General features: G+C 44.3%; 1 protein-coding gene and 5 long non-coding RNA genes across 6 annotated transcripts; 5 read left to right on the plus strand and 1 right to left on the minus strand.

The window, feature by feature from the left end:
* Window positions 1-16,173: 16,173 nt before the first annotated feature.
* LOC124684353 lies at window positions 16,174-18,052 on the minus strand. Its single transcript, XR_006996989.1, has 3 exons — window positions 17,823-18,052; window positions 16,894-16,951; window positions 16,174-16,410 (listed from the first exon to the last, which is right to left on the minus strand). It is a non-coding gene; the product is annotated as an uncharacterized LOC124684353 (long non-coding RNA).
* A 12,420-nt stretch (window positions 18,053-30,472) lies between these two features.
* LOC124663104 (putative F-box/FBD/LRR-repeat protein At5g44950) lies at window positions 30,473-32,349 on the plus strand. The gene is made up of 3 exons (XM_047200850.1): window positions 30,473-31,480; window positions 31,583-31,726; window positions 31,862-32,349. The coding sequence occupies exons 1-3, from the start codon at window positions 30,473-30,475 to the stop codon at window positions 32,234-32,236; spliced, it is 1,527 nt and encodes a 508-aa protein (XP_047056806.1). The 3' UTR covers window positions 32,237-32,349.
* A 1,277-nt stretch (window positions 32,350-33,626) lies between these two features.
* LOC124684357 lies at window positions 33,627-34,483 on the plus strand. Its single transcript, XR_006996992.1, has 3 exons — window positions 33,627-33,733; window positions 34,064-34,154; window positions 34,418-34,483. It is a non-coding gene; the product is annotated as an uncharacterized LOC124684357 (long non-coding RNA).
* On the plus strand, window positions 34,476-35,630 carry LOC124684354. Its single transcript, XR_006996990.1, has 3 exons — window positions 34,476-34,525; window positions 35,225-35,338; window positions 35,426-35,630. It is a non-coding gene; the product is annotated as an uncharacterized LOC124684354 (long non-coding RNA).
* A 335-nt stretch (window positions 35,631-35,965) lies between these two features.
* Window positions 35,966-37,046, plus strand: LOC124684355. The gene is made up of 3 exons (XR_006996991.1): window positions 35,966-36,015; window positions 36,712-36,825; window positions 36,913-37,046. It is a non-coding gene; the product is annotated as an uncharacterized LOC124684355 (long non-coding RNA).
* A 405-nt stretch (window positions 37,047-37,451) lies between these two features.
* Window positions 37,452-38,537, plus strand: LOC124684358. The gene is made up of 3 exons (XR_006996993.1): window positions 37,452-37,501; window positions 38,200-38,313; window positions 38,401-38,537. It is a non-coding gene; the product is annotated as an uncharacterized LOC124684358 (long non-coding RNA).
* Window positions 38,538-72,089: the final 33,552 nt, after the last annotated feature.

Raw genomic sequence — 72,089 nt, forward strand, 5'->3', positions numbered from 1 at the left:
TGCCCTGGAAAAAGCACATAGGGACGTGGTGAAAGGATCGTATGCCGCACCTAGAGGGGGGGTGAATAGGTGCTAACCAATTTTTAGTTCTTTTTCAAATTAGGCTTGACACGAAAGGTAAATTCTCTAGATATGCAACTATGTGAATTTACCTATATGACAAGGATATCAACTAAGCAAGGTATAGCTACGCAATAGTAGATAGAGTGGGATAGAGGTAACCGAGAGTGTAGCACGCGATGACACGGAGATGATTCCCGTAGTTCCCTTCCTTTGCAAGAAGGTACGTCTACGTTTGGAGGAGTGTGGTTGCTACGCAAGCCAAACCAACAACCACGAAGGCTTCACTCAGATCTCCTGTGAGCAACGCCACGAAGGCCTAGCCCACTTCCACTAAGGGATTTCCTCGAGGCGGAAACCGGGCCTTTACAAAGTTCTTGGGGCACACATCCACAACCAAATTGGAGGCTCCCAAATCTGTAACAATACAACAATCAACAACAATACATCAACAACAAATCAACTAGGGAACCAAATAGGAACACTAGCATGAGATCCCTCAAACAAGAGAGGGGAAATGAAGAACGCTTCGGTGAGGATGTAGATCGGTGTCTTCTCCTTCGAATCCCCAAAGATCAAGAGCTTTGGTTGGGGGAGGAAGGAGATCTTGCAAATCTTGACTTTCTTGAGGTGGCTCTAATGGAGGTGGCTTGGCAGATTTCTTGTGTAATGATTGAGCAAGCAACCAAGGTAGAAGAAGGGGGGTATTTATACCCCCTCTCGAAATTGAGCCGTTGTTGCTTCCGGGGGGCCGGATAATCCGGTGTAAGTAGGGCCGGATAATCCGCCCCCCCGGATAATCCGGCCTTCGGGGCAAAACCGTGACATTATCCGGCCAAAAGTCCGGCCCCATGCCAGAGAAGCTTTTCTTCCAGTCCTTAGCCAAAATCGAGGGGGCCGGATATTTCCAAAATATCCGGCCCGGATAATCCGGCCCTGGTACAATACGGGACATTATCCGGCCAAATGTCCGGCCCCCTACTCGAGCTGCTTTTCCTCGAAGACTTAGCCAAAATCGGGGGCCGGATATTTCAAGAATATCCGGCCCGGATTATCCGGCCTCGGCCAAACTTTTCCTGTTATCTTTTGACGGACCGACCAAATCCAACACACGCAAATATGAAACTATGTAATCCCTGTACCACTTAATCAAACATTAGTGTATCACATATATTGACATCAAACACACAAAACAAAATGCAAGAGATGTTCTTTCAATCTCCCCCTTTTTGGTGTTTGATGACAATATACTGGATTTGCCAAGGAATCACAATAGAGACAAGCATGATGGCGAGACATAGAGGCACTCCCCCTACATGTGTGCATATAAGTAATTTGCATTTGAATACAAATACACAACACATAGGAGTATGGTGCCTCAACATAAGAGATATCCAACATGAGCTCTAACAAAAGACATTGACACATATGAAGTTGAGATAGGAAGCAAGAAATCATACCCATGTGTAGATATATAATGCGGAGATATAGCATCACACACAATGTAATATCCTTGATCTCAACAAATAGAAATCCGAAAACCATAACAATGTCTCACACCACATAGCACATAGTTTTGAACGGCACACAAACAAACCAAATAGTTCAACTAAAAGGGGAACACAAGCAACATAAGAATGATAAACGCATATGCTTGTGCCCAAACCATGCAAATCCCGGAGAATCCTAATAGAACACTTCTCCCCCTTTGGCATCGAGACGCCAAAAGGGGACAAGCGCGATGCTACACGTCCCATGAGAATCACTCGGAGGCATCATCATCATCGGACTCGTATGGCACTTCCTCTTCTTCTTCTTCCTCATCAGTGTCAGGTGCATCCGGAGAGCGGCGAGAGGTGTTGGACCGTTGAAGGCAATCATCAAGATCACTCCATGGAACCTGTGCTGAGTGCCAACTATTGTAACCCTGGTGAGCTGGAGGCTGAGGCGGGGGTCCTTGATCACCACTAAGCTTGTGAAGGATAACCGCTTGAGTATGCTTAATCTCAGCACGCTCTCGGCTAGCTGCATAGTTCTCCTTATGGATCTCAACATTCATGCAAAGGATATAGCGCTGGAACCAACTAAGCCGGGTCACTTGCTTCCTCAAAGCTGGGACATCTTGATGACGAGCAGGAGCAAAGCCACTAGAACGAGCAGCACCCATGAAGGAGTCAGGAGCAGGAGCGGTCGAAGAGACCGGCTTAACCTTGTAGGCCTTCTTGACATGGTGCTTCACCAACGGGTACCCACTCAAATCTTCACCAACCACAGCCACAGAGTTGTTGATGAGAAGCTGGATGTAGGGAGCATAGGGTATGGAGGTCCGGGAGACCATGGCATCATGGATCTCATGGAAGATAAAATCCATGATATCAAGAGTGAAGTTCCGTTCCTCATTTCCATCACGAGCACACTTATAGCCGAGGTGCATAAGGTTCACAAGGACTCCTCGGATAGCATCATTGTTACCACCACTTGGGCAAATGGTAGACCGAAAGAACCGAAGCAGCTGATTGTAAATGGTAAGCAGCCCCTTAGTATAACCAATTTTCCCTGCTGAGGTATAGAGCTGTGCAAGAGCATTCTTATCTATCGGTTGTGGTCCATGAAGACGACGACCCCCCTCAATAGGAACTCCAAGAAAACCAGCAAACTGGCGAAGAGTGGCACTGCAGTGAGAGGAGCCAGTCATCCATTCCATAGTGTGTTCCTCATCTTTCTTGATCGCCAAAGTTGCAAAGAATTGCTTCACCAAATCTGGGCTATAGTCACATTGAATCTTCATGATATCATGCAAACCCAACCTTCCAGCTACCCAGATGGCGTCTTCAAAGTGATCGTTTTCAGCCAGAATGTCCACATCAATAGCTTGCATGGGTCTCAGCTTCTTCATGGGCTCATATATGTCCTTGTAGATGAATTCCTGCTCAATGCACCAGAATCTCCTGCCCTCAATCTCTTCATCCCTTGGGATATCTTCATACCGAGTTGTTCATGCGAATAGCGGAATAGGAGACTCGGGTCCATGGTCTTGTAGTTCTCCCTCACTTCCTTGTTCTTCCGCCTTGAGGAGACGGACTTGCGAGGTGCATTGGTTGCAAACTCGTCACTAGAACGATCATGCCTTGAGCGTCTCCGACCACCCGAGAAGCACCACCTGTGAGAAGCAAAGGCGGGTAGCAAAGGAAAGGTAATGCTCATAAGTCATGTAAGATACGAGTAATACACTCGAGAAGCATGCAAATAAGTCGGTACAAATCTAGACATGATAGATTGAAGCAAGCTGCAGCGGCGATGAAGCTCCGAGCCGGATAATCCGGGGTCCCCTGGGGGCGGATAATCCGGCCGGGCCGGATAATCCGGCCGGCTCGGGGGGCGGATAATCCGGCCCTTCGAGATGTGCAGGTTTCCAATCAAAAACATGTCTAAGACTAGATCGGCCTCATAGCATGCAAGAGGAGTACACTACACACGATTTGGAACAACTAGACACCAATTCCACCAAGAAAATAGCACATATAAAACACAACATCTAGGGATAGAGATTGTGAATCATACCCACATCCATTGTGGAAACCGCTTGGAGGAGAAGGTAGCTAGGGAGGAGATCCACCCGATCCACCCAAGAACTTCGAGAGGGGCGGATGGAGCGTCTCCGGCGAGGAGGAGGAGATCCGGCGGCCTTGAGAGGAGAAAGAGGAGAGAGGCGCGTGGGGGCAAGTTCGAACCGTTTTTCCCCTTGCGCCCTCAACCTCAACCCTTTCAAGATGCTGCCCCGGCCGGATAATCCGGCCCTATCTTAGGGCGGATAATCCGGCCGGGCCGGATATTCCGGGGTGGCCTGGGGCCGGATTATCCGGGGTTCTGGAAAATTCCAGAATCACCGGGAATCCGGCCCATCTTTCGTTGGTTATTTGCAAGACCCATATATGACTTAATAAAGCATCATGTCACATATAAGGTGCAAATTTACCAATAAGATGGAGCACCCTAGATCATCCGACCGAAAAACCTCAAACTCCAAGTTTTTACCAAACATGACAAATGAGCAAGATGGAAGTGGCTTATTGGAGAGATTAGGCTTAGGTTTAGAGGGCTCAAACTGTTAATGGTACATGATCACTCAAGTTTGCAAGATATGAGCAAATAAGGCCAAACTTGAGTGATTTCCCATAAGAACAAGGAGTTGTCAAATAAGAGGCAATAAGATCCAAATAACTCCAACTCTTCACAAAAAAGAGTGTGGTGGCCTAGACCACCATATATGAGTGTTGTGGCATGGCACCGCGAAGATATATCTTGGGTCCAAGCCACTACTCATCATTGAAGCTCACATATCAACATATGATATAAAGAGAATGATTTCTTAATGTTGGCATTATGGGGGGAGGGATAGCTCAATAATTTAAACCGCACTCCCCTATTTCCATGCCCACATCTAAACCAAATAAAGTTTTGAGACGAAAGTGTGTTTGCAAGATGGTCAAGCTATACTCCTTGAATCAATGATATTTAGCTCATTCCTCAAATAAGAGAACCTTGCTTCATCAAGAGGCTTCGTGAATATATCGGCAAGTTGATCTTTGGTAGGAACATAGATAAGCTCAATATCACCCCGGGCAACATGATCCCTAATGAAATGATTCCGGATCTCAATATGCTTCGTCCTTGAATGTTGCACCGGATTATAGGCAATCTTGATGGCACTTTCATTGTCACATAATAGAGGCACTTTGTCACAAATGACACCGTATTCCTTTAAAGTTTGCCTCATCCATAACAATTGAGTGCATCCACTTGCGGCGGCAACATATTCGGCTTCGGCGGTGGAGAGAGATATACAATTTTGCTTCTTAGAAGACCAACACACCAAGGACCTACCAAGGAATTGGCAAGCCCCGGAAGTTGATTTCCTATCATCCTTGTCACCCGCCCAATCCGCATCGGTATAACCATTGAGAATAAAACTTGAGCCTTTGGGGTACCAAATACCATATCTTGGGGTATCAACCAAATATCGAATGATTCTTTTGAGAGCCATCATGTGGCTCTCTTTAGGAGAAGCTTGATACCTTGCACACACACCAACACTCAACACAATGTCCGGTCTAGATGCACAAAGGTAAAGCAAGGATCCAATCATGGAGCGATATACCTTTTGATCCACCTCTTTACCATTGGGATCTAGTGCAAGATGACATTTGGTAACCATAGGAGTGGCCACACCCTTCATCTCGGTCATCTTGAACCTCTTGAGCATGTCTTGGAGATATTTTGCTTGGTTGATGAAGGTTCCTTCCCTCAATTGCTTGATCTCAAAACCAAGGAAGAACTTCATCTCTCCCATCATAGACATCTCAAACCTATCGGTCATAAGCTTTGAAAATTCATCATTGAAAGCTTTGTTAGTAGATCCAAATATAATATCATCAACATATAATTGGCAAACGAAAAGCTCCCCATTGACCCTCTTAGTAAAAAGAGTGGGGTCGATTAGCCCAACATCAAACCCACGGTCTACCAACAATTCCTTAAGGTGCTCGTACCAAGCTCTAGGAGCTTGTTTGAGACCATAAAGTGCTTTATCAAGCTTGTAGACATGGTTAGGAAAGTTGAGATCCTCGAACCCCGGGGTTGCTTAACATAAACCTCTTCATGCAAAGGACCATTAAGAAAAGCACTTTTCACATCCATTTGTTGTAACTTAAAGTTATGATGCAAAGCATAAGCAAGAAGGATACGGATGGACTCAAGGCGAGCCACGGGAGCATAGGTTTCTCCAAAGTCAATACCCTCCACTTGAGAGAACCCTTGAGCCACCAATCTTGCCTTGTTCCTCACAACATTTCCAAACTCATCTTGCTTGTTCTTGAAAATCCATTTAGTGCCTATAACATTGCGGCACTCCTTAGGCTTCTTTACTAGAGTCCACACTTTGTTGCGCTTGAAGTTGTTGAGTTCTTCATGCATAGCTTCCAACCAATCCGAATCTTCAAGGGCTTCAAATACTTTCTTGGGTTCCACTAAGGAGATATAAGCATGATGATGGCTAAAGTTCGCCAATTGCCTTCTTGTGGAAACCTTTGCCCTAACATCACCAAGAACCTTGTCATGAGTGTGTCCACGTAGCTCGAGGTTCCTATCTCTTCTTGCTAGACGACGGGCCTCGATCTCCTCCTTGGTCTTTCTAGGCCTTGGAGGTGTCACTTGATCAACTTGATCATTTGGGTCCCCGTCTTGACCTTGAACTTGAGCTTCCTCAATTGCTTGGGGTTGCTCAATCTCATGTGCTTGATCTTGAACAATGTTCGGAGAAGGGCAAGAGTTGATTGGTTCCTCATTGGAGGCATTGTGAGTGATAGGTTGATCTTGACCTTGATCTTGTCCTTGATCTTGCACATAAGAGGGAGAGTCTTGTTCTTGTTCTTGGGTTGGTGCATCATTTGCTTCACTAGGTAAGGTTTGTTGATGTTGAGAAGATGAGGGCTCCACCGTGGTAGAGCATAGTTCTTCCCGAGACGCCACACCGTGTCCCTCAATGGGGCGGAAAAATCCCACACCCATTCTTACTATGGCATCTTGAGGTATTTCATCACCTGCACAAACATCAACTTGCCCCACTTGGGAGCCATCATTTTCTTCGAACTTCACACTACAAGATTCAATGATAATCCCGGAGGACACATCAAAGATTCTATAAGTGTGAGATTCGGCACCGTAACCAACAAATATACCCTCCAAAGCTTTAGGAGCGAATTTAGATAAACGAACTCCTTTGATTTTGTAGAAACACTTACACCTGAACACCTTGAAGTATGAGATATTAGGCTTGTTCCCGGTGAGTATTTCATATGGAGTCTTGTTCAAGCCCTTGCGGAGATAGAGCCGGTTGGAGGAGTGACAAGCGGTGGAGATGGCTTCGGCCCAAAAGTTATAGCGGGATTTATACTCCGCCATCATAGACCTTGCCATATCCATAAGAGTCCGGTTCTTCCTCTCCGCAACACCATTTTGTTGAGGGGTGTAAGCAGCGGAATATTGATGATGAATCCCCTCATCACTAAGAAAATCATTGAGTGTGTAGTTCTTGAACTCGGAGCCGTTGTCACTTCTTATTGCCATAATGAGGAGGTTGTGTTGGCGTTGCACCTCGGTAGCAAAGTCAATGAATATTTGTTGAGTCTCATCTTTCGTCTTGAGAAAGTAGACCCAAGTGTATCTTGAGTAGTCATCGACAATCACCAAGCAATGTTTCTTCGCACCAAGACTTGCATGAGTAACGGGACCAAAGAGATCCACATGAAGGAGCTCCAAGATCCTCTTGGAAGAGATAATGGTCTTGCTTGGATGCGGAGAGTCATGCATTTTGCCTTCAACACAAGCCCTACAAACACGATCTTTGGCAAAAGACACATTTTCCATTAGTCCCACAATATGGTTCCCCTTGTGAAGACTTTGCAAAGTTCTCATGTTGACATGGGCTAGGCGGCGATGCCACAACCAACCCACGTCCGCCTTTCCGAATAGGCACATCGCACTTGACGTGGTGGTCCCCGAAAAGTCCACCACATACAAGTTGTGTTCGCGATACCCAACGAATGCGACTTTTAGAGTCTTGCTCCACAAGAGGACCACAATATCATTATCAATAAAGACGGCGAAACCCATCTTGCCAAGGGCGGAAACGGAAAGCAAATTGTAACCAAGGGTTTTGACAAGCATGACATCCACAAGAGTAATGTTGTGTGCAACCACAACCTTGCCAAAACCCAATACCTCGGATGTAGAATTATCGCCAAAGGAGACGGTGATATCATTAATGTTAGGCCTCAACTCCTTGACGAGGTTCTTGCCGCCGGTCATATGACTTGTACATCCACTATCAAGTACCCATTTTGAACCTCCGTGGCATAGTCCTACATGAGATCAATTCTTGGATTTAGGTACCCATTTTGCAATGGGTCCTCTTTTGTTAGCAACAAGGGTCTTTGGGACCCAAATAGACCAAGCAACATAACCATCATATGGGCCAACATATTTAGCATAAACATCACCATAATAATCTTTAAATAAAACATAGTGAGGGTTAGCAATTCCCGCATCATCATCATTCATGGTTTTGCCCTTGGAGGCTTCACCATTAGTGACGACTTTCTTCTTTTCTTGTGCGGGCTTGGCCTTTTGCTTGTTTGCCTTCTTTGCCTTGGCATTAAAACCAAGGCCCTCCTTCCCATTGTTTGATCTTTGCTTACTCAAAAGATCATCCAAAGAAAGTTTACTTTGGGGAGGGGAGGCCTTAGCAAGTTCATCCTTCAACCTAGCATTTTCCTCAACAATGTTTGCATGATCACATAGAGGAGTAGAGGAACTAGGCACATCATATGAAGCAAGCCTAATTTGAAGTTGCTCAAACGACTTGGATAGGAGAGTGTATTCACTCTTCAAAGCTTTGTGAGCTTTGTCTAGTTCATCTAGATCCTTCACAAGTTTCTCATGATCAACCCCAAATTGGGCCTTTTCCTTTGTAAACACTTTATTCTTAGCCCTAGCAAGATCTCTAGCTTTAGTGAGCTTGTTAATTTTATCTTGAGGCTCTTCAATATTTTCTAACCTCTCTTCAAGAGAAGATATGGTTTCTTGACATTCCTCAAGAGCATTTTTAAGAGCATGGATTTCGAGAGAGTCTTCTCTCTCTATTTGACCCTTTTTCTCAAGCATAGCACTTTGTTGAGCTAAACGAATCATGAGGTTTGAAACATGCTTTTTAGTGTTACCTTGTAGGTTGAGAATGAAATCATCAAAATCTAGCATTTCTTGTTTCACTTTTAGACTAGCATCATCAACCCCTAGTTCACTAGATATGTTAGGGATAGAGGGGTTAGGAGATGATACCTCGGAGGATTTAGCCATGAGGCAACTTTCTTCCTCCACAAGGATGACCTCATTGGGGGATTCACTTGGTGATGAAGAGTTAGTGGAGAGGGATGCAAGAGCAACCAATCCATTGGTGGAGGCATCTTCTTCATCATCAACATCATCATCTCCGGAGGTATACTCTTCTTGAGTTGATAGCACGATAGATGTGTCCAAGGAGGACCTTGCCATGAAGCAATGTGCATTCTTGATAGGAGGGTTCTCATTGGGAGATTCAAAGAGAGATGAAGAGGGTATGTTGGTGGTGACAATGGCGGCCAATTCCTTTGAGCTTTCTTCATCTTCATCACCACTAGAACTTTCAACTTCATCGGAAGAATATTCTTCCCTTGTTACTAGCACAACTCTTGAGGGCCTCTTGCCCTTCTTGGTCTTGTTGTTGTAGAACTTCTTGTTGGGGGCTTTTGAATACTTGCCCTTGGTATCCTTGCTCTTGTCCTTGGGAATGAGCCTTCCATTATGAAGCTCCCTATTTTCATAGGGGCATTCGGCAATGAAGTGGCGCTTGTCATCACAATTGTAGCAAGATCTTGTCTTTGGACCAAAGCTAGTGAAACCACTTTTGTTGTTCCTCTTGATGTTGTCTTCCTTGGCCTTGGAGGGATCAACCCAAAAGGATTTTGCATGGAAGGCCATGTGATCATGGTAGTGGCATTGCAAATCTTCCGGATAGGACATACTCCAAGATGCCCTATAAGATTCTTGAGGAATCACTTCTTCACCGGAGTTGACCACCAAGGCAAGATTGGAACCTTTTGCCATTCCAAGAGCACGATTGCGAGAATCATGAGAGGTTTCTTCAAGCACCTTGAGAGCTTGCATCTCGTGCACGACTTGTTGAGAAGTAAGAGAGGAATAGCATTCCCTTCCCACAAGAGTCTTGACATCAATGGGAACAAATGGCATCATGCATTCAATGTACTTCTCCTTGATCCAAGAGTCATTGATGTGGGTGGCACCAATAAGCCGGAAGGCATCGGCAACCGAGACAAGTCTTCCATACATGAGTTCATGATCTTCATCCGGTAGCCTCATGAACCCTTCGGCTTTATTCTTAAGAGCATTATACTTGTTCCTTCTTGTGCTCTCACTTCCAATACAACTAGCGATCAAGCCGTCCCAAGCTTCCTTGGCGGTGGTGTAGTTCCGGACTCGATGCAATTCCGGTGTCCCCACACTAGTTTGAATCATGTGTAGGGCGGTGCTCGTTGAGTTGACTATCAATTGCTTCTCTTCTAGTCAACTTGTCGGGGTTGTATGGCTTGAAGCCCTCCAAGATGATTCTCCATAGTTCATTGGAGGCACTACAAACATGAGAGCGGAACTCAAATTTCCAAGTATCGAAATTATCAACGGAAAACTTAGGTGGGTCACCCCGAATGTTCAAATGAGGCATGGGAACCGGTATATCGGGTGATAGGAAAGGTGGAGGTACTCGATTGTAGCTCTCACTTTCACTAGTTCCCTTGGGAGATGCACTTGTAGCTTTGATAGTGTTTAAGTTGTCACCTTCTACGGGTTTGGTAGATGAGGGTAAGTCCGAAGCCTCTCCCTCATTTAACGCACCCGTGTCTTTTACCTCTAGACTAGGAGCCTTGGGAAGGACCGGAGCCAAAAGCTCGGCTATCATCTTTTTCATGCTTTCCATTTGGGCTTTCCATGGAGGACTTCAACGAATTGAAGTCTTCCATGGAGACCGTCGTGGCGGCCCCTTCCGAGGGCTCCTCGTTCGGCATACTCTTAGGGGGTTAAGCCCCGAAATAAGAGCCGAGGCTCTGATACCAATTGAAAGGATCGTATGCCGCACCTAGAGGGGGGGGGTGAATAGGTGCTAACCAATTTTTAGTTCTTTTTCAAATTAGGCTTGACACGAAAGGTAAATTCTCTAGATATGCAACTATGTGAATTTACCTATATGACAAGGATATCAACTAAGCAAGGTATAGCTACGCAATAGTAGATAGAGTGGGATAGAGGTAACCGAGAGTGTAGCACGCGATGACACGGAGATGATTCCCGTAGTTCCCTTCCTTTGCAAGAAGGTACGTCTACGTTTGGAGGAGTGTGGTTGCTACGCAAGCCAAACCAACAGCCACGAAGGCTTCACTCGGATCTCCTGTGAGCAACGCCACGAAGGCCTAGCCCACTTCCACTAAGGGATTTCCTCGAGGCGGAAACCGGGCCTTTACAAAGTTCTTGGGGCACACATCCACAACCAAATTGGAGGCTCCCAAATCTGTAACAATACAACAATCAACAACAATACATCAACAACAAATCAACTAGGGAACCAAATAGGAACACTAGCATGAGATCCCTCAAACAAGAGAGGGGGAAATGAAGAACGCTTCGGTGAGGATGTAGATCGGTGTCTTCTCCTTCGAATCCCCAAAGATCAAGAGCTTTGGTTGGGGGAGGAAGGAGATCTTGCAAATCTTGACTTTCTTGAGGTGGCTCTAATGGAGGTGGCTTGGCAGATTTCTTGTGTAATGATTGAGCAAGCAACCAAGGTAGAAGAAGGGGGTATTTATACCCCTCTCGAAATTGAGCCGTTGCTTGCCGGGGGCCGGATAATCCGGTGTAAGTAGGGCCGGATAATCCGCCCCCGGATAATCCGGCCTTCGGGCAAAACCGTGACATTATCCGGCCAAAAGTCCGGCCCCATGCCAGAGAAGCTTTTCTTCCAGTCCTTAGCCAAAATCGAGGGGGCCGGATATTTCCAAAATATCCGGCCCGGATAATCCGGCCCTGGTACAATACCGGGACATTATCCGGCCAAATGTCCGGCCCCCCTACTGAGGATCTTTTCCTCGAAGACTTAGCCAAAATCAGGGGGCCGGATATTTCAAGAATATCCGGCCCGGATTATCCGGCCTGGCCAAACTTTTCCTGTTATCTTTTGACAGACCGACCAAATCCAACACACGCAAATATGAAACTATGTAATCCCTGTACCACTTAATCAAACATTAGTGTATCACATATATTGACATCAAACACACAAAACAAAATGCAAGAGATGTTCTTTCACGTGGAGGCGGGGTTGTTCCAGCCCGAAAGAGAGAACGATGAGCTGACACGCGCCCTTGGGAACAAAGAACACGGCGGACGAACACGAGGCACAGCAGGCTCCGTTCCGTGGAAGTATGGCTTTCCTGCGGAAAGGAAGAGATTTCCTGATAAAAGCCATGAGAGGAGGAAGGCAAGGGAAACAGACCGCCTGGCTAACTTAGAGGAGGGTATGAGCACCATTGATGCCCAATTAACCATGGTAACCCAAGTACTTACATCTCAGATGGCTCGGGGGCAGGCTGTAGATCCCGCACTCGCTCAATGCCATCGCCCCGCCGCAATCTCAACCACACCGGAAAAGCAGCGTGGCTTCCTCTCAGCAGGTGGATAATGATGATGATGATGATGACCGGTGGTCGAGCCTCCTCGCTACCCCCGTGGATGATCTCACCGAGAGCCGTCCTTGTGAGCTGCATGTTAAAGTTTTCAACCTATCCTTCAAGGCGGCGGTCGGCATCCTCTTACCTACAAGGTCTTACCATTGCCGTTCAGTCCAAGACGACTTTGCTCGTTGTGATGGTGGATGAAGTGATGAGAGCTTATGAGGGGTTGGTGCTTGAGCACCCCGCGGTGAAGATGGGGAAATCAAAGAACCGGGAGAAGCCCGTAGAACCACCGTGCAATGGCGGAAGGAGAACATTGTGTTTCCAGGTGAGAAGCCAACAAGCATGCCACCTCCGCCTCCTCCGCCACCCGAGTCTCCTCCGCGTGATGATTCTCCCGTGCGCGATGATGATTCCCCTATCCATGACCCGCTCCGCTCCGCGTGAAAATACTCCGCCGCCTCCTCCTCCTCCTCGTCGGGAGACTCCGCCGCCTCCACTTAAGAAAAAGAGGAAGCTGTCCGCGGCACCTCCTACAGCTCCGAAGAGATCATCAACTCCAATGAGGGCACGGACTCCGGAGTTGTTACCACATGAGCGGATCGAAGAGCAAAAGGCGTTTCTTGCGCCGAAGAAGGTGTTTATTCGACCGCGGACGGTGAAGCACTTTGCCGAGACGAGAATGAAGAGACCTGAGCCGAGAGCTGATTATGACCGCTCTCTTGGACAGTCCTCTAGAGCGAGCAAAGAAGCAAAAAAGTCGCCCAGCTTGGACAGCAGGACATTCGAGGCCGCACCCCACTTCATCGTGGAGCCATATCATGATCCGGAGACGGCATCGATGATCGAACGGGCGGCTAGAGCTCGGGGAGCATCGGTTGAGTACGAAGATTACTATCCAACGGCTCAAGTGGTAAACACGTATAGATACGGAAAAGATCTCGTCAAACCCGGCGAGCTCGCGCGTCTAGGGACTCGGATGCGAAGGTTGCATGAATGGTACCGAAAGCCCGTCGAAGAAGTGAAAGCTACCTCACGGTGTATCTTAGAGATGAGCATTACTTCCGGGGAAGACGAGATAAACCTTGAGATAGAAGAACTGTTTCAGTTATTCAATCAAGACGCCCTCGACAAAGTCTGTTATCGCTTGCTACGCTCGTAAGTGATTTATTTGTGTAATTAAGTTTGTAGCTCATTCATTTGCACTAACAATTATCCTTTGTGTACGCTATACATTTAATTATGCAGAATGAAGAAGCTGGAATACAAAAGAGGCAAGCTCCTACCGCTGGGGTTCATAGACCCAAACACAGTTCATGAAGTTACGGTTCGACAGTACCCCAAGGACACAGAGGACAACATCGTAATGTTTTTAGAGAAGCAAGCAGACAAAGAGGATATATTCTTTCCCTACAACTTCAAGTGAGTGTTATATATAACATACATTTTGCTTGTGCACCTTCCACTTTATTCTCGTAATCATTGAGCTATGCTTGTGCAGTTTCCACTTTATTCTCCTAATCATTGATCTTCAACTTGGAGTCGTAAACGTCATGGACTCGAAACGTAAAGAATATGCGGAATGGGCGGACATGGCTGCCATCCTCCAGAGGTAGTTTCAATCAATTTCGTATTGGCATCTTCATCTGCTCTAATTCGAAGATATCATCAACTAATCAATTACTCATTTACTCATTATTTTTTGCCGGGCAGGGCTTGGAAACGGTTCATCAATACTGTTCCGGGTGAATGGAAACCGGAGCTTACATTTAGAGATTACCCTGTAAGTAGTACTATATATATAGCTATGTCCGTGAAACTTTATATATGATATTTACTTTCAATACGATGCTTGATTATTAGTTTGATCGAACTATTTTTTCGTAAAGTGTATGAGGCAGGAACAAGGGAATAACTTATGTGGATACTACGTCCGCACCTTCATGCGTGACATGTCCTGTCCCAAGGGTGGGGACCCCCAAATACACCACACTCGTGTACGATAACAAATTTTCACAATTAATCTTAATTAGTACCATCTATTGTATTGAGTTCCATTCATATATTGATCTCCTTTTTTAAATATAGATGACACGCCTGCGGGACACTCTCATAACAGCGGATCAAATAAAAGCAATTCAAGAGGAAATCGCGGGATTCTTTATTACCGAGGTCCTTACCCCAGGTGGAGAGCACTATCGGCGGATCGTGACGGGGAACGACATCCGTCGAGGACATGTTGTATTGTAAATATGCATGCATTACGTGTACTATTGACGATGTCGTGTACTGTTGACGATGTCTATATATATTCATGACGATTTTTTGTGGTTTCTTGAATGATATATATGCATTGCTGAAACTCTGCCGTGGCAGAGAAACGCTCTGTTTCTCTGCCGCGGCAGAGAAACGCTGGTACAGCCTAAACCTGTGCCGCGGCAGGCAGAGGAACCTAGGCCCGGTTCGTACCACGAACCGGGACCAAAGGCCTTCCACCGCGAGCTCCCTGGCCGCACCACGTGTCGAGGCCTTTAGGCCCGGTTTATCTTTGAACCGGGACTAAAGGGTACCCCCTTTAGTCCCGCCTAGTTGGTCCCGGTTCGGGAACCGGGTCTAAAGGCCCAAATGGACCGGGCCTATTGCCCCGTTTTCCACTAGTGTTTTTAAGGAATTCCTTTTTGTGAAAGCTTAGAAGAATCTTAATTCTTCGGAATTTTGCCCCCGGCCCCCCAAATACTCGTATTTTGTATTTTGCCTAGCAGTGTTTTCTCTCAAGCTCCGCCACTGGTTATGGAATAGTACTCAGTTGCTTATACAGACTATGATTGCCATCACGATGGGGCTTTTCCATCGTCCATATAACATGTAACTGATATGCCTCCAACGAGGCAATTGTTCCCGCTAGCTAGGTTTCCCATGTTGTAAATAACAACCACGGCTTTGCTTAAACAAGCCTTGCTTTGAAGGATTATCGGTCCGATCACTTTAATGAAGTGGACTGATTTTTCTTTCTAGTTCTATCTTTTCTTTACGGGGTAAAGATTTGCCTTAACCTAGAAGAACAGAATTGTCGAGTTAGTTTGTGCAAAATAAAATAGCGAAACCTGATACAAATAGACCAGCTACAGCCTTATCTCAACGAATTACACGACACGCTTCTAATTAAGGTTCTTCGAAAAGAAGAAAAGAACATAGGCGCGCGTACTGGTTTCCTGCTGATAATTCACACGCATGCTCTCGAGAAGACGATCTATCCTAGATGTCATACGCCCGAAAATTAGTTTCACTCACTACGGGAAAACAGGGCTTTGCCGTGCAGCCTAAACGCACGGCAAAGGGGCAAATCAGCTCGGCAAAGTCTTTGCCGTGCGGCCGTGCACGGCAAAGATTGCCCGGCAAAGACCCGCCCGGCAAAGCCGTCTTTGCCGTGCGTCGCGCGAAAATCGCACGGCAAAGGCTTTGCCGAGCGACGCAGCTTTGCCGTGCGCTGTGGCCTCTTTGCCGTGCGATTCCCTTTGCCGTGCGCTGTGCCGCTTTGCCGTGCGGCTGTCTTTGCCGTGCGCTTCCACTCCAGCCCGCACGGCAAAGAGTGCCTTTGCCGTGTGCTGTGGCCTTTGCCGTGTGCATGTGCACGGCAAAGAGTGCCTTTGCCGTGTGCTGTGGCCTTTGCCGTGTGCATGTGCACGGCAAAGGTGGTGCAAAATTTCCAGAATTTCCCTGCTTCCCCATTAATCCCTGCATATGCAATTCACAAATACACTTAACAGTTCAGATACACATATAGCACAATATATAGAGTATTTGCATCATCAACAACAAAGTTCATACACGAGTAGTCCAACAATGTCCATACAATAGTTCCAAGTCGCATAATTATTTCATACAAGCAACATCAACAACAAAGTCTCCAACATAGAATGTTCCAAGTCGCACAACAAGTTCATACACAAGCAACATCAACCTTCGCCACTTCCTTGTCCTTCTCCACTTCCTTGTCCTTCTCCACCTCCTTGTCCTCCTACAAGTTCGTAGATGCATAAGTTGTGCAAGTAGATGATTGAGTTTTCTTGCGAGCATACTGAAATTGTGCAAGTTGACCAGAAGAACAAAATACTTCTTGTGAAACTTAATCATACTTATTGCAAACACGCTGAAATTGTGCAAATTGTAGCTAGTGGTGCAGTACGATTCCTATGACTTAACTAGCTTCCTCTGGCATATGTGCTGAAATTGTGAAAACTTAATCAGGTTCTTCGATATTAGCGCAAATTTTCATGTTGTTAAGAAATTGCAATAGGTGTATGAGCTGAGGCTGATTAAGAATGTTCCTGAAATCAGTTGTAGAACCAGGAACAAACCTTCGCAGGTTAGCAAGAGATGAAAAAAATAGTTTACCTTTGCTCATGATTGGGTAAAGCGGATGTCAAACTATGGAGGTGTATGCCTAAGAAATTTACCTATAAACATGAGTTAATGACTAGACAAACTAAAAGGTATTTACCTTGCCATCATTTTGTATTTCAGGAATGATTAATCCAGCACCAGTATGAATTTTAAAGCTGAAATACGAGAATGCAACTTTAGGGGCCATTGAAAAGAAAAGATTATCTATATATACCATAAAATTTCCAGTAACCACTGTAAGATGCAGTCCAACAATAAGTCAATAACTACATAAAGATTAAATGAGATTTACATAAGTTTTGGATAAACAGATGAAATGTGCAGGCGGAACTTTCTACTGACTATTCAAAAAACAAAGATGACTTCCTAGAAAGCGTGCAGTCAAACTTTACTAACTTTGACTACTAACTGTAATAGGTACAACTGGTAAAGTAGAAACTGTACCACTAGATTTTTTAAATATTTTCATTAATTTCTACTAACATGTGTCTACAAAAAAGAACGTAGAACAAGTGAACAGCTACTTGGCATGGTATATAGCCTTGGACCAAAGTGCTGCGTCAGGTAATAGGACTGAAAATATAAGGACACTTCCAAACCTTTACAGTTATCAAGCTAACAATCTAGTCAAAACTTAAAACATCCACACAAAGACTCATTCTCTTATGCAGGCACCATGCTCATGTATCAATTGGCTGCGATCAGCACAGAAGTCTGGCGCCAGGAAATGGGGTAGCTAACCATAGGGGTGATATATCTTCCATTTTCTAAAAGAATATATGGAATACTATGAATGATCCTGGAATACATGATCACCACACTGAATAGTGTACAGACACGATCTGCACTTCAGACGCTCATCAATGGGATCTATTATATCGTAGCTCAAGTGTTCAGCATTTCCACCAGGATTCATCATCAGCAGCAGCAGCAGCAAGTAATGTAAACACAGCATCTAAAACAGCGGAGACAGCACGGAATCCCTAACACAACAGGAAAAAATAGCCGGAAGAGAACAAGGCGTACCATGATGAAGTCGTTGCCGAGGCCCTGGTACTTGACGAAGTGGAGCGCGCGCTCGGACTCGCGGCGCTCGAGGAACGAGGCGGCGGCCGCCGACCTGGGAGCGGACACGGCCATCGAGGCGACGGCGCGGCGGGGGGCGGGGGTCCCGGGGAAGGGACGGCGGAGGAGGCCGCGGGAGGAGGGGGTGGTGGATGCGGAGAAGGTGGCGGCGAAGGATGTGGCTCGGGCGGCGGCGGCGGCGGCGCGACGGGCTGCAGGGCGAGTCGGCGGCGGCGGCGCGACGGGGGGCAGGGCGAGTCGGCGGCGGAAGCGGCGCGGGGGGCAGGGCGAGTCGGCGGCGGCGGCGTGGGGGGCAGGGCGAGTCGGCGGCGGCGGCGCGGGGGCGAGGAGCGCAGCTAGCTAGCGGATGTGTGGATGCGAGGCCGGCCAGCGGATGCGCGTTTGGATAACGTTCGGCGTCTTTGCCGAGCACGAGCTCTTTGCCGTGCGCCCTTGGGAGTTTGCCGTGCGGGCAGCTCTTTGCCGTGCGCTTCCGCACGGCAAAGATTTCTTCGCCGTCCACCCTTTCTTTGCCGTGCGCTCTACGTCCTCTTTACCGTGCCCTTCCTCTTTGCCGTGCGCTGTAGCTCCTCTTTGCCGTGCGCTCGCCTTTGCCGTGTGTTTTAATTTTTTTTGCACGGCAACGATTTCTTTCCCGTGCGCGAGCACACGGCATTCGATGGTTGCACGGCAGCGGCTCTTTTTCCCGTAGTGACTGTCCTCTGAATACAGCCGAGAGAAAAACAAGTCTGATAAGCAGGAGTTGTATACACTGAAAACAAGTCTGACAAGCAGGAGTTGTATACACTGAGACGATGGGTTGTTTAATGAGATGGATTCCCTGAGGCCGATCAGAGAGACGCTAGCTGCTACTCTTCCCACTTAACGCGCGCACGGACACATGCGGTGCCAACTGATCTCTCGCCGAAGTCGACGCTGCTCCCGGCCTCGTCTTGATTGGCACGTGCTACCGAAATTAATTTATACACTGCGCTTATGCGGCCGTTATCACTGAAGCTAGTGCTTTTTTTAACTGCACTGAAACTAGTGCTAGCATCGTACTAACAGTATTTGCCCCCTCCCTGCCACGGCAACCTTTCCGGAAATCTACGGGCAAATGCCCGTGCAACCTTTCATGGCGGGACGGAGGATCAACATGTCGGGTCGGAGAGAACTCCCGAGATTGTGGCAATGCGAATCAAACTGGACTAGGGAGAGGTCGTATGCCTGCTGGTCTTAGAGCATGTCTAGTAGAGCCCCTAAACCCTCAAACCTCTATAGCAGTTTTACAGGTTGGAAATAGCCATTTTTGTGCACTTTTACAGGTTGAAAAACAGGGGTAAAGAGTAGAACCCCTAAACCCCTAAAGAATGCAGTTTGAGGGTTCTAGTCTTTGGCTCAACCTCAACCTCTAAAACTGTCATATGCCATATCACAGTTTTCATCACATATCATCATTTCACATATCACAAATATCATCACATTTCACATAAAACAATAATCATTCTAGTTATTATTACAACACCAAATAGTACATTTGAGCACATAAAACAATAATCATTCAAATTGTTACAACAATGTTGGACCATACAACAATAATTGTTCGAATCCGACATCGTCTTGCAACAACTCATCAATGTCGGAATCGTCGGATGTCGACCAATCCGACGAATCCGACATCGAGTCCGTGACAACGTCGTTGTTCATCTCCATCTGCAAAAAAATCAACCGTCAATTAGTGCTACAAAATGAAACAAAAGAAATGAAACAAAAGAAAAAAAAGAACATACCTTGACCGGGGCGGCGGCGGCTAGGAGCCGATGCGGAGGAGGCCGGGGCGCGGCGGGGAAGGCGGAGGAGGCCGGGACGCGGCGGCAGGCGGAGGAGGCCGGGACGCGGCGGCGGGAGGCGGCAGGAGGGCCGAGCGGGAGGAGGTCGGGGCGGGAGGAGGGCGGGGGCGCAGGAGGGCCGGCGGGAGGAGGGCCGAGCGGGAGGAGGGCGGGGCGCGGCGGGACAGGCGGAGGAGGGCGGGGCGCGGCGGGGCAGGCGGAGGAGGCCGGGACGCGGCGGAGGCGGGGCGCGGCGGGGCTGGAGGGCGGCGGCGGCGGCGGGATCGGGGGAGGAAGAGGGAGGAAGAGGGGAACGAGCTGAATGTTCCCTCCCGCGCGTGTCCGAGACGACTACAGGTCGGGGACGGGTTGGATTGCCCAACCCTCGTTTCTACAGAGCCAAGAAGGGATTCCCAGTGTCGACCCGGGAATTTTTTACAGTTTTACAGTTTTAGGGGCTCTAGTCTTTGCGATTTTTTCGTCAAAAACTGTAAAAAAGCGGTTATTTTTACAGATTTAGGGGTTTAGGGGCTCTACTAGACATGCTCTTAGGGAGGGAGCGCGAGTCACCTCCTCCGGGTGCTTCTCTCTAAAAAGATTTTGCGTCATGCTATACTAATATAGTAGTAATATATCATACAACTAATACGACGATAGAATCAAACTGAATAAAATGTTGTGACAACAACAAAGAACATGCCTAAAAGCAAAGGAATGAAGAAACAAAATGGAGATCAAGGCGGATCGACTAAGCGACGGTGGGTGAGTTGCAACCGTTGCTCCCTCCAAAGATGTTCCACCACGCTCCTAGCAGCGAAGCGTCAAGTACCAAGCAGCATCTTAAAGAAAGGATGCGACATCGACAACATCGACAACGTTGTTGCCTACTAGTCATAGGGTTTCCCCCTGCACACCAAAGGAAAATAGACCAAGGATAGCCAGGATGCCCTCCCGGAAGGAAAGGTGTCACCCGCAGGCGACACCGCATTGATGCCAGACGAGTTGACAAGGCTTTCTCCCGAAAAATCCCATCCACAACTCACATGCGGTCCACTGCATAGGAGCCATGTAAGGTCGAAGCCTAACCACCACTAAACTTGCTGCCCACCAGCACACGCCACCATGCAGGAGCGTGGAAAAACATTTAGATAACTTTTATCACTTCAAAATATTATATTTAGGTTCAATATGACAGCTCCAAATAATATGTTTATCAATAACTTCATAATTTTGAATTATGTGAGAACAAACATAAAATACCAAAATACAATCATTATGTATCAAAAGCATAATGTAAATATGCTTAAAAATGCACCCATCAATGACCCAGATCAGGAAGACGCCGTCCATGACCTGGCAACACAATCTGCTGTCAGGGAATATCAAGAAGAAAGAGAGAGCCTCCCTTGTAGCTTTCACCGAAAACACAGGATCAGTATGTACATCATCATGTTTCCACTTATTTCGTCAGTGCCACATAGACCACATCACGGTGATGATCTTGGCATGTTCCTGATCCGTGAAACACACACATGCTAGCCAGTATACACCCCATTTCTATCATACATGTACATATATATGGTGGGCCCCACCCAACACTAGCTTGGGTACAAAAAGAGCACTCCACCGCCACGTAAGTTGGCCGTGCTCCCGGACAACCACCACCCTCTGGTGCGGCATTGCCTTCCCCAACCTTAGTGAGCTCACTCTCGGCAGCAGCATCTTCGAGGACAATGACCTCGAGTTCCTCGGCGGTGCAGCAGGAGATAGGAGACGGGGACACCTCAATGGCGCCTATGGTCGCCCAGGGGCAACAGTGAGGGGCGGCAACATGCGGGAGGTACATCGGCATCGACGATAAGGTACTGCTGCTAGCTAGGTTCTTCACATCAAGCGGTTAACTTGAGAAGATTGTGGCTTGATTCGGATCAGGTGCAGCCAGTCCACGTCCAAGTTCATTCATGTGGGCCCACCATTTATACGTACGATACTCCAACTAAATATGAGTGTTTATTGCCGGCATGTGTGTTTAAGTGGGCGTAATGACGTATATGAAATTTACAGACAACTACTGTGGCCCTCTTGAAACACGAATATTGCGGTGGCGTTTCTCAAATAGCCGAGGATTTCAGTGACATCTATCCAATTAACCTGACCGAATTCGATACTAGATATGAAGAAAACAAAAGGGCATCCGTTCAAAACAAAAGACTTAACATTGTATATTTTCTTCATATTTTTTAGCGAGTGCCCGTGTTAATGGTATGACATGTCAGATATCTATAAAATTGTCTTATGTTCTCCCGATAGTTCAACAGAGTAAATGTTCTGTTTGCATGAGATGCGAACATAGTAGTTACGGAAATCTGCATTCGAAATGTTGGGTTACAAAGTAGACTTTCATTATCTACCACTTACTCACAACACACCAAGTTGTCCATTTCCAAGGAAATTGGAAGGTAAGTATACGCTTTAATTAGACATTTGTTGTTCCACTCGCAAATTAAGTAGTACTACCATCATACAAGCAGCTGTTTGAGTTCTTAATTTATGCACCCTACACAAATAATGGCTCCATAAAGAGCTATTCACATAAGAGCCAAGCAACCGCTATCTAACGTGCTGCCAACTTGATCCCTGCAACACCACAGCCGTTGATCATATATAAATAAAATAGGACATGCGACAACTTACACCAACATGCTCGGGCTAGCATACTTTGCCCTTGATTATTATTTCTAGCTACTTTTACAGTTACATTTGTATAAATATAAACAAATCCATCATCTAATTGGCTGACAGTTCTTCTGCGTAAAGTGTACGGCAGCTGGGTTAATTAGGTTACATTGGGGAGTTCGTATGTAGTTGTACATTTGTAATCAAGGCCAAGCAGCTACAATGTAATGATGCATCCAGCATCCAGATTTGCCATTGCCAGAAATAAGTAGGAAAAGTAGGCTGAGTCCTATGAGGATACCCAATGATTTTATTTTAATTATTAGTAAAACTCAGCATGTTAGCCCTGCACTCCAACTGATATAAATTTTTTTTTCTATCTATTGTTTCACTAAACAATATGGCCAAAGTACCATGTGCATTATATATAATCATCTCACAATTGTTTGACAAACGCTTCCTAATATAATCTCATTAGGGCCATGTTTCAAAATAATTTATACCAACCAGGAGAGCCAGGAGAGTTTGCCGCTTTAATTGGATATAGATAGACCTCAATATTATGTGTTGGGGGGGGGGGGGGGGCGATACTTGAAGTTTCTGTTGAAGCAAAAAATAATTGGTATTCTTTTGAAAGTTGGTTTCTAATTTTACTCTATAATCCAACTCTGTTAGAGATATGTCTTACAAAAATTAATTAGGCTCAATTTATATGAAGTAAAAGTTGAACCTTCTTGGTTTTTTAAATATAGATATATATGCAAGAGTTCCCTGTTAAAAATTGCTTCAAATATATTAAATTTCTGAATGTGCATAGTAGTTAAAGTAATATATTCGAGTACACCATTTGGTAGCCTTGGTATGTTGGAAGTGGAAATTAACAGCGGGACTACTAATAGGATGAACTGATTCTTGTTGTGAACCCTTTTTTTTTAAAAAAAAGGAGCCTTGTAGAGCGGACCCAACGTTGACTGAGCTATGTACAAATTTTTAATAAAAATAGGAAAATATGAGGAAATACAAAAGACAAGTGAGTACAATGGTACAAATTATTCAAATATGGGGCACCATTTGAGAAATAGGAAAGAAGATTAGGTACCACTCTCATGGTTTGCTTAATTTGTTGTGCAAGTTGAGTTTTGAATTTGAAGTTTTGTTATATAGTATAGTAAAAAAACTTTATTTATTTTCTCTAATTTCTCTCATATTTTTTAAATATTTTACCGGGGTTGACCATAGTTGGGCGCACTAGAGACGGAGTGAGGGAGGAGCACACAGTTCACATGCAAATTTATTCCCCTCCAAACAAAGTCAACTCCCACAAGAGAGGAATGGACCGCCCGTTCATACAGACCACACCAAATTATACTACTATACGGTTTAGCAACTGAAACTGATAACTAAGCATATATTCCAAACAGCTCGTCGCAGATAATTGCACAAAAAAATAAGTAAGGCTGAAGGTCCCATGTGCAGTCAGAAGCAGTGGCGGACCCACCGTAGGGGCGAGCAGGGGCGGCCGCCCCGGGTCTCTCGCGGCGGATCAGGGTACCCCTCGTCTCCACCTGTCTCCGGCGGCTGAGCGGAGCAGCGCGCCAGAACCATGGAATAGATCAGTTCGTCGGTGAAAAATTTCCGTTCATGACAAGGTCGAAGGGACACGGAAGACGATAGACACAGTGGGTTGGGCATCTGGGCTAAAGTGAGAGGCCCATCAACGCGTCTCACAAAGACCCTGGTAACATCGTGCTGAATCGCTATACATGGCGGGCAACGGGCAACCGCACGTACTGCTCCTTTCCAGAAAAAGAAATCCAAGGTCAAAAAAATAATCCTCATCTCAAAAACAAAAATTCCTCCACCCTGCATCTCCAATCGCTGGTGCACCCATGTCAGAAAGAAAAAAATCTCCAGTGAACGGAAGTGCACCATGACTAGCGATTTCGTGCGGAAGTGCACCATGTTAATAATTTCTAAGATTTTTGTCTGCGGTATTGTTTCTAAGTTCTTTAATGATTTATGTTCACCATAGTTGTATAAATTTATGATTGGAAAACTAAAATATCTCACCTACCATTTCTTTTCGTAATCACCCTTGCATTCGTACCCTAAAAAATTTATATCCTAAAAGTTCGCCCCGGCAAACCTCAATTCCTGGGTCCGCCACTGGTCAGAAGTACTTAATTGCGGCGTTAAACAAGCAATCGTGAGCACTTAATGGACGCAGTAACTAAAGCTTGGCATCTTAGAACGTGCAAGGTGGTTGCCCATGCTTGGCTTCTCCATACGCGGCTCTTATCTAGCAGAGTGGAGCAAACAGAGGAAAAGTTGAAAGGGAGAAACAACAGTATTTATTTCAGTTCCCGTGCAACTGGAGATTTGTATATTTGGAATTATTTATCTATCTTGCTAGTGGTACAATTGGAGATTTATATATCGACTACATAATGAATGCACATTTTTAATTTAGACATTTCCCCCCATGATCAAGCTTTTAGCTAATCAGTTTTAGTATCAACTGCTACATCCGGTAGTCTTTACCATGAGCTTGTCAAACTAGAGTAAATTGTTCCACCAACTAAACTGACTCGAATTGCACTAAAGACCTGGGTTGTAATTAATTAATAGGCCTTATGTTGATATTTAAAAAAATCGGGACGGATCTTCGTTCGTTTTGGGAGGATATTTGGCTAGGTGACACTTCCTTAGCAGAACAATACCTATTTTTATATAATAGTGTAGCGGAAAAATGTTTTGGTAGCCGATGTATTGGCACAAACTCCGCTAAATATTACTTTTAGAAAGACCTTTAATGAGTATAAATGGAATCAATGGATTCATTTATGCCAACGGCGAATGATGGTGTTATTGTCTAATAACCCGGACACGTTTGTTTGGAAACTTACCGACTTGGAAATTTTCATGGTTAAATCTATGTACCTTAACTTAATGAATGGTCATACTAGGCTTTTAGGTAAATACTTATGGAAGTTGAAAATTCCTATCAAAATTAAAATCTTCATGTTGTTCCTTGATAACAAAGTGTTGATCAGAAAAGATAATTTGGCCAAACCTAATTGGAATGATTGTCAAAAGTGTTGTTTTTGTGATTCTTCAGAAAATGTACAACACTTATTCCTTTCATTTCCTTTTGCTAAATCATTTGACGTATGATTTATCTAACCTATAATATACCCCCGCCTGCTAATATTTCTAATATGTTTGTTAACTGACTTTACGGGGTAGAAAAGAATGATAAAGCTAGGATACAGATTGGTATATTAGCTCTATGTTGGTCCATGTGAACAAGTAGGAATGCTTGTATTTTTAACAAACAAAAGGAAACTAATTTTTGCAGATTATTCGATGTGTTGTGCATTGGATACAACAATGAGCCTACCCTTTTCTGGTGGATCAGTGGGAGCTTATGGCTACTGGATGCAACCGTCTGCTAACGGTTACATAGGATGTATTTTTTTCAAGCTACTGGATAGCGACATATTATTAGACTGCAAAATAGATAGCTATATGTTGCTTTTTATTTTTAGATGGTTGATACATGTTTCAGCGTTTCCTATCCATGATTGCAAACTCTTAAATTTTTGAAACTCTGAAATAAATGAAAAAGACTATGTGCATCAACTGATGCAGGTCGGAGCATCTCCCATTTCAAAAAAAAGGCCTTATATTGATTCCTCACACTCAGAACTTCAATAGTTCTCCTGCGAAAAATGTTTGTAATTAATTAATAGTAATATTTTGTGTGAAGTGGACGAAGCAAATAAACATTATGCTAACACATTTTATTTTCGGATCTGAATGTCGGTTTATAATGTTTCATGTATCAAATTTGGTGTGTCGTGCGGCGCACATTGTTTTGGTACTCTTATTTGCTGCGAGGTTTAGCTTAGCTAGCACAGAATCAATTAACTAGCTAGGACTTCCTTTATCCGTACTATCTAGGAGTTCTAATTGTATGGAGTTCCTATGAAATATTGTACGTTTACAAATCCCCAACTTGGTCGGCGCAGTTGGCTTGGAAGCCTTAGCCTGGCAAGAACACACGTGTTGTAAGCACGATACAGTCAGTTCCAGTATTGTATATCTGCATTTGAGCTCCACCCCTTTTAGATGTAACAATGATTATTTTGACTTCAAAAAACTTAGTTGTACATTTCTAGCTTTTCGAAAAATAATTAGATAGTAGAGCGATGTGCCGAAAGAAGCTACTAGTAGCTGTCTATATGTGACACCCCGAGGTCATAGGGAAATAATGGATTAGTCTAGCTTATCTGAACAACCTGGCTTATAGTCTTAAAAAATTCCAGCGCAATCATCCCCAAGCAAAATACACGGCATCACAGCTGCGTGCCTACACATCGATCAGTGCTGCGTACACTGCACACGGTTGAATTTACGATACACGTTGCTTTGCAATGCACGAAGCTAACTGAACAATGGTGAAATGATGATGCTAATTAAAGCTAAATCACGTTCGATGTATCTCCAAATTCTTATGTATTTGCACAATATAGTTGCAGTGGTTAAAGGAGTTCCTTTTATTGAGAGGAGATGGGGAGGCCATTGTAAGAGCATCTCCACGGGCGCTCCCAATAACGCTCTCAATAACTCTATTGGAATCCTAGTGAGAGAAAGTGCCAGTACCGGCGCTCTGCAAAAAGCGCCGGCATGTTTTGGAGCCCCATAAAAGCGCCAGCGCGGCCGAAAGGATCCCTATGCGAAGGACTTCGATCGGGGGCGCCGACACCAAATTTCTGCTTAAAAGATGCTATTGAGGGCATCTTTGGGAGTGCCGGTGTGGGAGCAGCACCCACAAATAGAGGATGCAGTGCCGGCGCCCCCTATACGGCTGTGCCGGCGCCCCTGCCGGCGCCTATTTGGGAGGCACCGGTGGAGATGCTCTAAAACCCCTAGGGTTCCACCCCTCTCGTCAGCGACGCCGTTGGCTCGCTCCGCCTCCCGTGTCCTTGTGGGAGTCTTAGGTTCTTTTTCATAGTGTCTTGTTCGAATTGATGAGGTGGTGTTTATATCCTGAAGCTAAAATATTTAAGGTTCTCCTCATCCTATCCTTGCTCCGGTGGTGTCTCTATCGTCGGTGGAGGACGCGTGGAGTCATGTATCCGGTGGATCTTTTAGAACCTGGTTGGTTCCGTGTTTGTTGCCGTGGTTTTAGGTTAGTTTTTTAAATTTGGGGTTGTCTTCATTAGCGATGGTTGATGCTCTGATGCGCTAGTTTTTTCAGTCATTAGCACGATAATTTCTCGTTTATATACTACTCCCTCTGTCCCGCGAAGTATCTAAATTTAGATGTATCTGGACACGATATAGTATTAGATGCATCTAAATTTTGACAAACTTGGTCATTTTTTCGTCGGACGGGGGAGTACAACAAATGCTAATCTGAGGAATTTTCAAAAGAAAATGATATTATTTCCGGGAAGTCAAACAAGTAATTCGCCGGGGCGGCTAATCACGGGAACAAGTAAACAACGGGGACAGCGCGACAAGTCGACACCTGGGGTACGCGGCTGGCTGGCATGGCGACAGGCACAGAGGGGCTTTGTCTGTGTGTCACGATAGCTGCAGGATGCAGCTTGCAGCCATCAGTTAATCAAGGTCCAGTTTAAGCAAACCTAACTGGTGGAGTGGACCGGCCACCGCGTGAGCTCCTCGGGGTAAGTAGCCGCTCGCTCACCGTTGCGCCTATCGTCAACACCATCGAGGAGATTAACTGTCCTTAAAAAAGAATAGCAGATCGAGTATTTCTCAACCAATGTGCTGCTCGTCCTGATCATGTTGGTCTGTGCCCGGCATGCGATGGCTATAGCTATCAGCCCGCGTCACCCACAGTTTCGGCATTCCTGGCCTTAGCCGTGAGTAAGGTTGGGGATCTATTTAAGGCATTGGAAGTGTTGGTTTTTGTTTGTTTGCATCAGACCTTAAACATCAGAATAGTCGTCTAGCCATCTTTGTTCGTTTGGGTCTGGGCAGCGCACCGGTTCCACGTAAATGGCGAAACCAGCATATGTTTCATGTTTTGTTTTTAGGATGAGAAATATTTCATAGGAAAATGATAGATGAATCAAAGGTCAATATAAAAAATTACTAAAATAAAGGTGACGTCTTCGTCATCAGATGCTTGTCGCTCGGGTTGCATGCCGTGCCACCTAGGCGCCACCGGCTAGCCCCCTATTCTTCCCCGTCATAGTCGAGGGTGACGATGCCAGCCTCCATAGCCAACCGATTGAATGAAACTTTGCAATCGTTCTTGATAAAGTCCTTGATGGTGTGACCGGGCCTTGACCAAGGTTCAACAGCTCCTCTCGCTCCTCACGAAATCTTGCCGACCAGTAGTCACTCTCGGCGTTGTACTTTGGGTCGAGCCAAAGTGCCTCCTTCTTCTACCGTGTGCGGAAGACCTCGTAGCCGAAGACCTTCCCTTTGGGAAGTGGTGTGGCACGGGAATCCCGCTCAAGCTGATGCCGGAGCCCTTTGGTACCGTTGGGTGGTAGGAGGATGCCATGCTTGGCAAGCTCGGTGGCCTCATGCTAGCTCACGAAAGATCTATCCATGGTGACGGTGGGAGAGAATGATTCCACTACGAGTGGTCTAGGAAAGAAGCAAGGAATGAAGGGGCAATGGTGTTTGAGGAATGGACCTGCGCATGTCGGCACATGTCTTTGAAGAGGACGTTGAAGGGCCATCATCAATGCTGGTGCAGGAACCAAGCTACCGGCTTTGATGGTGGGGCAGAAGACGAAGCAACCGCTCAGTCGCTCCTAGCTAGGCATTAGGACTACGCGGGAGGACACGCTCGCAGTTGGCGGCAACGCAATTCCAGCGCAAGTTTGAGCCGTGACTAGGTTCTTGCGCACATGTCGGTACGTTTGCATGAACCAGCTAGGTTAGGGTTTTGCCCTCAGAATATCCGCGCGAACATAAATAAATCTCATCGATCAGTTTACATCGGGCCACTGCAGATTCCCTGACCATGGGCCTTTTGGGCCGTATCAGGCATGGCCGTCCCTTTCCATTGTAAGTGAAGGGTTGAGCACTGGATCCGGTCATTCCGCTGCACGGAATGGAAACGTTTCAGGCTCCCACCCTCAGATTCCTCAACGGAACGGTGAAGGAAAAGAGTTAACATCGGTGCGCTACACAAGAGACAAGACAAAGACAACGTATTATTGATTAACTAGTACTACGTGCCAGGAGGCAAGTAGCCGTCAACTATGACCATGTTAAGTATTCCCTGCACCTTATGAAACATGTTTTAGATTTGTTAAAATTTAGATGTATCTATATACTATTTAGTGTCTAGATATATCTAAATTTTGAAAAATGTTAGACAAGTTTTGCTGGAACGAAGAGAGTACACGAATTTATGAGTGGAATACACAATGCAAATGCATAATCGCAATCCTCAATGAGATGATAGCAACATTGAAACAACAAGAGCAAGCCCATGTATCCAAATTATACTTGTGCAGTTAGTGACATTATTAAAATTCAGTTAGTTTCAACCTATAAATCCATTTATATACCCTCTCCTTGCCAAAAAAAAAACAGTGCATATAAGATATTTAAAAAAGTCAAAAGATGTAAGGTTTGATCAAGTTTATGCTTCGGAAAATCCTCGACTATGGATAAAAAAAACTGCTATGCATTGAAACCCATGATCTTGATTTTGTCTCATCCTGGTAATCCTCAACTAATAATAAGTTATCTCGCATCAGACAGAAAATTCCACAACTCAAATACCAACCACAATTGAATCGGAATACGTTAGTATTTATTATTATTATTATGTGCACTCAACATTAGTTGGCCCGTAAGGCCGCAAAGTAATTTGATAGGAATGGCCTCAGTATTTTGTAGAGAAATCAATGGGCCGCGACCCACGAGCAGGTTTCAAACATTTGGGCTCGCCTCAGCAAATTCCCACAGCTCTGGAGCATTTCCGCTTTCCTTCGGCCGTTGCTGCTCCACTACACAGCACGCGCCGCCGATCTCACAAAAAAAAAAAAGCACGCGCCGCCGGAAACCCTCGTCCCCATCCCAGCGCCTCCGGCGGCGGCGGCGGCCATGGAGGCCCGGGTGCCGCCCTATTCCATGGACCCCGTGAAGGAGGAGCTCTTCAGGCGCAAAGGCTACGACCCTGCCGAGGTAGAAGCGCACTTCGCCCGCGTGCTCTCCGACGCCCACTGCGCCCTCCCGGACCCGCCCGCCTCCGTCGACGGCCGCCTCGCCTCCCTCCTCCCCCACGACGGCGTCGACCGCGTTAGCACCCTCCCCGACGAGCTCCTCGGCAACATCGTCTCCCGCCTCCCCATCCTGGAGGCCGCGCGCACCGCCGCGCTCTCCCGCCGCTGGCGCGGGGTCTGGCGCTCCACCCCGCTCGTCCTCGTCGACTCCCACATCCTCCCTGCCGTCGCCGTGGTCGGGCGTGCCGACGCGCGGCGCATCACCTACGCCGTCTCCCGCATCCTCCGCGCGCACCCGGGCCCTTTCCGCTGCGTCCACCTCACCAGCAGCTACATGGAGGAGTTCCAGCACCTGCTCACGCCCTGGCTCCACACCCTCGCCGCCAAGGGCATCCAGGAGCTCGTCCTCTTCAACCGCCCCTGCCCGCTCGACTTCCTCCTCCCCGCCGCCTTCTTCGGCATGACCACCCTCACGCGGCTCCACCTCGGCATGTGGAGGTTCCCCGACACGGCCGCCGTCTCGCGCGCCACCTGCTTCCCTAATCTCCGCGAGCTCGGCTTCATCTCCGTCTTCATGGAGAGCAGGGGTCTGGACTTCATCCTCGACAGGAGCCCCGTGCTCGAGACGCTCTGCGTCGGCGGCAACATGTTCAAGATCCCCCTCCGCCTCGTCAGCCAGAGCCTCCGCTGCGTGCACATCATCGGGTGCTCGTTCGAAGAGATCGCCGTGGTGGACGCACCGTGCCTCGAGCGGCTCATCTACTCAGGGGGTTGGAGCATCGACGGGGCCAGCACCAAGGTGAAGATCGGCCATGCCCCCAGGCTGCAATTGCTGGGATACTTGGATGCAGCAAACCATGTCCTAGAGGTCCGCAACACCGTCATCAAGGTAGTACCTCGCTCGTCTTTTACATTTGCTCCGTTCCGATTTGTCATGTGTGTGGGATAGTTCTTCTCTTAGATGGGTGCATTGAGATTGCGACTTTTGCAGGCTGGGACAAAGGCGAGCCCAAGCACCATGGTACCAAGCGTGAGGATCCTGGCTTTGGAGGTGTGTTTTCGTGTCCGTACCCATGTCAAGATGATCCCGGCAATCCTCAGATGCTTTCCAAACGTTGACACGCTCCACATCATGGTGAAGCCCCTAATCCATATTTTGACATTCATTTGCACCGTCGTGCACTAGCATTGCCATCGTATTGTCAATTGCTGCTGTTGTGCATGATCCATCTGTTCAACTTCATGTGCACTGATGAATTGCAATTTCCAGTCTGCAGAAACTGATCAACCCGCTGGCAAGGTCAACCTCAAGTTCTGGAACGAGGCTGGTACCATAGAGTGCATCCGCTCCCGCATCAAGCGGCTCGAGTTTCATTATTTCCGATGGGATCGAAGCGAGCTTGCGTTCCTCAACTTCTTCCTGGGGAGTGCGATGGCGCTGAAGGAGGCCGTGTTAGTGATCTCCGATGCAAGTTTCACTTCGGTGGAGGATTTGCGTTCCAAAGTGGCGCCTCTCGGCTCCATGAAACGGGCTAGTGCAGGCTCCTCGATCAGGGTCTCTATACGTTCTAAGCCTGAAGGAGACAACATGCGGAGCTACAAAAGATCATCCGATTTTTCTCTTGCTGACCCTTTCGCAATCTAAGTCAACGGTGCCTATTTGTTTCCTGTGCGGAGAAAATTGATCTAGAAGTTCTTAATGTGTTCTGTTGTCCCTAGTATGGACATGCACCGTTTTCAGTGTTTTGATGTTCTGCCCTGGCTCTTGTTTCTCGAAACATGATGAGTTTAAGTGGTGAAGCTAGTAGTACTATTTTAGATGATGCAAATGACTACCATTTATGATGGTATTTATGGAGCACCTACTGTGTTTGTGTGTGATTTCATTAGCTAGGTTTGATCTGATGTGAATTGTGTTACATTGCACAATTGCTGCTAAACGTTGTGAGGTTTGATGCTGGGGATAATTAGCGATATCTGTCGCTGTATGGACCTGCACTGTTTTAAATTTTATGATGGATTTTATTGCTCGGAACATGCTTATTATTGATAAACTGTTGCCTGTCATTGAGATGTTTTTGCATGAAAATATACCACCCATTTCAAGTATTCAGTGTGGCTTCTGAATCCCGTTAATGATTGTCGGCTAGAGTTATTCCATAGGTTACATTTTACAGGAAACTAACAGCTCGTGGTAGAGCTATACAAGTCTACTCCTTGAATGTGGTTCCGCAAGTATCTAACACGGTACACTGGTGGCAAGTCCATGTAGGCGCTTATCAGCTTCTCAAGTCACTTCACACTTACCGTGAAACCTTGTTATTGATTATTTTGATTTTGTATCCACGCTGATAAAGCTACATTGATTCTCTCTCCAGGCAGCACCGGGGAAGAACCTAAACTCCGAAAATTCTGCTTTCAAGGTAGGTGTAATGTTTCCATGTGTTCTTATGCTGCTACATTTGACATTCTCTATAACATGTAGACTTTGGGCAAGCGATGCTAAAAGATGCACTGGTGGTAAACTTTCGTGATTTTGGCTTTTAAAGGTAATAAGGTGACACATGCTTCGCAACGTTTTAAATTCCAAGCCCTTTTCCCTCCTATCAAAAGCAAAGGTACATGCTAAAATAGAAAATAAGATGTCATGGACATCTAATATCATCAAGCTGGTTCATCTAAGTTTTTGTTAAATTATTCCCTTACGACATACTTTTGCTCAAACTCCGGGCACTGCCTCTGCTACTAAAGATATAACTATTTTCCTTCTAACAAGGTTCTTTATGTTACAGGAGTTACAATTGATAAATGGTTTCGGTGGTGTGGTTCTCAAGTAAACATACAAGATATATGTGGTAACAGGAATCATGTGAAAAATTGTGTGAATCTAAGTTTCCGTGATTTCTCTGAGTTAGATTATCTGTATAATTTTATAAAATGCACTAAGAATGGTGTTTGAGATACAATGCTATTCCCTCTGAGTAAACTTTCCTTCTTTTGCTTTCAGCCCTGTTGGGACACATTGTATATCCAAGGAAGATCATCTAATCGTTCAGAGAAAAGGATTGGCCGTTGTTGATTGTTCTTGGGCATGTTTACATGAGGCCCTTTCGTGAAACTCCGTTGTGGTGCCCGCGCCTCTGTAAAATCATCCTATTTTAAGTAAATTCAGTAAAGCTCTGCATCTTGGACTATGATTTAGAAATTTGGGATTGCTTTCAACTACCTGCCTTGCATGGAGCTACCTGTAGCATACCATGAATAACTTCCTACTAGTTATTGTTTCTAGATTTGTCATCAAGTTGCACATTTCTCTGAGTCAAACTTCTGGACTCGGCTGTTTCAGTTTAGATTTTAGAACATAACCTAATCAAATTAGGTCAGTAATAATCAGTTTCTCTGGCAAGGTTTTGCCTCCTTCAAATTTTTGTAATTTATTAAATAAATTGTTTGTCTTTTGTACTGTTTTCAGTGCCATGGTTGGTAGCAGCAAACCCTGTGAATTATGGCCACCCATGTCAGCTGTCCCATGTGGAAGCTTTACCAGCAGTCCTCATAATATGGTAAATTTTCTAGGCCTGTGTATCAAAAAAACATTTGTTAAGGTATTGATGTAGAATTTTTTTGCATCACTATGTACTTCGAGTTTCCAAATTCAGGATGCACCATTATGATACATCTGATTTATATTAGGGGGCTATATGATCTTGCTTCTAAGATTTTTATAGAGATGTTGTATCCGGGCATTGTTATGTTGATGAAGTAGTATGGTGCCTAATTTTTACTGTGAAGTGTTCAAGCTAAATTTGTTTATCTGAATCTGTAGTGCAACATACCATCCATCATTTGAATTTGTAGTTCAAGGTAGTCGGGAGAAAGATACAGGAGAACTGGTGCTCGGAGTGGGGTCACTCATTCTTATATCACTTAACAGGTCAGTCCAGTAAATATTATTTTTATTATTATAACGCATAGGTTTGTATTGAATTCGGACTATTTAGCCCAATCTATCTACTCCCTCCGTTCACTAATTTAAGGACCATTTAGACATTTCAAATTAGACTTCATACGGACCAAAATGAGTGTATCCACACACTAAAAGTAGACTAGATACAGACCAAAATGAGTAAATCTACACACTAAAATAGACTATATACAAGCTAAAATGAGTGAATCTACAAAAACCTAAAAGGTTATACATTAGTGAATGGAGAGGGTACTTGTTTAAGATAGGGTAAACAATGAGGTGCGCATGCTAATAGACAAGTGTCCTGGAAAGCACAAATCCCAGTAAAAGTTGCACGAGATGAAGCATAGTCGTGTCTGGTTATAGACGCGAACTGCTGTTATAATCACTAATAATCAGTGGTGATACCATGATTACCATGATAATCAAGGGTGTCCTGCATACAGCACTGTGCTGCATTTTTTTTTTACTTGATCCAGCAATTTATAAGGCGTTGTATTACTGGTTGAGGGAATTCTTTCATCTTTGAACATGGTACCTGAATTGTGTCACTCTCTCTGTGTTCTACAATATGTAGCCTGGATTCTTCATGGGGGACATGTTTCATTTGCATAATGTATTAGGCCAGGTTTTCACACCTTTTCCCGTGTCATAAATATTGTGCAGAGTTCTGCTGAAAGCATACTCCAAGTGTGATAATGGCACAGAGATCATCAATGTGCAGAACTCGTGGTTAGCACTTAGCAAGTGCGTGTAGTGTTCCAAAGTCACCTGTCAACGGTAACGATCACATCACATCTCGGAGCATCTTAATTTTGATTCACAGAATATTGATTTTACTTTATTATGTGTGCATCACAACGGCAGATGATAAACCGCATCAAAAAACGGAGGAAGGATCAGATCAGATGCATGTCATTTACTATATTTCTTTGGGAAAAGAGGAGACACATGATTTCCTGTGATACATCAATACGTACCTAAATTGTCTATGTTTCTTCAAAATGTTGATTGAAACAGAAGGGAGGGAGTAATACTCATGTCAGCTGTCCCATGTGGAAGCTTTACCAGCAGTCCTCATAATATGGTAAATTTTCTAGGCCTGTGTATCAAAAAAACATTTGTTAAGGTATTGATGTAGAATTTTTTTGCATCACTATGTACTTCGAGTTTCCAAATTCAGGATGCACCATTATGATACATCTGATTTATATTAGGGGGCTATATGATCTTGCTTCTAAGATTTTTATAGAGATGTTGTATCCGGGCATTGTTATGTTGATGAAGTAGTATGGTGCCTAATTTTTCTGTGAAGTGTTCAAGCTAAATTTGTTTATCTGAATCTGTAGTGCAACATACCATCCATCATTTGAATTTGTAGTTCAAGGTAGTCGGGAGAAAGATACAGGAGAACTGGTGCTCGGAGTGGGGTCACTCATTCTTATATCACTTAACAGGTCAGTCCAGTAAATATTATTTTTATTATTATAACGCATAGGTTTGTATTGAATTCGGACTATTTAGCCCAATCTATCTACTCCCTCCGTTCACTAATTTAAGGACCATTTAGACATTTCAAATTAGACTTCATACGGACCAAAATGAGTGTATCCACACACTAAAAGTAGACTAGATACAGACCAAAATGAGTAAATCTACACACTAAAATAGACTATATACAAGCTAAAATGAGTGAATCTACAAAAACCTAAAAGGTTATACATTAGTGAATGGAGAGGGTACTTGTTTAAGATAGGGTAAACAATGAGGTGCGCATGCTAATAGACAAGTGTCCTGGAAAGCACAAATCCCAGTAAAAGTTGCACAGATGAAGCATAGTCGTGTCTGGTTATAGACGCGAACTGCTGTTATAATCACTAATAATCAGTGGTGATACCATGATTACCATGATAATCAAGGGTGTCCTGCATACAGCACTGTGCTGCATTTTTTTTACTTGATCCAGCAATTTATAAGGCGTTGTATTACTGGTTGAGGGAATTCTTTCATCTTTGAACATGGTACCTGAATTGTGTCACTCTCTCTGTGTTCTACAATATGTAGCCTGGATTCTTCATGGGGGACATGTTTCATTTGCATAATGTATTAGGCCAGGTTTTCACACCTTTTCCCGTGTCATAAATATTGTGCAGAGTTCTGCTGAAAGCATACTCCAAGTGTGATAATGGCACAGAGATCATCAATGTGCAGAACTCGTGGTTAGCACTTAGCAAGTGCGTGTAGTGTTCCAAAGTCACCTGTCAACGGTAACGATCACATCACATCTCGGAGCATCTTAATTTTGATTCACAGAATATTGATTTTACTTTATTATGTGTGCATCACAACGGCAGATGATAAACCGCATCAAAAAACGGAGGAAGGATCAGATCAGATGCATGTCATTTACTATATTTCTTTGGGAAAAGAGGAGACACATGATTTCCTGTGATACATCAATACGTACCTAAATTGTCTATGTTTCTTCAAAATGTTGATTGAAACAGAAGGGAGGAGTAATACTCATGTCAGCTGTCCCATGTGGAAGCTTTACCAGCAGTCCTCATAATATGGTAAATTTTCTAGGCCTGTGTATCAAAAAAACATTTGTTAAGGTATTGATGTAGAATTTTTTTGCATCACTATGTACTTCGAGTTTCCAAATTCAGGATGCACCATTATGATACATCTGATTTATATTAGGGGGCTATATGATCTTGCTTCTAAGATTTTTATAGAGATGTTGTATCCGGGCATTGTTATGTTGATGAAGTAGTATGGTGCCTAATTTTTCTGTGAAGTGTTCAAGCTAAATTTGTTTATCTGAATCTGTAGTGCAACATACCATCCATCATTTGAATTTGTAGTTCAAGGTAGTCGGGAGAAAGATACAGGAGAACTGGTGCTCGGAGTGGGGTCACTCATTCTTATATCACTTAACAGGTCAGTCCAGTAAATATTATTTTTATTATTATAACGCATAGGTTTGTATTGAATTCGGACTATTTAGCCCAATCTATCTACTCCCTCCGTTCACTAATTTAAGGACCATTTAGACATTTCAAATTAGACTTCATACGGACCAAAATGAGTGTATCCACACACTAAAAGTAGACTAGATACAGACCAAAATGAGTAAATCTACACACTAAAATAGACTATATACAAGCTAAAATGAGTGAATCTACAAAAACCTAAAAGGTTATACATTAGTGAATGGAGAGGGTACTTGTTTAAGATAGGGTAAACAATGAGGTGCGCATGCTAATAGACAAGTGTCCTGGAAAGCACAAATCCCAGTAAAAGTTGCACAGATGAAGCATAGTCGTGTCTGGTTATAGACGCGAACTGCTGTTATAATCACTAATAATCAGTGGTGATACCATGATTACCATGATAATCAAGGGTGTCCTGCATACAGCACTGTGCTGCATTTTTTTTTTACTTGATCCAGCAATTTATAAGGCGTTGTATTACTGGTTGAGGGAATTCTTTCATCTTTGAACATGGTACCTGAATTGTGTCACTCTCTCTGTGTTCTACAATATGTAGCCTGGATTCTTCATGGGGGACATGTTTCATTTGCATAATGTATTAGGCCAGGTTTTCACACCTTTTCCCGTGTCATAAATATTGTGCAGAGTTCTGCTGAAAGCATACTCCAAGTGTGATAATGGCACAGAGATCATCAATGTGCAGAACTCGTGGTTAGCACTTAGCAAGTGCGTGTAGTGTTCCAAAGTCACCTGTCAACGGTAACGATCACATCACATCTCGGAGCATCTTAATTTTGATTCACAGAATATTGATTTTACTTTATTATGTGTGCATCACAACGGCAGATGATAAACCGCATCAAAAAACGGAGGAAGGATCAGATCAGATGCATGTCATTTACTATATTTCTTTGGGAAAAGAGGAGACACATGATTTCCTGTGATACATCAATACGTACCTAAATTGTCTATGTTTCTTCAAAATGTTGATTGAAACAGAAGGGAGGGAGTAATACTCCCCCCCCCCCCCCCACACACACACACACACACACATTCCATAATTCTTGTTGCCAATTATGAGTTATAGAATGGAGGGAGTAGTATTTATATGATGCCAAATCATCAACTTCCACTTGAACATAAAACTTAGATTATTGATGCATGTGCGGCTTGAGGGAATAAAAGAGTACACCTTCTGCACTCATGAATGGGGAAGGGAGTATTATAGCGTGTGAACTTCATTAAAAGAGGGATAAAATGAATGCAGCTTTTTGGAGCTTGGGCTACATGTAGCCTGGATTTTGAAGAATTTTTTTTAAAAACAACACTTCAAAGTTTCAAAAAAAATCCATAAAAATCGACATGTAAAAAATTATTTAGTCTTTGAGTGTGCAAAAACCCAGTGTGAATTAATGTGTATTGTGAGTACTTCAAAATTGGCATTTGTAGATCACAAGAACCTTGCAACTTTTCAAATTTCCAGATTTTTTCATTTTTGTGTAGCCTAAAATACTAGGTATTTCACGTTGATTTTTTGCAGATTCGTAAAATAGATAAAGTTCACATATTGTTTTTTCTACCGAAAATATGATGGTAACGTGAATTGGCACCCAGGAGCATGTGCTATTTCGAATTAGCACCCAACGGGTGTCAGATAGATATGTCAGTATGAATCTGCGGTACATGGTGGATGGGATTGTAATGCTGTTTTGGATACATTTTTGGATGACTGATTATGGGAATCTGGTACGGATGCATGCCAATACAAACAATTGTTACTGGGGCACTTGTCCTAACTCTTAAGTTCCTCAAAATGTCCCTTAATGCATCCCGTTCCGTATGTTGTTAGGTCTTTGTTGTGTAATGGAAAATGCTTTGAATCCTCCGGATGATCCATGGCTCCACGTCTCATCCCGATCTCCGCCTTGCTCCAAGGGAGGCGTTCTGTAATTCTGTTCATTGCTAAGAAGAAGGCCGATTATTTAGAACCGGCTGGCTACGGCCAAAGGCACGTGGGACTGACGCACAGGTCCGGGAGTCCCAATCGGATACGGAACGGCGGAGGGGCTATCCGAGTACGACTAGAAATTCTAGCTACAGCTAGCCCTCCGTTCTTTTTTAATTGACTCGAATTTAGTACAAGTTTGTACTAAATCCGAGTCAATTAAAAAGGAACGGAGGGAGTACATGAAGCTTGGATCGACCGATCGATCATAATAAAAGCATATACGGGGCAGGCTGAATCGTTCTTTCGTGGAACTGTGGAAGTAGAGAACGGGAGAGAGATCAGGTTTCAAACATCCGACCGGTGGGCATGGCGAGGTATTCCAGCTCCTCCATGGACCTTGAGAAAGGCGGCGGCGCCGTACAGTCGAAGGAGCCGTCGTGGTCTGCCATGGTCTGCGTAAGTCATCGTCGTTCACAGATCTCGTTTGTTGATTAACTACGTTTTCTGCCCAATACGTACACCAATTAATCTCATATATATTTCTTCTTTCCATCCTTGCAGGGAGCCGCCCTCCTGCTGATGTTTGTAGTCATGCAGCTTCTGGCTGTCGTCTTCACTCTCCTATCCGACGGCCCGTTGCTGGCGCTGCTGGTGGCTGCTATGATGGGTGCCCAGGATTATGCCCTAGTGTGGACCGTGCGCCATGGTTCTTGTAAGGGTGAACGAGACCAGGTAGCACCAACACGTATGCATTTTCGGTGTGGAGAAGAAGACAGCGTAGTCATGGGTTACCCTTGTGGTGAGGTAGTCATGGGCTACCCTTTGGGACGGGTACGTTAACCTACGTTAAGGTTGATGCATCGTTCATGTGAATCTGTATGTCTAATTAATTGGGTTTTCTGCATTTTATATACCATGCGTGTGGCTCTGTCTACTCAACAATTGTAGAATTGTTCTAGGTGGCAAATTATCATGCCACGCAGTGTTCAATAAGTTCCACACAAAGTTTACATACGGGTGTATATTGGAGGATAAATTACATTATTAGTATCTTGTCAGTTTATTCAAAGACTAATAATGCACACCCGCGGTCTATGTTTTTTTTTTTGAAACCAAGGTAGTACTAGAAAAAGGGTCTTCGTCCCGATTGGTAAAGAGCATTTAGTCCCGGTTTTGTAACGGTACTAAAGCTTTTCGATGTCCTAGCCATTCGAACCGGGACTAATGTGAGCTTAGTCCCGGTTCGTAACGTGGCCAAAACTAATGCTCTCGGCTGCTCCGAATGAAAGCTCTGTTTTCTAGTGAGAGTGAGGCAACATATTTTTCTTATCCATTAATTAAGAAGAAAATACCAGTTAATTCATGGAAAACCAGGCAAAAATCATACAACAAGACACCATTGGGCCATGCCCACTCGTCACAGGGCCAAGCCCACTCAAACACACCGATGAAACAACGGACGACACACTCGCCGAGACCATCCAATCTCCCATCCATGCTGGAGAGAAGACGTCGTGACTATTATTAGAGGATCAGACACGGGACACTCCAACATAGCCGTAGAAGACAAAATCCAGGAGAACTGCCCCAAAACGACCTTGTCACCCATGTGACACGAGGTCAATGTTCTCAACATTAACAAGTTTTCGGGCCCGCTGCCCCGACATCCAACAACTCCACCATGCCCAGCGCAAACCACCATCACCACCTTCTGGGGCCATCCCGACATAGCACTGCTCGCACTCACAGCCACGGCACCGCACGACACAGCCACTCGCAGCCCAAGCTGCACAGAACAAACCGCTCGCAGACCACGGTCCCCGCACCAACATCTGGGGTCGCCGCCCCGGCTTAAAAGTCAAAATCACCTCCTCTGAGACGCGTTGACTAAGCCGACAACCTCCCCGCACCAGTGACACAAGATTGTCACCCAAGCCATGCAAGCAACTTCTCCACCCCATGAAGCTTCTGCCCACAATGGATCCTAAGGCCACCGCCTCGACGCACAACAACCGTCCGGGACCGCCGTTCCGAAATCCACCATCCAAGACTCATTTGGAGTGTGACGAGACATCCACAAACTAGAGTTTGGGTTTTCACCCGAAGAGCCCAAGCTAATCACGTCGAGAGGAAAATGAGCACTTCGACGTCGCCGACACCAACACATGGTCGAAGATAGGCTTTCGCCCTGGTCATCTCCTCAACCACGGAAGCGACTTGCAGATCTGAAGCACGGAGTATCCAGACCAACGAGAGAAATAGTCGTAAAACACCGGCGGTCTATGAGTTTGCCACCGATATGCACATTGGGCACTTGTTGCCAGCCAAAACCCACCGGCGGGCAGCGGCGAGCAACACGAAGAGCCGGGAGGGTCCCAAGACTGCTGGTGGGCCCTGGTCGCTCGGTCGTCGTCCCGCAATGCTCTGACACACGTCCTGACGGTCGCAAGGGCGTGCCACCTGACCTATACCTGGTCAGGGAGGTGTTGTATCGCGTCGATTAGTTTCCTGCATGGTAGACACGTAAACATTAAATACGAGCCCCGATCGGCTCTTAAGTTGTTACGTGGATCGGCTCAAAGAGCCGATTGCCCCGTGGTTCACGTTAGATTTACAATGACACGGGGATCATGCTTTATCAATATCAAGCTAAGCTAATCTACGATAGTCTAGGGTTTTCACTGCATAACCGGAACATCCTACACGTAATTGAGCCTAACAGATACGTAAGATGATGGAAAACCAACCCTAACGAGGCCTAAAAACCAACATGAAGTTGATCCCCGGAACAATCCCTTTAGGGTTTAATAAACCACATCTTACGCACTACCGGATCGTTCAACCCATTTGTAAGGCCTAACCATGCAGATATCAAACTAATCCTTATAGAACAAGGAACGACTATAACAGATCGGTTCTACTAAACAAAGATAAAGCAAGATGCCGCCCTTACACCTAAGATAGGTGTAAGGGCGGCTAGATATCGAGGGCAACGTAGCTAAGCAAGCATAACATAAACACGTCGACGTAAGCCCCAAAACATCTAAGATAAAGGTGTCGCTCGCCATCAACAAGGCTTCGATACGAGCAACACCAAGAACGAATAAGTCGATATCGCCTAGATCGCAAGATGCGATCTAGGCAGACATGTTGCTTACCCGGGAGAAACCCTCGAAACAAGGGGTGGCGATGCGCCTAGATTGGTTTGTTGTGAACGTGATTGTCCTCCTTTCTCAATAACCCTAGATACATATTTATAGTCCGTAGACTTTCTATCTTTGGAAATACACCTAACCGTGTACGGGCTAAACTCTATCTTTTAATTCTAAACTACCATAATATACAGATACACGGGCAAAATAGCCCAAACTCTCGTGCAAGGCCGCTTCAGAGACGCTCCGCGTGTATATCCTCCAAGCCCATCTCAAGTATGGCCCATCTCCTGATTTGGCCAAAATCTGGTGATAACACATGCCCCCCTGGTTTTGATAATGATAATTTCAAAACCACTCTGTTTTTCCTTCGTAGGGTCATGTCATGTCGTGGCAGAGCAGAACCGCTTCAGTATCTTTCCATCATGATGTCCTGTCTTCTCAACTTCTGCACGATTGACAGTTTTGGCACCGCGTCCTCGAAAACTGCTCAAGCATTAAATCGTCTTTCATTAGATCCCCTTTATTTAAACTCATCTGAGCAGCTCGCCTCTTCATCCCCCTTCTCCGCACTAGCCATCAGCAAAAATCCCCCTCTGCAGCCATGTCTTCCTCCTCCTCCTCTGCTTCATCGGCTCTCTCTTTCCACTCCTCTTCCTCGAGTGAGCCGATTCCAAAGTACGACCAGATGGAGGCGTACAATAGGCGCACTCCCGAGCATTGGGATGAGCGGGAGTGGGACTTCGATTTCGTACCAGATGGCCCACCCGAGGCCCTCGTCGGGTCAGATGGTGATCTGCCCCTGACTGACGGGGAGGACGACCTCCGGTTCCTCGTCGACGGGGAACTGGAGGCGGAGAGTGAGGATGACCTCTCCTCCTGGGGTAACTTCACCTCCTCCGTCGAAGAGGAAGAAAAGGAGGACGAGGAAGACGACACCTCCTCCGACAAAGAGGAGGAAGAGGAGGACGACACCTCCTCCGACGAGCCGCCGGCGAAGCGCTTCCGCGGCTGGGCCTGGTCAGATGACGATGAAGACGACGATGATGAGGAGGAAGAAGCCCCTGTTGAAGGCTACGGCAGCAGCGACGAGGAACTCGCCAGCAGCAGCAGTGACGGCGGCTACAACGGCGACGACGAGGACAGCGACAGCCCTTAGAGTAGGGACCACTAGCATAGGACCAGTAGTAGCAATCTGTTCTCCTTTTGTTCCCCCTTTCCTGAGCAATCGGCTCCTCTTTGTAAGAAATCCCCTTTTAAATCAATGAAGAAGGATTCCATGCTTAATTCTTCCGATTTATCAAAATAAATCATTGCTCAAAAAGCCGATGGCAATACATCGGTCTTTACCCAAAACGCCAACAAGGCCAGTCCCAAAATCAAATGGTGACCTGATACTTGCTTATGACAGTTGTTCCTCTATAGTCGATGGCTCCGCATCGGCTTTTCAGTTCTAAAGTCGATGTCAGTGCACCGGCTATGCTTTTGTTTAGATTTTTTTTACTGGCCGATTTCGTGCATCGGCCTCCACATTTTACTGCCCATCATCCCACATACTTGGGAAATATTTCTTGAGATGCTGGCCATTGACGGCTACTGGGAACTTCGCCCCATCCAACTGCTCGAGCATGTATGCATTGCCCTTCAAAACTTGGTCAACTTTGTACGGTCCGTGCCAATTTGGAGACCATTTACCATACGCTTTATCCTTAGTCCCCAACGGCAACACAGCTTCCCATACCAGATCACCAACGAGGAACTCCTTCGGTTTCACCTTCTTATTATATGCACGAGCTACCTTGGCTTTGTTCTCCTTGATTTTCTCAAGCGACCGCAGTCTGAGTTCCGTTGCATCCTCAATGCTTGTCACTCATCGAGACTGCATATTCTTCAGTTGTTAAGTCATTCTGAAACGTAGTCCGTCTCGAGCCAGCCGTGATTTCCCAGGGCAACACAGCTTCTTGTCCGTAGACCAGATGGTATGGCGAGGTCTTTATTGCTCCATGACACGACATGTGATAAGCCCACAAAGCCTCTGACAACACCTCGTGCCAACGTCTAGGATACTCGTCAATTTTCCTCTTAATCAGCTTGATAAGGCTCTTGTTGGACGCTTCAGCTTGCCCATTTGCTTGAGCATAGTATGGAGACGATCGGATCAGCTTGATTCCCATGTCCTCACGAGAACTTTCTAAACTCCTTAGAAACGAAAACCGAACCTCCATCGGTCGTGATAGTCTGGGGAATCCCGAATCTATGAATGACATGCTCCTTCACGAAGCTGATGACATCTTTGGATGCTAGTGACTTCATAGGGACGGCCTCCACCCATTTAGTGAAATAATCTGTAATGGCCAGAACCCACTCATGGCCTTTGCTCGATGAAGGATGAATTTTGCCGATCATATCCATGCCCCAACCTCGAAATGGCCAAGGTTTGATCATGGGATTCATCGCTGATGCGGGTACCATCTGAATACTCCCAAACTTCTGACATGCTTGACACCCTTTATAGTACTTGAAACAATCCTCAAGCATGGTGGGCCAATAAAATCCCGATCGCCTGATCAGCCACTTCATCTTATGAGCCGATTGGTGAGTTCCACAGACACCTTCATGTACGTCATGTAAGAGCCGATTGGACTCGGCTGGTCCCAAATATTTGAGAAGTAACCCTTCCAACGTCCTGCAGAACATGTCATCCCCAATTAGGACGTACTTCATGGCCTTATGTCTTATCCGTTTAGGTGCCCCCCGAGCCGAATCTTTCAAGTAATTGAAAATATCGGCTCTCCAATCATCTGGCTCCATGAACTGCACCTGGACATCGGTTCCATCTGCTACGTCCTTGTATCCTGATGCCATCTGTGCGAGATCGTTCGCCTCGGTATTCTGCGACCTTGGGATCCAATTGAAATTTATATACCTGAACTGTGCAATCTGCTCACGGCATTGCATCCATAATGGGAAGAGCAACTCGCTCTCACATTTGTATTCCTCTGTGAGTTGAGAAATCACCAATTTGGAATCTCCAAAGATCTCCACCGCTTACGCTCCGGTTTCAAATAGCAACTCCATTCCCTTGCAGATTGCTTCATACTCAGCGACATTGTTGGTGCAAGGGGTAGGTAACCTAATGGAGAAGGAATATGTTGCCCCCCGAGGCGACACGAGTAGCACGCCGATGCCGCAACCATTCTCACAGACCGATCCATTGAAGAACATGGCCCATGCACGCACAGACAGTGCTGCTATATCAGTGTTTATTCGTTCGGCGATAAGATCGGCCAACGCTCGTCCTTTGGCTCGCTTTCGCAGGTTGATACCGGATATCAAATTCCGATAATGCAAACATCCATTTACCGAGTCGGCCTTTCAACACGGGAGCCGACAACATATGCTTGATGACGTCCGATTTGCATATGACGATAATTTCTGCCGACGAGCAAGATGTGCTCGAATCTTGGTGCGAGTGAAAAACAGACAGAGGCACAACTTCTCGATCTCGAGGTACCTCATTTCGCATCCAACATCCTCCTGTCGAGGTAGAAAACTACTCTCTCCGGACCATCATAAACTTGCACCACCACCGAGGCGATGGAGGTGTCGGCTCACCGACAAGTAAATGTAGAATGGCCTGTCTTGTCGTGGCGGAACCAACACAGGTGGCTTCGTTTGATATGCCTTGATCTCGTCAAATGCTTGCTCGTTGCTCGCCCCTCAGCGAAACTCTTCATCGGCCTTAATTTTCACCAAGCCCATGAATGGCTCGATTCGCCACGACAGATTGGAGATAAATCGTCCGACGAAGTTGATTTTGCCGATGAGACACTCGGAGTTCTTTCTTCGTGGTAGGTGGCTTCATCGTTCGCACTCGCCTCCTGGCTTTTCGAGCCGATCTCAATTCCGCGTTCATGAACCAAGAAACCCAAGAATTGACCGACCGTGACACCAAAAGCACACTTCTTTGGATTCATTATTAGTCCGAACTTTCTAGTTCGGTCCAGGACGTGTCGTAAATCCTCCAAGTGTCCTTCCACTGCAACAGACTTGACCACCACGTCATCAATGTAAATCTCCACCAATTTTCCGATCAAATCATGAAAGATGTAATTCATGGCTCTTTGGTACGTTGCGCCGGCATTTTTCAGCCCAAATGTCATGACTACATACTCAAACAAGCCCACCGAGCCTGGTACTCTGAATGCAGTCTTGTGTATATCTTCCGGAGCCATGAAAATTTGGTTGTAGCCGGCATTGCCATCCATGAAACTTAGAACCTTATGACCAGCAGCTGCATTGATCAATGTCTCTGCTACCGGCATTGGGTACGCATCCTTTGGAGTGGCTCTGTTGAGATCCCGAAAATCTATGGCGACGCGCCATCGGCCGTCCTTTTTCTCCACAGGTACGACGTTAGAAATCCACTCAGCGTACCTGCATGGCCTGATGAATCCGGCGTTCAGCATTTTCTCGATCTCTTTCTTGACTTCCACAAGAATTTCGGCCTTCATCTGCCGTGCTCGCTGCTGGAACGGCCGAAATCCTTTCTTCGAGGGAGCCGATGCTCGATGATGCTCCTGTCTAACCCCGGCATCTCCGTGTAATCCCGGGCAAAGCAATCCGGGTACTCTTTCAACGAGCTATCATTAGGCTCCTCAGATGCGGATCTAACTTTTTGCTGATAAATGTTGGTCGTGGCTTATCCCCAGGACCAATGTCAATCTCTTCTAGCTCATCAGCTGATGTAAACCCATATCCTAGCTTTCCGTCGCCTGCTAGATCGATGCTAAACACAGGTAAAACATATTGTGAGGATAATATGGGCCGATTGCTGGAATCGGCCTCCTTTTTCATTGCATTGCTCAATGAGGGTTTACAACTTATTTGTGTCCTACGACAACTACGTGGCATGCTTGTGGTGAGATCATTGCTTTTTATTTTTTGGGGCCGATCGCAGGGATCGGCCTTGCCACGTACGTCTACTGACTTTGGACTCGCTACTCTGTCAGGCCGGTGGATAAGACCAGCCTCACCCCGTTTTTTTACGCTTCGATGCGCTCACAGCCGTCCAAATTGATTCCAGAGATCGGCTCTTGGTCGTCTGCATCCCAAATATTCATGCCAGCTAATGAGATCTCGATCGAGTCATCTGCATGAACGACCTCCACTTCATCTCCATCCCACTGTATCAGGCATTGGTGCATCGTGGATGAAATGCAGCAGTTAGCGTGAATCCAATCCCTCCCTAGCAGGACAGCGTAGGTGCTTTTGCTGTCGACGATAAAGAACGACGTAGGGATGGTTTTCCGGCCTATGGTTAGATCCACGTTCAGAACGCCTTGTGCTTCTGATGCTTGGCCGTTGAAATCGCTTAGTGTGACGTTGGTCTTGATCAGATCTTCGTTAGAGCGTCCCAAACGCCATAGCATGGAGTACGACATTATATTGACTGCCGCTCCCGTGTCGACCAACATCTTGTTGACAGGCTGCCCATTGATATAACCTCTTAGGTACAGGGCCTTCAAGTGCCTGTAGCTCCTTTCTCGTGGCTTTTCAAAGATAACTGGCTGTATACCGCAGTCAAACTGTGCTACTGGCACTTCTTCAGTTCTTGGAGCATGAAACTCCGATGGCAGTATGAACACCATGTTTGTATCAGCCAATGCCTGTGCATCGGCTTTTGTCCGCTTGGGGCGCCATTCTTTCTTCTGTGGACGCGCCTCCGTCTCCAAAGTTTGCTGAATTTTCACGGCCAGATCGGGCCGTGCTTTCCTCAACGTGTACAGTGCTCGCGCTTCGGCTTCCTCCAAGTTACGTAGCCGTTGAACCCTACGCTTCTGAGAATGACTGAGTCCATCAGGGCACCACCTTGGCCGGTGGTACCTATCTTCTTCTTCATCTTCTGACTCCTCGAAGTCTTCATCTCGAGATGACTCAGCTCGTCGGCTCTGAGGTGGGAGAGGCCCTAGACGTTTGAACACCGACACCTCACCGGTGCCCTTCCTCTCGCTGTCTACATTCCGGCGGTTGTCGATTGTAGGCAATCGGCTCACTCCTGAGTCCCAGCAGTGCTTAAAGAAAGGACAATCCCAGTGTCTGTCCATGTCTTCCTGCTCTCTTGACCTCCCTCTAGCGCGGCGTTCATATCCTTCATCGTCTCTATCATATCGACGATGTTTTCTGTTGTCTGCACCAGACCGACGATATCTGTCGTCATCTTCGTCGTACCGCCGACGTCGGTCGTACTGGTACTCATATTTGTTAAGGAGATGCGCGGAGAGTGGTCGTTGATACCGCACGCTTCTCACTTCTTCCTCGGTGAGGTACCGTCTGTTATCATATTGGGGCCGGTCGCGTGGATCGGCCTCCTTCTTATCCTTGCCACGGGAGTGACTACTCTCCTCTTTATCTTTACCATGGCGGTCTACATGCCTTGCCATGTTGATATCGAAAGAGAAACCCAGCTGACGCTTCGTGGCATGGTTGAGCTCCACCATGTTGACGCCAGGAAATGGTTGCATGTCTACTTTCATGGCAAACTGACCGAAGATTAATCGGCCATGTTCTATCGCCATTTGAATCTGTCCACGCAACACTTTGCAGTCATTGGTGGCGTGGGTGAACGTGTGATGCCATTTGCAGTATGGTCTCCCGTTCAACTCTTGCACCGTAGGGATTTTATGGCCTTCGGGTAACTTCAGCTGTTTTTTCCTTCAGCAGCAAATCGAAAATCTGCTCAGTTTTGCTTATGTCAAAGTCGAACCCTTTTGCCGGCCTTGGTTGCTTCACCCATTTGCAGGACACGGGTTGATGAGGACATCCCTACCTCACTACTACCTCCGTCATTACCAACTGAAGATGAACCTGCTGTGAAGCTCAAGTCCAATGAAGTCGGGATTGGACCAATGACACGAGCTCGTGCGAAGCTACTTAAACAACAGGTGAACTTGTTCCTAAACGATATCTTGATTGATGAGAACTTTATACTACCTAAGTCCTATTACTTATGTATCATCAGGTATGAAGAGGAGACAAGCATCGCACGAGGAGGAGAGGAGCAGCTGGACGTAAAGATGGACGTGAAGCTGGACATGGAGCTGGACATGAAGATATCTCATGGACGAGCGAGGGAGGAGCGGGAGGAAGGCGCGAGAGGAGAAGAAGAAGTCCAGGCCGGTCCAGCGCCCGGTCAGACCGGCCCCCACGCCGGGCCGCCCGGTCCCTGGCCCGGTCAACCGGCCGCCAACCGGCCGCCAACCGGAGGGAGCGCATCGTACCGGGCAGAAACCGGAAACTTCGCAGTTTTCCGGTTGCCGCCCGGTTGACCGGACCACCGACCGGACCGGCCGGTCCACGGCCCGGTCGACCGGATTCCGGACCGGACAAGTCCGAGTCCGTCTCGACCAGATCTATTCTGGGTCGGTTTTACTTGTATCTTTCGACCAGAACTCGTCCCGGACGCCTATATAAGTGCCTTGGACGACCCCCTAGCTGCTTTAGACCATGTTTAAGATAAACCCTAGTTCTTAGTTGTTTGCTCTGCAAAACTATTGAATTCCCTACACCATATTGCTTGGATATTGTGTAGATCCTGTTTAAGTCTTGTGTGATCTGCTGTTCCATTGGGAATTAGATGGTTGCAACTTACCGCTTCGTGGTCGGCGGCTACGTGCGCAAGTGTGTGGAGTTGCGAATATCTTGCAGGGTTGAGAGCTGTTGCATCTGGCGACGTGGTGATGATGATCACGGGGTGATAGCAGCGGAGAAACACGACGATGTAATGGATGATAACTTGTATGACGCAACGAGATCTCTCGATTGGTCCCTGTCGCCAGATGCAACAGCTCTCAACCCTGCAAGATATTCGCAACTCCACACACTTGCGCACGTAGCTGCCGACCACGAAGCGGTAAGTTGCAACCATCTAATTCCCAATGGAACAGCAGATCACACAAGACTTAAACATGATCTACACAATATCCAAGCAATATGGTGTAGGGAATTCAATAGTTTTGCAGAGCAAACAACTAAGAACTAGGGTTTATCTTAAACGTGGTCTAAAGCAGCTAGGGGTCGTCCAAGGCACTTATATAGGCGTCCGGGACGAGTTCTGGTCGAAAGATACAAGTAAAACCGACCCAGAATAGATCTGGTCGAGACAGACTCGGACTTGTCCGGTCTGGAATCCGGTCGACCGGGCTGTGGACCGGCCGGTCCGGTCGGTGATCCGGTCAACCGGGCGGCAACCGGAAAACTGCGAAGTTTCCGGTTTCTGCCCGTACGATGCGCTCCCTTCGGCTGGCGGCCGGTTGGCGGCCGGTTGACCGAGCCGTGGACCGGGCGGCCCGGCGTGGGGGCCGGTCCGACCGGGCGCCGGACCGGCCCGGACTTCTTCTTCTCCTCTCGCGCCTTCCTCCCGCTCCTCCCTCGCGCGTCCATGAGATATCTTCATGTCCGGCTCCATGTCCGGCTTCACGTCCATCTTTACGTCCAGACTGCTCCTCTCCTCCTCGTGCGATGCTTGTCTCCTCTTCATACCCGATGATACATAAGTAATAGGACTTAGGTAGTATAAAGTTCTCATCAATCAAGGTATCGTTTAGGAACAAGTTCACTCGTTGTTTAAGTAGCTTCGCACGAGCTCGTGTCATTGGTCCAATCCTGACTTCATTGGACTTGAGCTTCACAGCAGGTTCATCTTCAGTTGGTAATGACGGAGGTAGTAGTGAGGTAGGGATGTCCTCATCACGGGTACTGCCCCCCGAGTCCATTCAGCCACGGCGACCTCCTGATCTTCTGCAGCGTCTTCAACTTCATCTGCCTCGACCAGGCCTATCGGGCGCTTGAACTTGTCTTGGTACAATTCTGGGTGGCGCTGTTCATATAATGTTAACTTCTGAACCATGTGTGCCAGCGAATTGTACTCCACTTGGAAAGTCAGATCCTTGAGTGGCGCCGCGAGGCCTACCACTGCCAGCTCGACTGCTTCTTTTTCAGTTAAACGAACCGAATAACATCGGTTCTTGACAGTTCTGAAACGCTGAATGTATTCAGACACCGTCTCTCCCCGCCTCTGCCGCACCTGAGTCAGATCGGCAATGCCAGCTTCGGTAGCTTCTGAGTGGTATTGTACATGAAATTGCTCTTCCAGTTGCTTCCATGTCCGAACTGAGTCTGGTGGCAACGAGGTGTACCACCCAAAAGCTGGACCCGTGAGAGATTGCGCAAAGAACCTTACACGTAGCTGGTCGGATGCTGAAACCATGCCCAACTGTGCCAAATATCGGCTCACATGCTCAATCGAGCTAGACCCTTCTGATCCACTGAACTTTGTGAAGTCAGGGAGCCGATACTTGGGCGGCAGCGGGATCAGGTCATATTCATTGGGATACGGCTTGGAATAGCCGATTGTTCTCTTCTTTGGCAGGATACCAAACTGGTCTCTCAGGATTGCACTGATTTGATCCGTGGTATGAGCTGCAGGGGTTGAGCTTTCATGACTCGTTCCGGTGGCATATTTAGCTAGCCACACCTGTTTCTCAGCATCGGCTCCAGAACTCCCTCCTGCTCCAGCAATCCCTCCTGCTGTAATCTGGTTCGTGTGCGCCCAGTTGTTGCAGTCCGGCACGTATGTGCACACGTATCCATGTGGAATCTCTTTGGGCGGCTCATACAGGAATTGGCAATCGCCAGGATCACCTCCAACCTTGTAAACGACGTATGCCGGTGAACCTTGTTGCTGTGGAGCCGCAAGCGTGTATGGCAGCTGCGGCCTGGTGTGGAACGGTATTTCTCCCTGGTGAGTCCCTAGGGTAGGTCCTGACGGAGAATACTGATGCTTCATGATTTCCTGAACCACACGGAGCGCAACACGCTCAAAAGCGTTCACCGGGCTCTCGGAATGACGATGTAGAGAATGAGCCACCATATAATTGGTTTCCTGGCGCAGGGCTCTGGTGCGCTCCTCCGAAGGAAGAGACGGATCTACTCCATCGAGCACGCCTTCAGGTGTGAATCCTTTGAACCGAATGCCATGAGAACGGGTTTTTTCGAAAGAGCCGATGAGATCGGCTTCGAAGAGAGCCTTAAGCTCGTCATACTTCTTCTTGTGCTCGTCAGGCAGCTCTTCGTACTTGACTGGTTCGCCTGACATCTCAGCTGCAGATGTTGACGTGGTTGTTGCAGATTGTCCCACCGGGCGTGCCAGAATGTGTTGCCTGCCAAAACCCACCGTGTAATATCCCAGGTTTAGAGGCAACAAAATGAGAGAACACCAAAGTGTGCATTGCATTCATGCATAGAAAATCCGGGGGATTTTCGCGCTTTCAAATAAAACTTACCACGATCATCGAAGTTTCACTTGACTTGCTTGGAATTGAAGTAGATCATCAAGTCAAGCGCTATAAACTTCACCGTGATCTTTGCTAAACCTTGTTTTGGGTAGAGATGATTTGATCTATGGATTAGATCAAATGGAATTAGATTTACAACAACACATTCTTTAAGAATCAAACTCTAACTTATTAACACTTAAAAGTTAGCAACTACCTTTGTGTGTAATTTAATTCACTTCTAAATAAGGTAAACCACGAGCTCTAAATTGCATAACAACCACATATTCTTATTTAAATCATAACTTATTAAATACATGGAATATCATAAAACTAAATCCATTTACATTACGAATTATAGTTCAAACTATTTGAATAAAACTAACTATGAGTGTTTTGAAACTCATATGCCCATGCCTTGGTGAAATCAAACCCAACTATCCAAAATTGAGGAAAAACCTTCAACCTTAACCTTTTGACCAATATTATAATGTAAATACAATCAAAGATGGTATGATGACTCATCCACAATAATAAAACCATCCACAAGATATTTAGTAGCAAATGCCACTTGGCTATCCAAAAATAAATCATATGAGAGGATAATGATCTTGCCACATAGGATGAAAATATCTACATGACTTGCATCCCAAGCTTTGCCACCTCATGCTCAAAGGATTGCTATGGATGAGGGCATGACACCAAGCACCTTACTCATCAAACCAACACAAGAGTCACCACCTATGTGTCATGATACTAGAGCTTGCCCAAGCCTATAAATAGAGCCACATCCCTTCATCCATTTGCTCATCAAGTACCATGATACATGGGAACAAACACATAGAGCCACTCCATGTGAATTAGCTAGGATCAAGATGAAGAAGCTAGGAGGTGGAGGCATACCACAAGATGAAGGTTTATCAGATTTCCTGAAGAACAAGCTACAGAAGATACCAAGGTAGCATTCCTAGGGAAAACATATATTTAGAGGATCATATCATCATCTCTTGAGTAGGACCTTAGGATATTCCAAGACATTGAGAAGTGAGAGAAGTTATAATACTAATCATAGCCATGATCATACAAGCATATTAGAGAAGTACTAAACCTAGTTATTCATTTCAATATTTGATCTTGGAGGTGAGAATCCTATTCCAATAGAAATACCTTAGGAAACCAATTCCATAATCATCACAACTTGGTATTAATTATAAACCCTAAGAATCTAGGATGAGTGTGATGAGAGGAATATTAAAGAGGGATTAGTGAGGAATGAGTGGATCTTGTCTAATGCATGATCTTACTTTATAAAATGAGATGATAAGTTAAACCTATATGTGTGATCCATAGATCTCATACTTCTCATGAAATAATAAGTATATCACTAGTAGTTAACCCTGCACCAATCCTCATGCCTTGTGTGGAGGAGTAACCCTAGCTAGCCAATAAAACATAATCAAATCTTATGCATATACCCAATTCTAGCTTGTGTATTACATGGGTAATCCCAAATAAAACCCTAGACCACATTTGAATCCAAGTACCAAATGGGATCATGAAAAGAACCCTGCCATGCCTCATGCCTATTGTTACTTCAAATAATGAAGCATCACCAAAACCCTAAACCTTCCACATAGGATCCACTCCACATAAAATGATATACCTAACTTGTGTATCCTGGATCACAAGTATAATCCAACCTAGAAGTTGCTAAGCAAGATTAGTAATTATAGAGTTTAATCAACCATTTTCTCAAACCTTAGAAACAATCATACACATAAAATCATGAACCAATCCAATACCTTTACCATTTGTTAAACCCTATCCATACTTCAACTATATGTGAGCAATCACTATGGTTAAGCAATAGAAAAATATAATTTATTCACCATGCACATGTTCTAAAATTTTAAAGCATTTAAACAGATTTGATTTCTAAATTTAAAAGCAATTGAGATGAACCCTAAAATAATATCTATTTGAATCTTAACTTGTACCTAATAAGAACCAAAATTAATCAATTATAAATGGTTGTTTAAAAAACAAAACAAGACAATGAGTATCATTATCAAATTGTTATGATATTCAAATAAGTTAGAACCTGCAAAACAAAATAGAAATCAGAATTGAATTCAAATAACAAAATTCAAAACAGAAAATAAAAACAGAAATGAAAATTTGAAATAAGAAGTGGAGGGAAACTTACCCTGGTGGCAGCCCATTACCACCACATCGCAGCCCAGATCCGCACCAGCCAAAGCAGGCCAACGCAGCCCAGACGCGGCCCAGCCCAAAGCCACTTACCGATTCAATTGCTTTAAAAATCGTGCAATGGAGGGACTTCGTCATCGTCTTCTTCTCCGGCGTCGACAGCGCGGCATCGCCAGTAGACACCGCTCTCGTCGACGATAAGGATGCCCGGACGTCGCAGAAGGTTCCAGAACGTCACCCTAATCGTTTCGCGTCCGAGTCTATCCGTGGGAGAGAAAAGATCTTCGCCAGACCACCTTCCAGAGACCGCCACCTCCCGACCATCGCCGTCGTCGTGTCGAGGTCTCAGAGCTCCCCTCGGCCTATAAATAGTGGGAGATCATCACCGTATAATCCTTGTTCTTCGTCGCCCATCCATTCTCTCTCAATCGCTCTCTATCTCTCACTGGAACCACCGCCATGGCCGGCCGGTTCTCGACTAGTCATCGATAGAAGCCACCCCGAAGTCCACCGCGTAGTCGAGGAGAAGCGCCGTGTCTCAGGGAGCATCCTCGTGGAAGGAATCGAGGAGAGGAGGTCTCAATCGCAGCCAATCGACCGTTCCCTTTGATCGGCATCCCGCGGAACATTGAAGATTGTCGTCGTCCTCGTCTCCGGCAGGCTCCGCCGAGCATCTGGGAAGCATCAAGGTGAGCAGGCGCGTCGATTGAGCCATTTCTTGCTTCCTAAAGATCATCCTAGCATTAGTTCGTATATTGGCCGGTGTAGCTCCGCCGTGGACATGACTGCCGGCGAAGCTCCGATGAACTATTCGACAAACCATCACCACCATCGTGTTCCTTGTCTTCTTCTTGTTCGTTTAGTACCAACCACGCATCCAGGGAGGCCTTTTAGCGGCGGCGCCACCGTGCTCTGGCCGCCGGCGTTTAAACGTCGGGGAGGTCAACGACCTCAGTCCGTTTTGACCGGTCTTTGCCTGCGTGGCAGTCTACGTGTCCATGGGTCCCACTCGTCAGTGTCTAGTAGTAGAAATGAACCGGTATCTTTAGTATTTTCCTTTAATTTCAAATTCCGATAAATAGTTGAAACTTTGCAAAATCATAGAAATTTCATTTCAACTCAGAAAATTATGAATAATATGTCAAAATGCTCACAAAAATAAACTCTATTCAAATAAAATATAAAACAAAAATGTGTGTCAAAATCAAAATTCACTTATTTTTAACCTTATTAATTATGCTATTTCAATTATTTGAAATACAAATTGAATTCAATAAATAGTTAAGTTTAAAAAATTAAATTTTAACTATTCAGTAACTAAGTAAAATGTTAAGATTAATTTTATTTACCATATTTGCATTAACTTAATTATTAGTGGTAATTCATAAACCCTAATTTGAAAATTCTAAGTTACTATTTTCTTAAATAATAATAAATCAAGAAAATACTAAAAACCAATATTAATTTAGTAACTTAAATATTGTGAACTTAAATAATTTTAATTTGCAAGTTATTATTTTTAAAACCTAGTAATAATTGTTAAACCCTTATCTCTGAATTAAACCTAATTAGGAGTTACCCTAATTATTAATTCTTGTGGAAGTTAATAAAATGACAAACCATTATTAATTATGCTTCAAAGTAATTAGTTACCACACCTATATTTCCAATCATCATTTTAGGAGTTGTACCATAATTTAGAAACCCTAGTTCTAATATAAGTAAGACCTGGATCCCATTATTTCATGTGATCATTCCACCTTAGAAGCAACTCTAAAACCCTAGTTATGTGTCACATGTGATCATGTGAGAAATACTCGGACATATAGAACCCTAATAAGCAACATTTGAATGCACGCTTATGATCCACTAGCATAAAACCAAGTCACATGAGATTATCATTCCATGTTTCTATTTCAATTTAAAACCTATATGATTCACTAGTATCACCTAGGTATAAACCCTAACTTGTTAATTGGATTAGTACCATTGATCACCACTCCTATATACCACACCATTAGGATCAACCTCAATCATCCAACCCTAGTAGAACCATAATGATGAACCCTAGTATCAACCTTGTGTAGTAATTCACATTACATGCTCCTATCCAACTAAACCCTATTAAATAAATGATAAACCATTTAGTTTAGAAGCAATTAGAGATCACTTAATGAAGCAGTTGTGAAACCATAGTAAACCTTAATAGCTAATTTATAGAACCATTTTTGACCATCATCCTTGATATGATGCTTAAAATAAACCATAGCAATAAACCTACCAATACTTGCTATATAGAAACCCATTCCAAGTTCAGAACCAACTAGTTCCTATTAGAGAACTAGATGAATCCTATAGTAAACCCTAGAAAGCCATAGCTCCTATGTATAGTAGTCCATATTCTTAATTAACCTGTTCTTCAAAAGTTATTCTTTTGAAGTACAAATGTCAATCAAACCTTAGAAGCCCTAATCCTTCTTTGAAATACTAAATATTTCTTAAACAACATGTTCTTCAAAAGTTATTCTTTTGAAGTATAGTATAAGTAATCATCAACCATGATCTGTAGCACTTAAAATTGACAACTGTTCTTTACATACTATTCCATCACTATTCTTATGTGTATGATTGTTATGATGCCTTATATCACTTGGTTATGATGCTAATATAACCAAACCCTAATAAGAACCTTGTTTGAGAACCATCCTAAAAGTGCAACACACCCTAAAGAAATCCTTACAACTCATCCATCCTAAAATCATCGAGGTTAGGTTACGCTCGGGACGATTGCATCTCATACTATGCATTATAGCATCTTTTCCAGTTCTTTAAACATTGTCCTTACCGGACGATGATGGTATTTCAGAATTTGGAGTTATCACGTATCGAAGCTTTTGCCTGCATAATCTTGCAGTCAAGAAAGGCAAGTTCATCGCTTGCTCATGTCATTTGATTATTTTTTATCAAACTATATGCAAAGTACTATACTTATCACTCATGCATTGAAAAGCAAATATTATTTTACAATTATGAATGTGACTATGTGGTGGGCAATGGAACCATGGTATGTGTTGATATGGTGGAGGTTCCATTGCATGGGTTATATCACCCTAGGATTAATTACCAATGCCGTCCAGGTGATTCTAGCGCCGTACAAACCGCGTTGACCATGAGATCTATAATGGCTCTGGGGAAGCCAGCCGTATCTTTTCCCTTCTGCACGCCAACGGATCGGAGAGCCGGTGGGGTGCTGGAGGCACTGCCCCGATCCGTTGGCGTGCTGGAGGCACTGCCCCGATCCGTTGGCGTGCTGGAGGCACTGCCGTAATAGGTTGGGAAATCCTTTTAAATCCCCATCCATTAGTGATGATAAGCTCTACGATCTATGAGGGATTGTCCGGAGTACACCATGAGTAAAGCCGTATTATCGGGGAAGTCTACTGGAGGTGTACGGTTGGACAAAAGGGTGGGTTTGCAGTCGCGGAGAAGGCGGTGTGGGCTTGGATCTTTATACCTGGCCTCACACCAAAGGAAGTGTGAACGGGGGCAAGTCCCTGCGGATGGCAAAAAGGGTGAGATCTCTTGTGGGAAAAGTAACGCACCTCTGCAGAGTGTATTAAATTGTGGCTGTCACTCCTTGTTCCGGGAAGGGAACCGCGAACGCGGAAGGAAAGGAACTCCACGAAGTTCTAGTCAACCTGTGAAGACTGACGGGCATAGTTTTCAGAATAAAATAAACCTTTTGAAGAAATGTTTATGAAAACTTGCATTGGCCTATGACTTTCTGGTCTATGGCTGTAGCTAGTGCATGATACACCTATTTCCTAATATGAACTTGCTCGAGTACGCTCGTACTCATTCTATCCCATTTGAACCCCCTTCTTAGATCAAGGCACCGAAGGAGAAACTACCGTGGAACTCGAAGACAAAGGAGTCAACTGCAACAAGATGAAGAATCCAATCAAAGAAGTCAATGGAGTCAACTTCTGCATCAGTTATAATGGAAACCTAGACTAGTAATAGAAGGGAACTTTTCCCTAATCCTAGCACCTAAGTAGCTAGATTTCTATAGCAAGCCAAGTAGCTCTTGAACTTGAGTTAGCAATAAGATAGACTACGAGTCGTTCTTCTGGAGCTTTATTTGAAGTTTTACCTCACCGTAAAGTAGGAGGTTGTGTTGATCTTATGTAAACGAGTTCGTGTGTACTTCTATAGACATACCTTGGACTCGCATATGTTTCGTTGTACCACTCGAGAGATGTAATATGAGTGGAACGGTGTTTCACTTGTGTTATGTCAACGACTTGTGTACTACACCATGCGAGTGGTACGCTGGGTCACCACAAACTGGTATCGGAGCAAATGCTTTGACCCTAGGATTAAAACCCTTTAAAGGAGACCTATAGGTTTGGTAGTGTCTATAGGAAGTGTCTTAGCCAAGGCAACTATGCTAAACCAACTATTGTTATGACTTGAGATGGGTATTCACTTGAGAATAATCCTAACACACTTGAGTCAATCTTTCTTATCTATTTTCTTAAGTAAAGTTAGTTAGTTATCTTGCTTCATTCCAAATAATTAGAACACAATTGGAGCTTAAGATAATGGGTGGTAGTAGACCACAACTGGTATACAATACATGGTAGTCCAAAGAGAGGATACAACCATAAGGAAGATATCCTATTGGAAGATGTATACCAAGTCATGTTATGGCTAAGTAAAAGTCAGTTAAATAAGGAAGATAAGACATACAAGGTAGTTTAGACCTATGATGAGTCAATCATAGGAGTTAGGGAAGAGTGATAGGAGTTATACAACTCTACTTTTCATGATAAAGTTGGTAATCATATATGATTCACTTGAGAATCATGATGTGAGAGAGTAGAACATTATAAGTGAGTTAACATAAGTATGAAGAGGAGTAGGATTTAAGGAATAGTTCGAAAGCTTAGGCCTTAAAATCCTAATAACTGTACCAAGTATGTTAGAACCATAGTCTTTAATTTAAAGAAGGCTTATTTAGAGCATAACACATAGAGAAATACTGGAGTTATAGGTGGTATATTCTAAACAATCATGTGTTTAGAGTAGACATGTTAGAACTAATTGTATTATAGGAAGTAGTCCTCAATAGCACATATATATGGTATACTATTTTGTTAGTACTTCCAAAGAAAACTAGGTTAACTTCAACTATCCCAGGCCATTTAGTTTCAAGTTGTCTCATTGCAAATGTGCAATTGAGATAAATGTTGAGACAAATAGTAGAAATTCACGTATTTGTGCTAAGTATCACGACCTAAACCTATCTTATGTGGTGTCATATACTACACATCTGAGCCTGATGTTTAGGGATGTCTTACCCAACTATTATATTCAGGCATATAATGATGTGTATTATAAGCACAAAGCTGGATTTTCTTGGATTTTATTGGATTTTCATTGTTTGACTAGATCCATACATGAAGTTTGACTTTGATATGCAAATGCATGTTGCAATATCAAGCTCTCACTTGATGTTATAGGTCTAGAGGGTAAAGGTATTCGTGTGAGGAAATGACGAATTCTGAAGATTTTGAAGATAAGATGAAGGTTCACTAGAAGAAGGAAGTAAAGTTGTGGGAAGTAACCACAATACTCCGAAGGAAGGACCAATCAAAACTCACTTTTATCCTTAATCAAGGAGTACTTCAACATGGAAGTACCATAGAAGGGAGAAAAATAGTGAATAAGGAGCAGTAGAAGTGGAGCCATATTCATTATGGAAGAAGGAATGCAAGTGAAGTCACTTACAATACTATTTTCATAGTGTCAACAAGTGGTTTTCTTGCAAAACAAACCCTGGAAGAAGGAAAATAGACAAGTGAAGTCGTAGTTGGTATAATAAGACCGCAGCTGATATAGGATAACCATGAAGAGAAAGAATGTTAAGTGAGGTATATCTTAACTAAAGCTATGTAAGTAGCCACAGCTGGTAGGTAGATATTGACAACCACAACATAGCCACAACTGGTATCCAATAGGCTACATCTGGTACTAGGTAGTCTGCAGCTGGTACCAGATAGCCACGACTTCGAACATTTCTTTACCTAAAAGAAAGGGGGATTCCGCAGCTAGTATTTCACCGCTGGTATCTCGTAGCTGGTATTTTTTTTTATTTGGAGGATTCATAATGGATACCCACAATTGTGTGGATACACCACAAAGAATTCTTCGTGAGACTCTAGCAAAGTACAAACTACAAGTTAGACCAAGACTAAACTTCTAACCTTGGAGTTTAATGATTAGAAGAAAGAAAGTTTAAAGATCATTAGTAAACTCCAAGGGGGAGAGGAAGGCTGAATGAGAAGTATTAAGATATAATATTTGGAGTATGAAGAACGAAGAAGAAGGTCTGAACTGAGAGGAAGTCCGATCCTATTTTCATAAGATTGGTGGAAGTATCCATATAATAGTACTCTCAGGAGGATGTCAGACCAGAAGTCGAGGTTCATATCTCGAAGAAGTAAGGGTTAGACCCTCACTTGAGTGGGTAATTACTAATTACTCAGAAGTAAAAGAGCTCAAGTAAGTCTAAGCTAATGAAGTTGGAGGAAGTAGATGTCGGAGGACAATCGAAGCCTAAGAAGACAAAAGATTGAAGGAGTTTGACCATACCAACACTAATGATTATTAGAAAGATTCCTTTCATGGAACCTAAAGAAACCAAAAGGAAGATAACTAGTATGAACTAGAAGCCATGATTGGATGGACTAAATGAGTCTAATCCATTCGTAGGACAAAACTACCAGGACCATGCCTATTATAAATACCTTACCAAGTACCATTACATTCGTTATGGTAGTAAGGGAAAAAAAAACAATACCTTACTTTAAACCAATCCTTTAGACTTAAGGTTTGGGCACCGCAGCTGGATTACCGCAGCTGGTAGAACCAAGCTTTGAGTACCCAAATAGGAATATGTCACCACAACCATTAGTAGAGATCATTACCATAAGAAGCTGTCCTAATCCAAGGATCTTTGAAGAATAAGACTGGAAGTTTCGAATATTAGAAGGAATCCTGGAATTGAAGAAAGTATCAGTCCCAGACATCAGAAGACTTCAGGAAGGATCTAGACAAGGGATATATTCAATTATATCTAATAAGATCACTAGGGAGTTTGAAAGGATTGTGATCTGTTCAAGTCCGTTCCACATTCCGGAACATGAGAGCGTTCGAACTTCGGGACGAAGTTCAGTTTAAGGGGGAGAGGCTGTAATATCCCAGGTTTAGAGGCAACAAAATGAGAGAACACCAAAGTGTACATTGCATTCATGCATAGAAAATCCGGGGATTTTCGCGCTTTCAAATAAAACTTACCACGATCATCGAAGTTTCACTTGACTTGCTCGGAATTGAAGTAGATCATCAAGTCAAGCGCTATAAACTTCACTCGTGATCTTTGCTAAACCTTGTTTTGGGTAGAGATGATTTGATCTATGGATTAGATCAAATGGAATTAGATTTACAACAACACATTCTTTAAGAATCAAACTCTAACTTATTAACACTTAAAAGTTAGCAACTACCTTTGTGTGTAATTTAATTCACTTCTAAATAAGGTAAACCACAGGGTCTAAATTGCATAACAACCACATATTCTTATTTAAATCATAACTTATTAAATACATGGAATATCATAAAACTAAATCCATTTACATTACGAATTATAGTTCAAACTATTTGAATAAAACTAACTATGAGTGTTTTGAAACTCATATGCCCATGCCTTGGTGAAATCAAACCCAACTATCCAAAATTGAGGAAAAACCTTCAACCTTAACCTTTTGACCAATATTATAATGTAAATACAATCAAAGATGGTATGATGACTCATCCACAATAATAAAACCATCCACAAGATATTTAGTAGCAAATGCCACTTGGCTATCCAAAAATAAATCATATGAGAGGATAATGATCTTGCCACATAGGATGAAAATATCTACATGACTTGCATCCCAAGCTTTGCCACCTCATGCTCAAAGGATTGCTATGGATGAGGGCATGACACCAAGCACCTTACTCATCAAACCAACACAAGAGTCACCACCTATGTGTCATGATACTAGAGCTTGCCCAAGCCTATAAATAGAGCCACATCCCTTCATCCATTTGCTCATCAAGTACCATGATACATGGGAACAAACACATAGAGCCACTCCATGTGAATTAGCTAGGATCAAGATGAAGAAGCTAGGAGGTGGAGGCATACCACAAGATGAAGGTTTATCAGATTTCCTGAAGAACAAGCTACGAGAAGATACCAAGGTAGCATTCCTAGGGAAAACATATATTTAGAGGATCATATCATCATCTCTTGAGTAGGACCTTAGGATATTCCAAGACATTGAGAAGTGAGAGAAGTTATAATACTAATCATAGCCATGATCATACAAGAAAATTAGAGAAGTACTAAACCTAGTTATTCATTTCAATATTTGATCTTGGAGGTGAGAATCCTATTCCAATAGCAATACCTTAGGAAACCAATTCCATAATCATCACAACTTGGTATTAATTATAAACCCTAAGAATCTAGGATGAGTGTGATGAGAGGAATATTAAAGAGGGATTAGTGAGGAATGAGTGGATCTTGTCTAATGCATGATCTTACTTTATAAAATGAGATGATAAGTTAAACCTATATGTGTGATCCATAGATCTCATACTTCTCATGAAATAATAAGTATATCACTAGTAGTTAACCCCAGACCAATCCTCATGCCTTGTGTGGAGGAGTAACCCTAGCTAGCCAATAAAACATAATCAAATCTTATGCATATACCCAATTCTAGCTTGTGTATTACATGGGTAATCCCAAATAAAACCCTAGACCACATTTGAATCCAAGTACCAAATGGGATCATGAAAAGAACCCCGCCATGCCTCATGCCTATTGTTACTTCAAATAATGAAGCATCACCAAAACCCTAAACCTTCCACATAGGATCCACTCCACATAAAATGATATGCCTAACTTGTGTATCCTGGATCACAAGTATAATCCAACCTAGAAGTTGCTAAGCAAGATTAGTAATTATAGAGTTTAATCAACCATTTTCTCAAACCTTAGAAACAATCATACACATAAAATCATGAACCAATCCAATACCTTTACCATTTGTTAAACCCTATCCATACTTCAACTATATGTGAGCAATCACTATGGTTAAGCAATAGAAAAATATAATTTATTCACCATGCACATGTTCTAAAATTTTAAAGCATTTAAACAGATTTGATTTCTAAATTTAAAAGCAATTGAGATGAACCCTAAAATAATATCTATTTGAATCTTAACTTGTACCTAATAAGAACCAAAATTAATCAATTATAAATGGTTGTTTAAAAAACAAAACAAGACAATGAGTATCATTATCAAATTGTTATGATATTCAAATAAGTTAGAACCTGCAAAACAAAATAGAAATCAGAATTGAATTCAAATAACAAAATTCAAAACAGAAAATAAAAACAGAAATGAAAATTTGAAATAAGAAGTGGAGGGAAACTTACCCTGGTGGCAGCCCATTACCACCACGTCGCAGCCCAGATCCGCACCAGCCAAAGCAGGCCACAGCAGCCCAGACGCGGCCCAGCCCAAAGCCACTTACCGATTCAATTGCTTTAAAAATCGTGCAATGGAGGGACTTAGTCATCGTCTTCTTCTCCGGCGTCGACAGCGCGGCATCGCCAGTAGACACCGCTCTCGTCGACGATAAGGATGCCCGGACGTCGCAGAAGGTTCCAGAACGTCACCCTAATCGTTTCGCGTCCGAGTCTATCCGTGGGAGAGAAAAGATCTTCGCCGTACCACCTTCCGGAGACCGCCACCTCCCGACCATCGCCGTCGTCGTGTCGAGGTCTCAGAGCTCCCCTCGGCCTATAAATAGTGGGAGATCATCACCGTATAATCCTTGTTCTTCGTCCCCCATCCATTCTCTCTCAATCGCTCTCTATCTCTCACTGGAACCACCGCCATGGCCGGCCAGTTCTCCGGCTAGTCATCGATAGAAGCCACCCCGAAGTCCACCGCGTAGTCGAGGAGAAGCGCCGTGTCTCAGGGAGCATCCTCGTGGAAGGAATCGAGGAGAGGAGGTCTCAATCGCAGCCAATCGACCGTTCCCTTTGATCGGCATCCCGCAGAACATTGAAGATTGTCGTCGTCCTCGTCTCCGGCAGGCTCCGCCGAGCATCTGGGAAGCATCAAGGTGAGCAGGCGCGTCGATTGAGCCATTTCTTGCTTCCTAAAGATCATCCTAGCATTAGTTCGTATATTGGCCGGTGTAGCTCCGCCGTGGACATGACTGCCGGCGAAGCTCCGATGAACTATTCGACAAACCATCACCACCATCGTGTTCCTTGTCTTCTTCTTGTTCGTTTAGTACCAACCACGCATCCGAGGAGGCCTTTTAGCGGCGGCGCCACCGTGCTCGGCCGCCGGCGTTTAAACGTCGGGGAGGTCAACGACCTCGAGTCCGTTTTGACCGGTCTTTGCCTGCGTGGCGCTCTACGTGTCCATGGGTCCCACTCGTCGGTGTCTAGTAGTAGAAATGAACCTAGGTATCTTTAGTATTTTCCTTTAATTTCAAATTCCAAGTAAATAGCTGAAACTTTGCAAAATCATAGAAATTTCATTTCAACTCAGAAAATTATGAATAATATGTCAAAATGCTCACAAAAATAAACTCTATTCAAATAAAATATAAAACAAAAATGTGTGTCAAAATCAAAATTCACTTATTTTTAACCTTATTAATTATGCTATTTCAATTATTTGAAATACAAATTGAATTCAATAAATAGTTAAGTTTAAAAAATTAAATTTTAACTATTCAGTAACTAAGTAAAATGTTAAGATTAATTTTATTTACCATATTTGCATTAACTTAATTATTAGTGGTAATTCATAAACCCTAATTTGAAAATTCTAAGTTACTATTTTCTTAAATAATAATAAATCAAGAAAATACTAAAAACCAATATTAATTTAGTAACTTAAATATTGTGAACTTAAATAATTTTAATTTGCAAGTTATTATTTTTAAAACCTAGTAATAATTGTTAAACCCTTATCTCTGAATTAAACCTAATTAGGAGTTACCCTAATTATTAATTCTTGTGGAAGTTAATAAAATGACAAACCATTATTAATTATGCTTCAAAGTAATTAGTTACCACACCTATATTTCCAATCATCATTTTAGGAGTTGTACCATAATTTAGAAACCCTAGTTCTAATATAAGTAAGACCTGGATCCCATTATTTCATGTGATCATTCCACCTTAGAAGCAACTCTAAAACCCTAGTTATGTGTCACATGTGATCATGTGAGAAATACTGGACATATAGAACCCTAATAAGCAACATTTGAATGCATGCTTATGATCCACTAGCATAAAACCAAGTCACATGAGATTATCATTCCATGTTTCTATTTCAATTTAAAACCTATATGATTCACTAGTATCACCTAGGTATAAACCCTAACTTGTTAATTGGATTAGTACCATTGATCACCACTCCTCTATACCACACCATTAGGATCAACCTCAATCATCCAACCCTAGTAGAACCATAATGATGAACCCTAGTATCAACCTTGTGTAGTAATTCACATTACATGCTCCTATCCAACTAAACCCTATTAAATAAATGATAAACCATTTAGTTTAGAAGCAATTAGAGATCACTTAATGAAGCAGTTGTGAAACCATAGTAAACCTTAATAGCTAATTTATAGAACCATTTTTGACCATCATCCTTGATATGATGCTTAAAATAAACCATAGCAATAAACCTACCAATACTTGCTATATAGAAACCCATTCCAAGTTCAGAACCAACTAGTTCCTATTAGAGAACTAGATGAATCCTATAGTAAACCCTAGAAAGCCATAGCTCCTATGTATAGTAGTCCATATTCTTTATTAACCTGTTCTTCAAAAGTTATTCTTTTGAAGTACAAATGTCAATCAAACCTTAGAAGCCCTAATCCTTCTTTGAAATACTAAATATTTCTTAAACAACATGTTCTTCAAAAGTTATTCTTTTGAAGTATAGTATAAGTAATCATCAACCATGATCCGTAGCACTTAAAATTGACAACTGTTCTTTACATACTATTCCATCACTATTCTTATGTGTATGATTGTTATGATGCCTTATATCACTTGGTTATGATGCTAATATAACCAAACCCTAATAAGAACCTTGTTTGAGAACCATCCTAAAAGTGCAACACACCCTAAAGAAATCCTTACAACTCATCCATCCTAAAATCATCGAGGTTAGGTTACGCTCGGGACGATTGCATCTCATACTATGCATTATAGCATCTTTTCCAGTTCTTTAAACATTATCCTTACCGGACGATGATGGTATTTCAGAATTTGGAGTTATCACGTATCGAAGCTTTTGCCTGCATAATCTTGCAGTCAAGAAAGGCAAGTTCATCGCTTGCTCATGTCATTTGATTATTTTTATCAAACTATATGCAAAGTACTATACTTATCACTCATGCATTGAAAAGCAAATATTATTTTACAATTATGAATGTGACTATGTGGTGGGCAATGGAACCATGGTATGTGTTGATATGGTGGAGGTTCCATTGCATGGGTTATATCACCCTAGGATTAATTACCAATGCCGTCCAGATGATTCTAGCGCCGTACAAACCGCGTTGACCATGAGATCTATAATGGCCTGCGGGAAGCCAGCCGTATCTTTTCCCTTCGCACGCCAACGGATCGGAGAGCCGGTGGGGTGCTGGAGGCACTCGCCGCAATAGGTTGGGAAATCCTTTTAAATCCCCATCCATTTGTGATGATAAGCTCTACGATCTATGAGGGATTGTCCGGAGTACACCATGAGTAAAGCCGTATTATCGGGGGAAGTCTACTGGAGGTGTACGGTTGGACAAAAGGGTGGGTTTGCAGTCGCGGAGAAGGCGGTGTGGGCTTGGAGCTTTATACCTGGCCTCACACCAAAGGAAGTGTGAACGGGGGCAAGTCCCTGCGGATGGCAAAAAGGGTGAGATCTCTTGTGGGAAAAGTAACGCACCTCTGCGAGTGTATCAAATTGTGGTCGTCACTCCTTGTTCCGGGAAGGGAACTCGCGAACGCGGCAGAAAGGAACTCCACGAAGTTCTAGTCAACTCCGTGAAGACCGACGGGCATAGTTTTCAGAATAAAATAAACCTTTTGAAGAAATGTTTATGAAAACTTGCATTGGCCTATGACTTTCCGGTCTATGGCCGTAGCTAGTGCATGATACACCTATTTCCTAATATGAACTTGCCGAGTACGCTCGTACTCATTCTATCCCATTTGAACCCCCTTCTTAGATCAAGGCACCGAAGGAGAAACTACCGTGGAACTCGAAGACAAAGGAGTCAACTGCAACAAGATGAAGAATCCAATCAAAGAAGTCAATGGAGTCAACTTCTGCATCAGTTATAATGGAAATCTAGACTAGTAATAGAAGGAAACTTTTCCCTAATCCTAGCACCTAAGTAGCTAGATTTCTATAGCAAGCCAAGTAGCTCTTGAACTTGAGTTAGCAATAAGATAGACTACGAGTCGTTCTTCTGGAGCTTTATTTGAAGTTTTACCTCACCGTAAAGTAGGAGGTTGTGTTGATCTTATGTAAACCAGTTCGTGTGTACTTCTATAGACATACCTTGGACTCGCATATGTTTCTGTTGTACCACTCTGAGAGATGTAATATGAGTGGAACGGTATTTCACTTGTGTTATGTCAACGACTTGTGTACTACACCATGCAGTGGTACGCTGGGTCACCACACACCGGCGGGCAGCGGCGAGCAACACGAAGAGCCGGGAGGGTCCCAAGACTGCTGGTGGGCCCTGGTCCCTCGGTCGTCGTCCCGCAATGCTCTGACACACGTCCTGACGGTCGCAAGGGCGTGCCACCTGACCTATACCTGGTCAGGGAGGTGTTGTATCGCGTCGATTAGTTTCCTGCATGGTAGACACGTAAACATTAAATACGAGCCCCGATCGGCTCTTAAGTTGTTCTGTGGATCGGCTCAAAGAGCCGATTGCCCCGTGGTTCACGTTAGATTTACAATGACACGGGGATCATGCTTTATCAATATCAAGCTAAGCTAATCTACGATAGTCTAGGGTTTTCACCGCATAACCGGAACATCCTACGCGTAATTGAGCCTAACAGATACGTAAGATGATGGAAAACCAACCCTAACGAGGCCTAAAAACCAACATGAAGTTGATCCCCGGAACAATCCCTTTAGGGTTTAATAAACCACATCTTACGCACTACCGGATCGTTTAACCCGTTTGTAAGGCCTAACCATGCAGATATCAAACTAATCCTTGTAGAACAAGGAACGACTATAACAGATCGGTTCTACTAAACAAAGATAAAGCAAGATGCCGCCCTTACACCTAAGATAGGTGTAAGGGCGGCTAGATATCGAGGGGCAACGTAGCTAAGCAAGCATAACATAAACACGTCGACGTAAGCCCCAAAACATCTAAGATAAAGGTGTCACTCGCCATCAACAAGGCTTCAGTACGAGCAACACCAAGAACGAATAAACTGATACTGCCTAGATCGCAAGATGCGATCTAGGCAGCATGTTGCTTACCCGGGAGAAACCCTCGAAACAAGGGGTGGCGATGCGCCTAGATTGGTTTGTTGTGAACGTGATTGTCCTCCTTTCTCAATAACCCTAGATACATATTTATAGTCCGTAGACTTTCTATCTTTGGAAATACACCTAACCGTGTACGGGCTAAACTCTATCTTTTAATTCTAAACTACCATAATATACAGATACACGGGCAAAATAGCCCAAACTCTCGTGCAAGGCCGCTTCAGAGACGCGTGTATATCCTCCAAGCCCATCTCAAGTACGGCCCATCTCCTGATTTGACCAAAATCTGGTGATAACAGCACTCAACTCGTAAAACACGGTGGTCTGTGAAGATCAGGGAGAGAAATATTCGATTGTAAAACCCATCTAGGGTTCCGCTCCCCTCATCGGGGACGCGATCGGTCCGCTCCGCCTCCAATGGTTTTGGAGACATAACAAACCAGAGCCCCTCGCCGGCGGGAGCACTCTCATTCTTTCTTTATATTTTTTTTTCCTTGTGTCTTCTTTGAGATGGTGCAACGGAGGCTACTTCATGAAAATAGAAAAAGGCCTGCCCAACCCTATCCTCGCTCCCGATATGTGCCTATTAAAATATATAGCCTAGCCATTTTCCAGCAGTTCGAACTTTTGAAAAACTTGCAAGTGCATCAATTCAATATGGTATCAGAGATAGGAGGTCTTAAGTTCAAACCCCGGCTAACGCACTACTTGATCTACTCTAAATAGTTGTGATACCCGATTGTCCACGTCTAGTGTTTTCCCGTTTGTCCAGTCAAGATTGAGGGGGGGTATTAAAATATATAGCCTAACCCTTTCCAACAGTTCAGACTTTTCAAAAACTTTACTAGTGCATCAATTCAATAGTGTCTAGAGCTGGCGGAGGGCACATGGAGTTATGCCTCCCCCAAATCTCCTAGGATGTAATCGGTTCATATGTTTGCTGGTGTGGTTTTAGGTCTAGCTTTTTGTTGTCATGCTAAGGTATGATGTGCTAGTCCTTTCAGGCCTTAGCGCGCCGATTTTATGTTTATCTATTACAACAAACTCTACTAAGATAGAGGGCGAGACCGTTGATGCACCTGGGGCTTGCTCAAGGCGTTGTAGTTGTCGCTACGTGGTCTAATGACCTATTTATATATTTTAGTACTTTTTAGGCTTTTTGTAGTACTAGAAATGATTATCAATAAATGCGACCGAATTTTTGGAAAAAAATTGGTAAAAGTGGTGGGCTGGTCACCAACTGACATTCTAGTGCATCGCTTTCCTTACGTACAGAACATTTATACATAAAACGTGTTTTAGCAAGACGATCATCAAACATGTGAAACTTATTGTCTTGCATGAACTTCTTGTGCAGTTATTTGATTATGTGAAATACACCATTATTTCGATATGTACTAGTGACGGCAATGCACCTGGCGTAACATACAACAAGTGTCACGATTAAAACATGAATGTAGGGTGGTTATCAGTTGATTGTTCTCATAAACCGTGCTTCGCCACGATTATAACATTGGCTTGTCCTACACGGCCACACCTCTCATGCAGTTAGAAAGTGGTCCTACTGGAGGTGCAAGGTCAAATTATATAGACGGGTGAGAACGACATGTATATAACCAGAACCACATGTGCCATTCATCTGTTGAAAAAGGTTTTTCCCTGTATTTTCTGACCATACTAAAAAAACGTGTGAACGCATCAGTAATTATTTAACTTAATTTGTAACTGAATCTTACCGTTGACTTTCTCCTTGAATATGTAGAGAATCTTTTGCGATGTGCTGATCCGAAGAGCAATAGTTCGGTTTCCAAGCCAGGTGTCGAAGCTAGCCATGAGCCCATGATCGATAACCATCAATCAAGCTGGGATCTAGAGAAGGACCTCCTTGTAATTTCTTTGTTTCTCTGGATCTTTCTGTAATGAACGGTGCATCAATATAAGTTTCTTTTCATCGCAAAAAAAAAAAACATTGACGTATGGAGAAGAGGTCCGTATTACAAGTGCGCACGAGAGAGTAAACACCATGACAATGGGTTATCAACTTCTAACCAGTGTGAAATGATTGGCAAAATAAATGTGTTGAATTACACTTGAACTCTTGTACAAGGATGATCTAGAAAAAAAAATCTTGCTAAATCTTGGATTATGAAAGGCTTAAGAATGAAGTGTCATGGTTTGTGGAGTCATACGAGATTTGATGA

This window comes from Lolium rigidum, chromosome 1 (genome assembly GCF_022539505.1).
Source record: "Lolium rigidum isolate FL_2022 chromosome 1, APGP_CSIRO_Lrig_0.1, whole genome shotgun sequence".
NCBI lineage: Eukaryota > Viridiplantae > Streptophyta > Magnoliopsida > Poales > Poaceae > Lolium > Lolium rigidum.

Bases quoted from the DNA above. Each gene is read 5' to 3' on its own strand.
- LOC124663104 (XM_047200850.1), top strand. From the start codon at position 30,473: ATGGAGGCCCGGGTGCCGCCCTATTCCATGGACCCCGTGAAGGAGGAG. The intron at 31,481-31,582 runs GTAGTACCTCGC...CGACTTTTGCAG, and splicing joins TCCGCAACACCGTCATCAAG to GCTGGGACAAAGGCGAGCCC. The intron at 31,727-31,861 runs GTGAAGCCCCTA...TGCAATTTCCAG, and splicing joins TTGACACGCTCCACATCATG to TCTGCAGAAACTGATCAACC.